The sequence below is a fragment of the Anomaloglossus baeobatrachus genome, chromosome 4 (assembly GCF_048569485.1).
Source record: "Anomaloglossus baeobatrachus isolate aAnoBae1 chromosome 4, aAnoBae1.hap1, whole genome shotgun sequence".
NCBI classification, from domain to species: Eukaryota; Metazoa; Chordata; class Amphibia; order Anura; family Aromobatidae; genus Anomaloglossus; species Anomaloglossus baeobatrachus.
Window position 1 is genome coordinate 273,064,858 of NC_134356.1, and position 72,089 is coordinate 273,136,946.

Consider the following 72,089-nt stretch of genomic DNA (forward strand, 5'->3'; position numbering starts at 1 on the left):
ATAGACTAGGAATACATCAGGTGTCACCTAGTACTTCCTAGCGATAGACTAGGAACACATCAGGTGTCACCTAGTACTCCCCAGTGATAGGCTGGGAATACATCAGGAGTACGAGCTCTGCCCCTGATGAGCAGCGGTACTGCGCTAATGAGACCCTGGCCTAAAGGTGTTTTTTTATGCTATTGTGAAGGCAAAGGGTGGCCACACCAAATATGGAATTTGATTTACATTTCTGTTTTGGTCATTCAATTTCCATTTTGTTAATTATTGAAAATAAACTATTAACACTTAAAAAAAAAAACATTTTAAGGCTATGTGCACAGTATTTGCAGCATTTTCAGTATTACTGCACCTTTTTTTGCATCTCTTCTCAAGGAAAATACGGTGTAAATACGTGTTTTTGGTGTGTTTTCGCAATGCTTTTTGATGCAATTTTTACTTGCAATCCTTTTCCTTGTGTCATTTCTTATTTTTATACATCAATATGGACATCTATGGTTTAATTTGTTTGCTTGTGTTGATTGGATCAGTTGTTAATGACATCTGGTGAGAAATTCATATCAATAGTTTAATGCCAGCGTTCCAGCTTCACTTGGCAGAGATGCTAATATACTCACCACCCTAGCCTCCCAGCTGTCTCCTGCTTTTGTGGTCGCCCAGCTTTGTCCTGCTTTGTCTCCCACGGACTGGTCATGCCACATGGGTCTCCTGTGGACCCGAGGAAGTGTGAGTACACGCGAAACGGCTGTCGTCCATGAGGGGGCCCTGCTGTCAACTCTGCTCCTGCTTTTTTTACCTGCACCATAAATAAATAATGTCTTTTTCACTGGACGCTGGTGAATGCTGCCCTATCTCTATTGTTGGACTCCACATGGGTCTCCTGGCTGCGTACGTAGGTTGCCCACTTGCTCCCAACTTCTTAAAAGGGCAGAGCTCGTACTGCTGATGTGTTCCCAGCCTATCACTGTTGACTACTAAGTGATACCCGATGTGTTCCTAGCCTATCGCTGGAGTGTACCAGGTACGCTACCTTAACTACATTGGCTGTTTTTTAGGGAGCAATTTTACGATCTAGAGGGCACAAACAAGGTATTATTACCATTTAAGGGGCAGAGTGTTGGCATTACTATGTGGGGCAGTGAGAGGAACGCAGTTTTTGTGCCACACAGCAGGTGCAGTAATATGGACACATACGGCAGCAGAGGCTCCGTATTGGGGTATCACAAGGATAATTTGTTTTTGTAGGTTAGGAATCGATGGGGACGGTGCTGAAAATGTGAGAATTCAAATGTATCCTTGTTGTAATCTCTGTAGATAAGTCATGGCTGGAGAAAGTTGTCATGTCAGTCTGGGCCAGATGGAAAAGCTGGGAAAAGTGAACAATTCGATCCGAAAGAATGTCAGCTGTAAGTCACTATCCGTAACTGTACTGTAATCTCAGGCATGTCATGCAGGACTGATATCTACCACTATATAGTCACCATATAGTGGTAATATCTGTGTCATCTGCTGAGGTTCGCCTATACTCAGGATTAGTCTGCACCACCATAGTTATCATGGATACCTGATTAGGGGATCACTCAGATGTTTCACCCTCCCCCACTTCCTTCCCGAAGTATAGCGTATAGCATTGGTTCTGATCTGCTAATGGGATGCCCTGGCCTATCAGGTCGTCATAGGACATTGTGCAATCTGCCCTTCTGCATGGTGTCCATCTCCTCCTTGGTTACGGGTCCCTGGCCTTTGGTGTTGCTAAGAACAAGCCAGCCAAAAATCCTAGAAACACTCTGCACCACACCCACCAGACACACCAATGGGTAGCCTGAAGGGAATAGGGCAGCCCACTTGAGGGGTTGATTGGGGAGGGTCAGGAGTGTCAGGGGTAGTCGTCAAGTGGTAACTCTTGAGAGGAGAGGTCACATGTTGTTGGAGGAGGTTAGGAGCTGGGCTCCTCAGATACTAGGTGGCAGATGTTGGTCTGGGCCTGGTAGGAGCTGGAACCCCGGTCGCAGGGGATCGTGTCAAGGGGCACGGAACTGCCGAGCAAGCTCACTCCGTTAGCCATACAGGTGAGCGGGACCCGACTAGTTTCACACTACAGGGGCCAACCAGTAAAAAAAGTGCCAAGGAAAAGGTCACAGGCTAACAAGCAACACCATCAGGCACGGGATCCCAGCGTGCTCCCTCCCTGCTACAGCGGTGCTAAGAATTCTGGTTTACAAGTTGTCGGTGTCAGCTTTATTGGACTGAGTGAGTACGCAGTGACCCTTTCCTCCCCAACGGTGCTCCCCTCTCACCACCACCAAGCCCCAGGGCACTCACCCCCTACCCACGGAGGGGTTAAACACCTAGCTGCCATACCATCGCCACTGGGCACTCTCCACAGCAGCGTTGGTATTACACCTTACCTCACGCCGTGGGTTGCGTCATGAACTCTAACAACAAAATCCCTTGTAAATAACCTCCTTTTTATTTTGAGTGTCCGCGTGGCCTCTCCCGGGTCCGGAGATCCCTCGAGCCACCGCGGATCCGGACCCAAGCAGCAACCCTGGCGCTGGGGCGGCACACTAATGACACTCGACTCAATCTCTGCTGCGACTATGAGCTGAATGTAATTCTAGTGTGCTCAGATTCTCTCACATGCAAGAATCAGAACACAGGTGAGGAGAAGATGGAGAAATTAATTTCTCCATCTTATCCATTGTGTGTTTCAGCATATATCGGACTGCACACGGATGCCATCAGTGCAGTCTGATGTTTTACACACACCCATAGACTGCTATGGTTACGCATGATCTGAGACTCACTTGCACTCATCTTATTAAACTGCTAATGTGAGCGAGCCCTTAAAGGGGACAGCCTATGAACAAAGTACATTTTAACTAACCTCTTACAGCCAAGGACTTTTTTCACCTTCCTGACAAGGCCAAATATTACAATTCTCACCAGCGTCACTTTATGTGGTGTGAGACTGTGACCGGGCTAGTCCATGACGGCCGGTACGTCTCGCCCCGGTTGTGCTCCCTCCATGTATAAGGCAACTACACTCCAGGGTTAATCCTGTTTCCCTACAGGCTGAAGTGAGGGTTAAAAAGAAACAGGAACATGGGCGTGGGTCCCTAGTGTGTGAGGGAGTGACCACAACTCCCTGAGTATCTGCCAGAGAAACAAGTGTATGCTGTATTGGACTTGTGGTTTGTGCAATAAACCGTGTGCTGTGACCCTTGGTGCCTAGATCCCGTGTCTTCTGCTACGCAGCCGACCACGCTACCTCACATATGGTGGAGAATGCGGGCATGCCAGCCCGGTGAGGTGTAGCTTCCATTTCTGGTGACCCGGTAGCACATGTCCTGGATTCAAGCGGCTATACTACAGCCCAAACTCGGCGACGCCATGGAGGACATACTAAAGCAGCTGGTTCTGGCCAATGCACGTCAGCAGCAAGCCTTGCAATTGCAGGAACAAAGACACCAAGAACAGATGGTTCTCCTGCCAAGTCGATCCGTGGCGGACCGGCAGCAACAACCCCGGGACCGGGTGACGATGGCAGCGTCCGGAAAACAGTGAGACAAGCGTTGCAAAAGATGGCCCCGGGGGATGATGTGGAAGCGTTCCTGGTGGTGTTTGAGCGGGTGGCCGAGCGGGAAAAGCTGCCGACCCCCCAGTGGGCTGAGGTATTGTCGCCCTATCTGACGGGGGAGCCCCAAAAAGCATACCTGGACCTCTGTACCGAGGACGCCATAGACTATGCGACCCTGAAAGCCGAAATACTTGCTCGATTGGGGGTGAATACCTATGTACGGGCTCAGCGGGTAAATCAGTGGTTCTATGAGGAAGCCAGACCCGTACGCTCCCAGGCCTATGACTTGTTGCATCTGGTAAAGAAGTGGTTGCAGCCTGACACTCTGAGCCCTGTGCAAATGGTGGAAAGGGTAGTGGTGGATCGCTTTGTGCGTACCTTACCCGTCACCATTCAACGGTGGGTAGGACAGGGCGACCCAAGTAACCTGGACCAATTAGTAGGTCTGGTGGAGCGGCATGTGGCTACGCAGGACTTGATACGGGACACTGAGACTTTGCGTGCCGCCCGTTGGTCCGGCCCCTCCAAGCCTCGGGCCAAGGACCCCCCGCTGACACCGGTGCGGGAGTCCGTTACCGTCCCGTCTGAGGTCGCGCCCGCCGTTCCTGCGGTCCGGAAGGCTATGTACCCTAAACGACAACTCGTCAAGGAGGTATCCTTCCCTATTAGATGTTGGCGGTGCCAGCGGGTGGGACATATGGAGGCCCAGTGTCCACTCAACACGGAGCCCATGGATTGTGGGGTTACCCGGCGGGGTTCAATGTATGCTCAGGCGGTATATACTGCGGACCTTGTCTCCCCGGAGACTGAGCCCCACTTGTGGCAAATACAGGTGAATGGACGTCCGGTTACAGGCTTGTTGGATTCCGGAAGCTTAGTGACCCTTGTGCGATCAACCCTAAGGGCTAACATAAAGGCCACAGGACGTACCGTGGGGGTGGTTTGCATACATGGGGACCGACGAGACTATCCCACGGGGGTTGTCACCATCACAGCACCCTGCGGACAGGTGCAACATGAGGTGGGACTTATGAACTCTCTTCCCTATGACGTGATACTAGGAAGGGATCTGCCGTATTTTTGGACTCTATGGAAGGGGCCTCCTAAGTACTTTCAGGTATTGGACCGTTCGGGACCTGAGCCCGACAATCCCGAATCCGGGACGCCTGCCGTAGGGGTCCCCATGATAGGGACAGAGTGTGAACCCGATAGGTCGCCCCTAGAGGTATTGCCAGGAGAGGCTGAGATGGTCGAGCCCATCCCGGAGTTGGAGGCGTCCCCGGATACGTTTGGGACAGCCCAACTCCAGGACCCTACATTAATACATGCCCGGAGTCAGGTGACAGTGGTTGACGGGGTGGCACAGCTACCCGGTGCCCAGGTAAGGTACCCCCATTTCGCCCTTAAGCAGGATTTACTCTACCGGGTAGATGAAATAAGGGGCGTGGGGGTAGAGCAGTTGGTGGTGCCCCAGCCGTATCGCCGGCGGGTCCTCGACTTGGCTCATAAACACCTGATGAGTGGCCACCTGGGGGTCAAGAAAACGCAGGAGCGAATATTGCAAAGGTTCTATTGGCCCGGGGTCTTCGGGGAGGTAAAACGGTTCTGTGAAACTTGCCCGGAGTGTCAGCTTACCGCACCCCTGGCCCACTTTCGCAGTCCGTTGGTGCCCTTGCCCATTCTAGAAGTCCCTTTTGAACGGATAGGGATGGATCTGGTGGGGCCCCTCGTAAAGTCCGCTTGAGGGCACCAACACATCCTAGTGATCGTTGACTATGCCACCCGGTATCCCGAGGCGATACCTCTCAGACATACTGCAGCAAAGCTTATAGCTCGGGAGTTGTTTGCTGTGTTCTGCCGGGTGGGGTTGCCCAAGGAGATCCTTACGGATCAGGGGACCCCATTCATGTCTAAAGTGACCAAAGAGCTATGCCGGCTACTCCAGATCAAGCAGTTGCGTACGTCTGTGTATCATCCTCAAACGGACGGTTTAGTCGAGCGTTTTAATAAAACCCTGAAAACCATGCTCAAAAGGGTGATTTCAAAAGACGGGAAAGACTGGGATATGATGCTTCCCTATTTGATGTTTGCCATCCGAGAGGTTTCACAGGCATCCACGGGGTTTTCGCCTTTTGAGTTGTTATACGGGCGACATCCCTGGGGATTGTTGGACCTGGCAAAAGAAACCTGGGAGCAGGAGCCCACCCCCCATAAATGTGTGATTGAACACATTTTAGGAATGCAGAACCGCATAAGCGCGGTCATGCCAATTGTGAAGGAGCATTTACAGGAGGCTCAGGCCGCGCAAAGCGGCCGCTACAATAGACAAGCCACCGTGCGGACCTTTAAACCCGGGGATCGGGTGTTGGTATTAATCCCCACGGCGGAGAGTAAATTCCTGGCTCAGTGGCAAGGCCCCTACGAGATAAAGGAAAGAAGCGGGGTAGTCAACTATAAGGTATTGCAGCCCGGTAGGCGGAAATCTGAACAAATATACCATGTCAACCTGTTAAAACCTTGGCAGGAACGAGAAAGCCTGATGGTTGATTTTTCCCCATCTCCCTCCTCTTCGTGTCGTTCAACCCTGGCTCCAGCGCCCTCCGGAGAGGACGAACCGGAAGTAAGGATTGGAGAGGCCCTCACCAAGCAACAGAGGCGAGAGGCCAGACGGCTGGTTCAGCAGAACCCCGAGGTCTTCTCCGAGCTGCCTGGTAGGACAAGTCTGATACGACATGACATTGTCACCGAGCCTCACCTGAAGGTACGCCTGAAGTCATACCGGGTACCGGAGGCTCGAAGACAAGCCATATCAGAGGAAGTGAAGACAATGCTACGACTAGGGGTCATCGAAAAATCCCGGAGTGAATGGGCTAGTCCGATAGTCCTAATACCAAAACCCGATGGCTCCTTAAGGTTCTGCAATGACTTTAGGAGATTGAACGAAATATCCAAGTTCGATCTCTACCCCATGCCCCGGGTGGATGAGCTGATTGATAGGCTGGGACAGGCGCGATACTTCACCACGCTCGACCTGACCAAGGGGTACTGGCAGGTGCCACTGACGGAGTCCGCAAAGGAGAAAACCGCTTTTGTTACGCCGGAGGGTCTCTTCCACTATGTTGTCTTGCCTTTTGGGTTACACGGCGCTCCGGCCACATTCCAGAGGTTGATGGACTTGGTGCTGGAACCCCACCAGGCGTATGCATCAGCGTACCTTGATGACATCATTATTTACAGCTCCGATTGGCAGTCCCACTTGGAACAGGTACAAGCGGTGGTGGACGCGCTCCGAACAGCCGGATTGACAGCCAATCCCAAGAAATGTGCGTTGGGACTCACGGAAGCCCGCTACTTGGGCTACGTAATAGGCCAAGGAGTGATTAAGCCCCAAATTAACAAAGTGGAGGCGATCCAGAAGTGGCCTAGACCCCTGACCACGAAGCAGGTTAGGGCTTTCCTGGGTATTGTGGGGTACTACAGGAGGTTTGTAAAGGATTTTGCGGGACTATCGGCCCCCTTGACGGACCTTCTCAAAGGCAAGAAGTCCGTCATGGTGCGCTGGACTCCGCAGGCCGAGGACTCCTTCCGGGCCCTGAAGGGGGTTCTGTGCGGACAGCCCGTTCTTGTCAACCCTGATTTCCGGAAGGAGTTCATAGTACAGACTGATGCCTCTGAGGTCGGCCTGGGGGCAGTGCTGTCTCAGGTGGTTCAGGGGGAGGAACACCCCGTCACCTTCTTGAGTAGGAAGCTCACCCCTCCTGAGCGGAATTATAGCGTGGTGGAGAAGGAGTGCCTGGCGATTAAGTGGGCCTTGGAGTCCCTGCACTATTACCTGCTGGGACGGCAGTTTCGCTTGGTGACTGATCGCTCTCCGCTGGTCTGGATGAGGTCCGCCAAGGAACGGAATGCCCGGGTTACCCGGTGGTTCCTTTCTCTGCAGAACTTCTGTTTTACGGTTGAACACCGGGCCGGTAGGTTGCAGGGCAACGCCGATGCCTTGTCCCGCGGCCCGTGTTTGATGGCGGGAGTTCAACCCCGCACGCTTGAACTGAGGGGGGGGGGGGGTGAGACTGTGATCGGGCTAGTCCATGACGGCCGGTACGTCTCGCCCCGGTTGTGCTCCCTCCATGTATAAGGCAACTTCACTCCAGGGTTAATCCTGTTTCCCTACAGGCTGAAGTGAGGGTTAAAAGAAAACAGGAACATGGGCGTGGGTCCCTAGTGTGTGAGGGAGTGAACACAACTCCCTGAGTATCTGCCGGAGAAACAAGTGTATGCTGTATTGGACTTGTGGTTTGTGCAATAAACCGTGTGCTGTGACCCTTGGTGCCTAGATCCCGTGTCTTCTGCTACGCAGCCGACCACGCTACCTCAGGCTATGTGCGCACGTTGCGTACAAGCCCTGCAGAAATTTCTGCAGCGATCTGAAGAGCACATGTGCGCTTTAGATCGCTGCAGAAATGTCCGTAGTGAGCGCTGATTCCATGCGCTCTGCCTGCAGCTCCTGCCATAGACAGAGCAGGAGCTGCCGGCAAAGCGCAGGAAAGAAGTGACATGTCACTTCTTTTTGCGCAGCGCTTCGGCAGTAGCCGAAGCGCTGCGCTCTTAAACGCCACGTGCGCACGGCCCCTGCACAGTCTCCATAGACTGTGCAGGGGACGCAGGACGCATGCAGTTACGCTGCGCTACAAAGCGCAGCGTAACTGCATGTTTTTACGCGACGTGCGCACATAGCCTTACAGTGGTGATAACTCTGGAACTCTTCAACGGATGACGGTGATTCTGAGACTATTTTTTCATGACACATTGTACTTCCTGTTAGTGGTAAATTTAGGTTGAAATTCCTACATTTGTGAAAATATTAGAAGTTTGGGGAAAATCTTGAAAATTTCACAATTTCACGACATGGGGTAGAAGTAGGTGCAACCAACACACTAGAGACAGAACCTTCCTGAGCACAGCTTGGGATAACACCTAGCACTGACAACTGGAATTGGTGTTCCTCTCTCTTCGTGGGCCCGTGGCTTGGAGCAGGAGGCTCGGCCCAGGTTCCGGAGAGTAACTGACAGACACTTCACTAACTGACTTTCACGGGCACCGGCGGTGACCGCTGACGGACCCGGGATCGGCTGGAGCCCATCATTGCAGACGATGGTACTCTGGGGCAGCGCTTGAACAACCTGTGAGTAAATTGGCTTGGAACCGCAGCCCCTGCCTCAGCCTCTCCTTTAACCGGCACCTTCGCCCAGCATGTGTAGCGTGTGTGCAGCACAGGCTGTCAATCAATTTGCCAAGGAGTGATTACAGCACACTCACTGTGTAGTCAGCGGAGAGTGTATCAGTACCCTGCACTGCTCCAATGAGTGGAAATGAGAATATTTGCAGGTAAATTCCTTTAAAGAATTTAAAGTCCACTTGATTCTTATCAATTCCACAGAGAGAGAACTGCCGCACCAACCTCCTCACTTGTGCAAGCGTGAATCACTAATGCAGGATCAGGGCAGGGATCCTCCACCCAGCTGGCTGAGAGGTGCTCGTCCAAAATACTTTAGAGTTCAATAATAGAGTCCATGTCAGAAAGAGGACGGCAGTCACGAAAATCCAGTAGATTCTTTATTAGAAAAGGTGCAGTAAAAGCAGCAGGAGTAGAGCTGTCAGCAGGCCCCCTCACGGACGACGGCCGTTTCGCATATAAATACGCTTCCTCGGGTCCAACAACCCGAGGAAGCATATTCATACGCGAAACGTCCGTCGTCCGTGAGGGGGCCTGCTGACAGCTCTACTCCTGCCACTTTTACTGCACCTTTTCTAATAAAGAATCTACTGTATTTTGGTGAGTGCCATCCTCTTTCTGACATGGACTCCACTTGATTCTTATACATCGCATCATTCAACAATACCAGTCTCACAAGATGGTAATCATTTCCCCGTCTGTGATTTAATGTACAGGCACATCAGTATATGTTTTCCCTTAATTTGTATAGTTTTAAATCTTACCATGACTGAAATAAAATGATCAGTCAAAATGTAGTTTTGATGCAGTGACCAAGACAACATCCAGCTCCAAACTACTTCCTATTTTCTTGTTTGACTTTACCAGAAGACAAGAAACTCCAATCAGCAGTATCAGCAAGTAGTCAAATCCTGGGCTGCTTCATTACTCAAGGCTACATGCAAGCTCAGGTTCAGATTCTCAGAAAGCACTGACCGGACATTCCCTGTATAGGAGTGCAAGAAATAGCACAGAGTCATAAAGTAGTCAAGCTTGACCTATGAGTGATCTCCATTCCAGTAGCTGTCTTTCTGTTAAACAGGAACAGCTGGAGAAGGGAAGCTATCCCTATGTAATAAGCCTTTTGTAAGATCCGAGTTCTGAGAAGTAGTGATGATTATTTGGACATTCTAAAAGAAAAACTCCTGAAATATTCACAGAAGAATTGACCTAATTTCTGCAAATATGCAATTCTAAAATAAAATTACTGCATGTGAAAAAAATGCAAACAATGTAAATTATTTACTGTGCCCCTAATGCAAAAGTGAATAGGATCTTGTTACCCCATTAACATGGAGTTGGAAAACTCTGGTGGAATAATGAGTGTGCTGCTCACATACATTGTGTGCAGAATATTAGGCAAGTATTTTGACCATATCATCATTTTTATGCAGATTTTCCAATTCCAAACTGTATAAACCTGAATGTTTATTGGATGAAGCAGGTCAGGTGATGTGCAATTGTTTAATAAGGGAGTGGCTTAAGGATATCAGAAACCTTTATCAAGGGGTGCAAAATTATTAGGCAGCTGTTATATTCAGGCAATATGGACCAAAAAGAGATTTAACTGACTCTGAAAAATCAAAAATTGTTACAGATCTTACAGATATTTTGAGGGTGAGCAGTTCCGTGCCTGCCACTGGCCGGCAGTGACCTATGGAGCCTCGTTGTGAGAACTTTCTCAGAATGAAGCTCCATAGGAATCAATAGGCTTCGTGGGACATTACACCATTGGATTACATCAGAACTTTGAGGATTAATTTTCAATTAAAGCGCACAAATCACCAGGATTTTCCTATATAACGTAAAGCCAGTGCTATCGTGGCACTATGATGCTGATTCGATATATACCTTTAGTTCTCAGCTCGATGTATAGTTTTTGAAACACAAGCAAGTAAAGTTTGTAAAATGTACAGCTTTTTGATTGGCAGCAGCTGCGGAGCATCTAGTAGCTGTCTGTCCTCCCCCTATATTTTACTTATGCTAATTCCATTATAGAAGCATTTTACTAAGGGTTGTGGCAACATTAACCCCTTCACGACCGGCCGATTTTTCGCATTCCGTTTTTTTTTCGCCATTCTTTTTCTGAGAGACGTAACTTTTTTATTTTTTCAGTCAATATGGTCATGTGAGGGCTCATTTTTTGCGGAACGAGCTGTACGTTTAAATGAAACCATAAGTTTTACCATATAGTGTACTGGAAAACTCAAAAAAATTCCAAATGCAGAAAAATTGCAAAAAAAGTGCGATAGCACTATAGTTTTTGAGATATTTTATTCACTGTGTTCACTATATGGTAAAACTGATGTGTGGGTGTGATGCCTCAGGTCAGAGTTCGTAGACCAAACATGTACAGGTTTACTTTTATATAAGGTGTTAAACAAAATCGGAAGTTTGTCCGAAAAAAGTGGCACACGTTTTACGCCATATTCCGTGACCCGTAGCGTTCTCATTTTTCGGGATCTATGGCTCAGTGATGGCTTATTTTTTGTGTCTCGAGCTGACATTTTTAACGGTACCATTTTTGCGCAGATGCTACGTTTTGATCGCCTCTTATTGCATTTTGCGCAAAAGTTGTGGCGACAAAAAAACGTCGTTTTGGCGTTTGAATTTTTTTGCCACTACGCCGTATACTGATCAGATTAATTGATTTTTTTATTTTGATAGATCGGGCGTCTCTGAACGTGGTGATGCCAAATGTGTGTATATTTTTTTATTTTTTTAACCCTTTAATTTTCAATGGGGCGAATGGGGGGTGATTTAAACTTTTAGGTTTTTTTGTTTTTTTTAATTTTTTAAAACTTTTTTTTAACTTTTTTTTTATTTTACTAGTCCCCCTAGGCCTAGGGGGCTATAGCGATCAGCAATCCGATCGCTCTGCACTATCTGCTGATCACAGCTACCCAGCTGTAAACAGCAGATACGCTAACTATCTTTTTCACTGGGCCGCGGGCACAGTCAAAGTGAAAGCAATTCATGTGTAGTACAGGAGTCATCACATGACCCTGTGCTACCATGACAACTACCGGAAGTCACGTGATCGCGTCACATGACTTCCGGTATCGGGCGGTAAGTAAAAGTTTACCGCGATCGCTCTTATAATGGCGCTGTCACATATTGACAGCGCCATTTAAGGGGTTAAACGGCACGAGGAGATAACGATTCTGCTCGTGCCTAGCAGGCACACATCTCAGCTGTAAAAATCAGCTGATATGTGCGCTGATCGTGGCATGCTGCCGGCGGCAGACCGTGGGCAGTAACGTTATGACCGCTAGGACGAACTTTTACTGCCCGCGGTCGTTAAGGGGTTAAATTGGCTAGTTGGACCTTGCTGATGTCATACCCATGTGACCAGCATGGGTGGGGCCTCAGCCAACAAAAAATAATGTTGCTTTATAGATGTATGAGAGAGATTTTCCAGGGCACTACTTTACATATAGCCAGCCATTCTATCCAATGTAGGAGAAAGTCTCGTATTCAGAGGCTAGAGGCAAACACTGGGGTGCTTATATCCAAAGGTAGCAAATATCGCAGTGTGGAAGTAGAAAATATAGCACTCACCAGATTACTTTGCTGTGCAGGATCCTGTTTATTAAACAGCGGAGGTTACATGTGCGGAGAGGGCTGGTGGGGAGAGGGAGTGAACGCCGTGGCAGACGACGGCCGTTTTGCACCTGTCCGGTGCTTCAGCTGGTCTGATTAGGTATGACATCATGTCCGTTTTATCCACATCCAAAAGAATGTGGATGATGTCAAATAATTAAAACATATATTAAAAACAAACAATACATGCAAAACTTGAGTTTCAGCAATAATATACAGCAAACATATAGAAATATATACGGATGAAGCCAAATGCTCCTTTAATCAACCTAGAAATACGCTAAGGTCATTTTTATCATTTAAACCTAGGGGGCCTGTTGCATTAAATCTCATAATATATTCAGCCTCCTTTCTTAGTAAAGTTTTATGCGTATCACCTCCCCTGGCATTAGGCTCAACCAATTCTAACCCTGCAAAGGACAATACATTACAATCAGAATTGTGATATTCTTTTACATGGTTAATTAACCTAGTTGCACCTATTCCACTATGAATGGAGTTCCTATGCTCTCGAAATCTTATAAAGAGCTGTCGTATCGTCTTCCCAATGTAAAAATATTGGCACGGACAGAAAATCACATAAACGACCATTTTGGTCCTACAGGTTATCAGATGCCGCACATAATGTGAATGGCCACCAATTATAAGGGAATTACCCATCATGTGAAAACCGCAAAACGAACAGTTTCCACATCTGTAATTACCTATAGGACCCTCATTGGGAAGACGATACGACAGCTCTTTATAAGATTTCGAGAGCATAGGAACTCCATTCATAGTGGAATAGGTGCAACTAGGTTAATTAACCATGTAAAAGAATATCACAATTCTGATTGTAATGTATTGTCCTTTGCAGGGTTAGAATTGGTTGAGCCTAATGCCAGGGGAGGTGATACACATAAAACTTTACTAAGAAAGGAGGCTGAATATATTATGAGATTTAATGCAACAGGCCCCCTAGGTTTAAATGATAAAAATGACCTTAGCGTATTTCTAGGTTGATTAAAGGAGCATTTGGCTTCATCCGTATATATTTCTATATGTTTGCTGTATATTATTGCTGAAACTCAAGTTTTGCATGTATTGTTTGTTTTTAATATATGTTTTAATTATTTGACATCATCCACATTCTTTTGGATGTGGATAAAACGGACATGATGTCATACCTAATCAGACCAGCTGAAGCACCGGACAGGTGCGAAACGGCCGTCGTCTGCCACGGCGTTCACTCCCTCTCCCCACCAGCCCTCTCCGCACATGTAACCTCCGCTGTTTAATAAACAGGATCCTGCACAGCAAAGTAATCTGGTGAGTGCTATATTTTCTACTTCCACACTGCGATATTTGCTACCTTTGGATATAAGCACCCCAGTGTTTGCCTCTAGCCTCTGAATACGAGACTTTCTCCTACATTGGATAGAATGGCTGGCTATATGTAAAGTAGTGCCCTGGAAAATCTCTCTCATACATCTGAATGATTGCCTGTTTTTCTTGCCGGTGAGCACACTCTTTAAAAGCCAGAAGATTGTAGAAGTCTACGATATATTAACAGATGGCTGATCTGGATACTATGGAGGTCGGAGAATCTAGCAGCAATGGGCTAGGACTCTTGGCGGGGAGGGAGGACGCTAATACGTTTTTTCTTGAATGCAACAGCAAAACGGATACGGACATTCTAAGTGTTAAATCACTTGAATTAAAAATCTCTAATTTAGCAGAAAAAGAAATTTCCCTCTTTTGGTCGGCCCAATCACTCAGATCTTATAAGGACTGTAAACGTGTCCCTAGGGGCTTGAGGGTCATGAAAACCATCTCTTTCTATCAAGAGGATATTGAATTTAAAGGTTTATGGAATGAAGTTCAGAATGAATGCTCTCTCAAATTTTTAGATCTCGTTTTGCAAAAAAATGAACAAGAACACGCTAAAGTCACTGCTGAACTGATTAGATTAAGGAAAGAGCTTGAGACACGCCTTTCTAATGACCAGTGGAAGAAATTTTTGCAGCATCTAGATAAAAAGCTTATCCCCTATCAGTCTATAATAAAAGAACGTAAAAAAGAGAAATTTATGAGAGATAAGGCTGATTACGAGTTATACGCATAAAACTTTACTAAGAAAGGAGGCTGAATATATTATGAGATTTAATGCAACAGGCCCCCTAGGGTTAAATGATAAAAATGACCTTAGCGTATTTCTAGGTTGATTAAAGGAGCATTTGGCTTCATCCGTATATATTTCTATATGTTTGCTGTATATTATTGCTGAAACTCAAGTTTTGCATGTATTGTTTGTTTTTAATATATGTTTTAATTATTTGACATCATCCACATTCTTTTGTATGTGGATAAAACGGACATGATGTCATACCTAATCAGACCAGCTGAAGCACCGGACAGGTGCGAAACGGCCGTCGTCTGCCACGGCGTTCACTCCCTCTCCCCACCAGCCCTCTCCGCACATGTAACCTCCGCTGTTTAATAAACAGGATCCTGCACAGCAAAGTAATCTGGTGAGTGCTATATTTTCTACTTCCACACTGTAATGTTGCTTTATATATCAGCTATGTTGGCTGAGGCTCCGCCCATTCTGGTCACATGGGTATGACATCACCAAGGTCCTTCTAGCCACTTTGATATAGCCACAACCATTAATAAAACGCTTCTATAATGGAATTTGCATAAGTAAAATAAAGGGGAAGGACTGACAAGAAGGGGGGCGGGAATCACTATCAAAACCCACCCCAGCCAATAGATGCTTGGTTGCTGCTGCCAATCAAAAAGCTGCTCATTTTACAGACTTTACTTGCTTGTGTTTCAAAAACTATACATCCTAGCTGACAACTAAAGGTGTGTATAGAATCAGCATGATAGTGCCAGTATAGCACTGGCTTTAGCTTATATACGAAAATCATGGTGATTGGTGCGCTTTAATAAATTGGTGAACGAGGCAGTGTGGGAGAGTCTTTATTCAAATAAACTTTTTTTTTCCTGTGTGTGTGTGTATGTGTCGCGCCCAGGGATATGGTGTACTCGGTCCTGGACAGTGTCTCTCTTGGGAATGTCATGGTGGTGGCCGTTGCCCAATTCCGTGCCCTGGGCCCTTTTTGAAATGGGTTGTATTTACAGGGGATTTAGGTTAGTGTTCATATGTGACGCCAATTGTGGTATTGCAGCTATATAGCAGAATGTCACTACTGGGGCTGGTGTTAATTGCAGTCTGGAGAGTAGACTCTCCGCAAGCAGGACCGGGGCCCCGAGGATGGGTGATGTGACGGGCGTCTGAAGAAGGTAGTCCACACAGAAGTAGTACAACTGGTTTTAACTCACTGCTAGTAGGTTGTAACAGGTAACCCGACGCCGAATGGTTTCACCTTCAGGTTCCCTTCGTCCCAGTGCCAGTTCAGTACTCTGCTTCCTTCTTCCCCTGCACCTGTCTCTGGTAAATGGGTCCTTGTGGCGTAGAGCAACTGGGGGTCCCCGTCCGGTGGTTTGTCCACTTCTGTCCGCCTGACAGTAGCGTGAACCCTGTGGGGTTGGAGTCTCTGGTCCTGTCCCTGGTTCTCCCTTTGCTACTGAGTGTTCGGATTCTTAGGGTCAGCGAGGTACTTGATGGTCCCCTCGCTGTGCAGGTGTTAACAGGTCGACTTGAAGCTCTTACCTGTCCTAGGGTCCTGTACCTCGATGGTGCGTGGAGTTGGTAAGCCAAACCTGCGACTCCAACTCCGACTCCTCAGTTTCCCTTGCACCGACTCCGACTCCCACATATATTGCTTATATTTAAGTGAAAAACTTATTGTAGTACAATGTGAACATCAGACATTTAATCACTTTTATGATACAATAATCAAGATATTTAGATAGAACATAAAATATATTTATTGGAAAACAACTTTAGAACACAAAAAACTGTAATGAATTGTAAATATGTAATACACAATGTAATATAGATTACACATACTGTATATAACACTATGTAATAAACTATGTAATTGGCAAAAAACAGTTTTCAACAAAAAACATTATAAATAACATTTGTGCAGTCTATGAATTTGTTGTAAGAAATAGAATTGCCTCCATCAGATCCTCCTTCATAGATGACCTCAAATTTGACCTAATAATTTTAAGGCTAGAGAATAACCTCTCTACACTAACTTGGGTTGGAGGTAAAGCCATAACCACATGGGTAACATCTCTAACAATTTCCGGGTATAAAGGAATTTCCTCATGCACAGTCAGTTTGGATGAACGGTTGAATTTTTCTATTTCTTTTAGAACAAGTGAAACATTTTACTGAAATATGGTCAATCTGCTTGCTATAGGAGACAGAGTGAAATCTTTTTCCTTGCGGCAACGCTTTGCCTGCTCCATGTCATCCAAATACTTGTCAAAGTTAAACTCCTCATCGGATGAGGATGAAGATATGGCAGCAGAAGCACTGTCAGGACCCAAGTCCTCTTGCGCCTGCCAGTCCTGTAGGCCACTCATCCTAACTGCTACCTCAGTCAGAGCTTCTTTTCCTTTAGTAAGCTGTTGATCATCAAGCAGATACGATGACTTGGGTCCACATAAAGAGCTTCCAGAAGAATTTTATTTTCCAATAGCTGTGTCTCTCTCCATTTCATTGAAGCAGAAATGCCATCTGCGATTAAACCTCCTCTTTGGGACAGGCAAAATAGCAAGTTCTTCCACCCCGTTATGAAAATGTCAGGAGTTAAATCCTCAGCTTGTAATTTTTTAGTCACGGTAAATGGGTGATTAAGCAATTCCTTCAATTCAGCAACCTGTGTCCATTGACCTTCATTTAGGGTTACCTGAGGGTTCGCCATATCTATAAGAAACAGTTTTAGTTCAAGCAAGCCCTCAATCATTAAATAAGTGCTGCCCCACCGAGTGGCTTGATCGACATTTGCCCCTTTCTCAGCACGTCTCTTCAAGATGGAATCAATTTTAGGGGTTCTGGTGGCAATAAACAATATCCTCATTTTCCAATCATCTTTCTAGCATGTTCCTCTTGCAGACTATCTCTTATTGCCAGCTGCAGCGTGTGCACAACACAGCGCATGTGATGAATATGAAAGTGTTTTGAAGCAGCTTCAACAAGATCATCTAATTCTAAAGTATCATTTTGCTGTTCTTCTGTTGTAATATCTGTTTGTTCCTCAGTTACAAGAACAGCACTGTGGCCTTCCATCTCAAAGAATCTGAATCCTAAATGTTCTAGCTGTTGTTCATTACTCTCATTCATCAGTTTAATTGTACTTATTATGTTTGAAGCATTGTACGTTATTTTTCTAATCTGCTTTTGCTATTGAAAACATTATGTATGAGCTCAAAAACCTTTCAGGTGATGTGGGTTTTTTGAAAAACTGATCTGCTTTTGCAGCTGAAAAATGTATCCTCAAAAACGCAGCAAAAACGCTGTGTGTGAATGTAGCCTAAAGGCCGCTTTACAGACTGCGACATCGCTAGTATCGGCTAGCAATGTCGCGTGTGATAGCACCCGCCCCCGTCGGTGGCACGATATGTGGTGATCGCTGCCGTAGCGAACATTATCGCTACTGCAGCGTCACACGCACATACCTGCTCTGCGACGTCGCTGTGACTGGCGAACCGCCTCCTTTCTAAGGGGGCTGTTCGTTCAGCATCACAGCGACGTCACGGCAGCATCACTGAACCTTCCTTCCTCCTTTTCCGGTGGACGCAAGTAAGGAGATGTTTGTCGTTCCAGCGGCGTCACACATAGCGATGTGTGCTGCCACAGGAACGACAAACAACATCATTACTGCAGCAGCAACGATAATTGGGAATAGGGGGTGATATCATCGATGAGAGATTTTGAACGTTTTTGCGATGATTCAAAATTGCTCATAGGTGTCACACGCAACGACATCGCTAAAGCGGCCGGATGTGCATCACAAATTCCATGACCCTAACGAGATCGCTTTAGCGATATCGGGGCGTGTAAAACCACCCTTAGATCAGGAATAGAACAGCCATTTATAGGACATTTCATAACTTTCCCAAATTCCTATGAAAAAATATTCAGCACAATCTGCACTGAACTACGGAATGTCGCTGCCACGTCACAGAAAATGGTGCGCTGTCGCTGTGTGTGACACCACCTTTAGTCCTTACTACCACTATTTTACAGCCATTTTATAGTATCAAAATTTAGGCCCCCATTAACTCATGGAATTTGGGGTGCGGGGTCAAGGTCAGGGTCAAGTCCAGTTCTTGAACCAAACTTTTAACTAAAGTCTGTCCAAACCTGGCAAACCTGAACTTTCATGGCTCTGCCAGCCAGGGGCAACGCTGGACTGATTTAGTCACAGATCAACCGACTACATGTTCTCTGAATCACCAAACCATTTCAGAGTAAGGCGGGCTTTACACACTGCGACATCGCTAGCAATTGCTAGTGATGTTGAGCGCGATAGCACCCGCCCCCGTCATACATGTCATATCTGGTGCTTGCTTCTGTAGCGAACATTATCGCTACGGCAGCTTCACATGCACATACCTGGTCGGCGACGTCGCTGTGACCACCGAACAATCCCTCCTTCAAGGGGGAGGTGCGTTCGGCGTCACAGCGACGTCACCACGACGTCAGTAAGCGGCCGGCCAATAAAAGCGGAGGGGCGGAGATGAGCAGGACATAACATCCCGCCCACCTTCTTCCTTCCGTATTGTCGGTGGACGCAGGTAAGGAGATGTTTGTTGTTCCTGCGGTTTCACACGCAGCGATGTGTGTTGCTGCAGGAACAACAAACAACATCGTATCTGCAGCAGTAACGACATTATGGAAATGAACGACGTGACACAGATCAGCGATTTTTTACGTTTTTGCACTCTTTCATCGTCGCACCTAGGATTTACACATTGCGATGTCGCTACCAGCGCCGGATGTGTGTCACTAACGACGTGACCCCGACGATATATCGGTAGCGATGTCGCAACTTGTAAAGCCCGCCTAAAAGCTACCTGGGTGCCAATCATGCAGCCAATCTCTGATTCATGCTGCACATAGTCTGTGATTCTGGATCCAATTTGAGAGGCATGTATTTGTTGAGGACAAGTTTTTTTCACCTATAATATAAAACACTTAAGCATTTCTAAAAGATAAAAATGAAGCTCTTGATGACAAATTGAACTAGGCACATTAAAATTTTTTACCAGGTAACAAATAAATATGAAAAAAAATTAGCTTACCAAACGTGGAAGCTAGATTTATCCAGTATGAAGATGAAAGTGAACAGTAGTTCCTAAAGCTAGGCACTGATCCATCACGTCGACCAGGAAATTCCATGAATTTTCTATTTGTAACATCTAGCATGTGCTAAAGTGAGAAATGAACACACTGCTGAAATGTATGTATATGTATGCACGCATATATATGCAGTATGCATATATATATATATATATATATATACACATATATACAGTACAGACCAAAAGTTTGGACACACCTTCTCATTCAAAGAGTTTTCTTTATTTTCATGACTCTGAAAATTGTAGATTCACACTGAAGGTATCAAAACTATTAATTAACACATGTGGAATGAAATACTTAACAAAAAATTGTGAAACAACTGAAAATATGTCTTATATTCTAGGTTCTTCAAAGGTACAGTGGGTCATCTGGCGTAGCACCCCATCACTCTCCTTCTTAGTCAAATAGCCCTTACACAGCCTGGAGGTGTGTTTGGGGTCATTGTCCTGTTGAAAAATAAATGATGGTCCAACTAAATGCAAACCGGATGGAATAGCATGCCGCTGCAAGATGCTGTGGTAGCCATGCTGGTTCAGTATGCCTTCAATTTTGAATAAATCCCCAACAGTGTCACTAGCAAAGCACCCCTACACCATCACACTTCCTCCATGCTTCACGGTGGGAACCAGGCATGTAGAGTCCATCCGTTCACCTTTTCTGCGTCGCACAAAGACACGGTGGTTATTATTATTATTATTATTATTTTTTATTATTATAGCGCCATTTATTCCATGGCGCTTTACAAGTTAAAGGGTATACGTACAACAATCATTAACAGTACATAACAGACTGGTACAGGAGGAGAGAGGACCCTGCCCGCGAGGGCTCACAGTCTACAGGGAATGGGTGATGGTACGATAGGTGAGGACAGAGTTGGTTGCGCAGTGGTCTACTGGACTGAGGGCTATTGTAGGTTGTAGGCTTGTTGGAAGAGGTGGGTCTTGAGGTTCCTCTTGAAGATTTACACGGTAGGGGAGAGTCTGATGTGCTGAGGTAGAGCGTTCCAGAGTAAGGGGGATGCACGGGAGAAATCTTGTACGCGATTGTGGGAAGAGGAGATAAGGGAGGAGCAAAGAAGGAGATCTTGTGAGGATCTGAGGTTGCGTGCAGGTAGGTACCGGGAGACTAGGTCACAGATGTAGGGAGGAGACAGGTTGTGCATGGCTTTGTATGTCATGGTTAGTGTTTTGAACTGCAGTCGTTGGGTGATGGGAAGCCAGTGAAGGGATTGGCAGAGTGGCGAGGCTGGGGAGTAGCGAGGGGAGAGGTGGATTAGGCAGGCCGCAGAGTTTAGGATAGATTGGAGGGGTGCAAGAGTGTTGGAAGGGAGGCCAGAGAGCAGGAGGTTGCAGTTGTCGAGGCGGGAGATGATGAGGGCATGCACTAATGTTTTTGCTGATTCTTGGTTAAGGAAAGCACAGATCCGGGAGATGTTTTTGAGTTGTAATCGGCATGAGGTGAAGAGGGCTTGGATGTGTGGCTTGAAGGATAGAGCAGAGTCGAGAGTCACTCCAAGGCAACGAGTTTGTGAGACTGGGGAGAGTAAGCAACCATCGAGTTTGATGGAAAGGCTTGTTGGAGGAGATGAGTGAGGAGGAGGAAAGACAATGAATTCTGTTTTGTCCATGTTAAGTTTTAGGAATCGCGCAGAGAAGAAGGATGAAATAGCAGACAGACATTGTGGGATTCTGGTTAGTAGAGAGGTGATGTCAGGTCCAGAGAGGTAGATCTGTGTGTCATCGGCATAGAGATGATACTGGAAGCCGTAGGACTCTATGAGCTGTCCCAGGCCGAAGGTGTAGATGGAGAAAAGCAGGGGTCCAAGAACTGAGCCTTGGGGAACACCGACAGATAGGGGGATTGGATCCAAAGATCTCAAATTTGGACTCAGCAGACCAAAGCACAGATTTACACTGGTCTAATGTCTATTCCTTGTGTTCTTTAGCCCAAACAAGTCTCTTCTGCTTGTTGCCTGTCCTTAGCAGTGGTTTCCTAGCAGCTATTTTACCATGAAGGCCTGCTGGACAAAGTCTCCTCTTAACAGTTGTTCTAGAGATGTGTCTGCTGCTAGAACTCTGTGTGGCATTGACCTGGTCTCTAATCTGAGCTGCTGTTACCCTGCATTTTCTGAGGCTGGTGACTTGGATAAACTTCTCCTCCGCAGCAGAGGTGACTCTTGGTCTTCCTTATCTATGGCGGACCTCATGTGAGCCAGTTTCTTTGTAGCGTTTGATGGTTTTTGCCACTGCACTTGGGGACACTTTCAAAGTTTTCCCAATTTTTCAGACTGACACCTTCATTTCTAAAAGTAATGATGGCCACTCGTTTTTCTTTACCTAGCTGCTTTTAATACAAATTCTAACAGTCTATTCAGTAGGACTATCAGCTGTGTATCCACCAGACTTCTGCACAACACAACTGATGGTCCCAACCCTATTTAAAAGGCAAGAAAGCCCACTTATTAAACCTGACAGGGCATACCTGTGAAGTGAAAACCATTTCCGGTGACTACCTCTTGAAGCTAATCAAGAGAATGCCAAGAGTGTGCAAAGCAATAATCAAAGCAAAAGGTGGCTACTTTGAAGAACCTAGAATATAAGACATATTTTCAGTTGTTTCACACTTTTTTGTTCAGTATTTCATTCCACATGTGTTAATAAATAGTTTTGATGCCTTCAATGTGAATCTACAATTTTCAGAGTCATGAAAATAAAGAAAACTCTTTGAATGAGAAGGTGTGTCCAAACTTTTGGTCTGTACTGTATATACAGTACAATTTTATCCCCTTTTTGTAACTAATGCAGTTTTACAATTAGCGCAACATAGTAATTTTGGCTAACATCTTGTAGTAATGTACCCCATCCTCTTCCCCATTCTGTAAAAATGTGCCCATCCTTGTCCCCTTGTAGTAATGTGCTCACCCTTATTTCCATCCAGTAGTAATGTGCCCCGTGCAGGTCCTCTTCTTGTAGTAATGTGCCCCATGCAGGACCCCTTCTTGTAGTAATGTGCCCCATGCAGGCCCTTCTTGTCATAATGTACCGCATGCAGGACCCCTTCTTGTAGTAATGTGCCCCATGGAGGACCCCTTCTTGTATTAATGTGCCCCATGCAGGACCCCTTCTTGTAGCAATGTGCCCCATGCAGATCCCCTTCTTGTAGTAATGTTCCCCCATGCAGGACCCCTTTTTGTAGTAATGTCCTATCCTGACACACACACACACACACACACACACACACACTCTGTTGAGCCTCAGCTAGCAGCACACTCTGTTCAGCCTCAGGTAGCAACACACACACACCCTATGCAGCCTCAGCTAGTGTGACGCCCTGGCGCCGCCAGGTGTCACACACTAAGTAGACCCCCACATTACACCTTCCCTCACAGAGTTACACCAAACCGACAAAACCCTAGTCACCTCCCCCCAGGGTAGGAAAGGCACACCAGTGGGCAGGACCAGGTGGAAAGAAAACGCCCACCTAGGGGTCTAGAGAACCCGGGGCAGGAAAGTGTTCAGTTAGAGTTAGAGTTGAAGTTGAAGTGGAGTGGAGTGCAGTTCAGTGGAAGAGAGGAGAAAGTGAGTGGAGTTGAAGTGGAAGCCAGAGAGGAAAGGCATCGGGGTTGGAGCTCTGGCGTGCTGGCTAGGTGGCAGACGGTGGTCCGTGTGTGTCAGGAGATGGGAAGATGGCTGCCGGAGATCCGAGGTGGACCGGGACAGGGTAGGAGCTTGCCGGTGCTGACACCGGAGAACCGAACCGGAATCCATGGACAGAGGGGGTACCTGGACCCTGAAGCAAGGACCAGACCACCAGCTTTGTTAATTCACCAGTTGAGGACAGGATTATAGGTCCTGTCCCACCAAAAGTCCCAAAAGAGCAGACCAGCAGCCCACCGCGGGGGATAGGGCATCCACCAGGGCCCCTTTAGATCCCACGGGTCAGCGTCTGCGGGCAAAGCTCCCACCCATAGTTCTGGGAGCAGACTCCCATGTTCTATACCGAGGAGTCCAAAGAGAACTAAAAACCGTGCAAGGAAAGTGACACAGACCATCACTCCAGGTGAGGGACCAGAATACACCCGGCCGCGGCGGCTGGCCACTGGCACCTTGGTTTACCACAGGACTTGTGTGATTTCTTTGACTGTGAGTACACTAACATCCCCCGGTCTGACCGGGTGCGCCGGCCCCTGCAGCCACCATCCTCAGCACAGAGACACTGGGTCCCGGGTCATCGATCCCTACCCATGGAGGGGTTAATATCCAGCTACTATCCCATCGCTCCCAAGTGCTCCCCAACAGCAACGGTGGTGCTACATCTCACCACACACCGTGGGTGGCGTCACGAAGAGCTTACAGCAATTCCCCGTATATATACGTCCCCTTTCATTTGAAGTGTCCGCGCGACACCCGGGTCTGGAAAATCCCTCGAGCCACACTGCGGATCCGGATCCGAGCAGCCCGACTGCTGGCGTGGGGGTGGCACACTAGCAACACACACACACACATACACCCTATCCAGCCTCAGCTAGCAAAAGAAACACACACACCACACACAAACTCTGTTCAGCCTCAGCTAGCAACACACACACACACCCTGTGCAGCCTCAGCTAGCAACAGAAACACACACCACACACACACACCAAAACATGCTTCTTACCTGTCCTCCGTTCCGTCAGCTGCGGCACGCAGGCACGTGGACCCGTTAATGATCGCAGCCGCTGTCACCGCTGAACGTTCTGCCAGTGCACACAAAGCCAAGTTCTCGCTGCACAACAGCCACTGGCCAATCACAGGCAAGCAGCTGAGGTCATATGCAGCAGGTGCTTGCCTCTGATTGGCGGGCGGCTGTTACTGCGTTGTGCAGCGAGAATTTGACTGTGAGCAGCACCGGCAAAACGGTCAGCTTAAATAAATAGCTCTCGGCTGCGGCCCCTGCACCGGCCACCATCTTTACCGATTCCACGGGCCTGCGGGCCGCAAGATGTAGCCTGAAGGGCTGCATGCGGCCGCGGGCCGCGTGCTTTAAACCTCTGACATAAGGTAATAAAGAAGTATAAAAAATTGTGTTTTTGTTTTCAATACCTTAATGGTGAAAAACAGAAAAAATTCCAAGAAGTACTTGTCCTATAGTCTATATTATTATTGAGTTTGTTCTTGATTATTTAGCACCGATTATTCCAGTTGAGCCGGACCTATTCTCTCTTAAATACTGCTGTTCATTAGTCACGGACTGAATACATATCACACAATCCTGATGAAAAATAGGGGAGACCTCTTCTTTCATGGAAGTAAGATTTCTCTTTTTGTAAAGTGTAAAATTAAATATTAGGGAATTAGATTATTTTTTCACAATTTCCTTCTGCACACCGGTGAGATACAGCGGTGTGCAGGATTGGCTGAAAATATAGATATGTTTTCTGTTAAGTGCTTGTGGTCCAAAAGCTGTCAGTGTGTGTGCTGCAATGCTAACACATAGCATTACAGAGGTATTCCCATCTACAAGGTCCTAGCCCAATATGTAGTAGGTGTGATAATAATAATATTAGCAAATACTTCCAATTAGAAATGTAGTATACTGTAGTTCTCCTGATTCACTATATCACTTACCTCATGTGCATGGCATTACACTAGATATCCAGGGTTTTGGCCACAAGCAACTAACAGGCCGGTGCCACACTTGCGTATGACTCGCACGAGTGCAATGTGAGAATATCTCGCATTGGCCTCGAACCAATGTTAATGAATGAGGCAGCTCCGATCTGCTTTTATGTTCTCAGCTCCAATAGGACTGAGGAAAAAATCGCAGCATGCTGCGATTTCTAGAGTTTCTCGTGCAAGACTTTCCAATACAAGTCTATGGGTGCGAGAAAAAAATGGATTTCACACGGCTGGCACACGGAGCATTCTAGTGACATCCGTTTTTATAGATACAATTCTATCATGTAGCACAGAACACTGTAAATGTTCCTGTAAATGACTGTAATCACTATTAGCTGCTCAGGAAAAAACGGATTGCACCCTGACAGCACACTGACAGCACACTGACAGCACACTGACAGCACATGGATGATAAGTGAGGAAAAATCGTCCTATGTTCCGGCATGAGAATCGGACACATTTTTAATACTCAAGTGTGACTGCAGCCTTACTGTGACTATATGCGTGGTCACATACATGGATACCTAAGGTCCTGCAATGCCCTGCACATGACGTAAGTGACATAGTGAATCAGAAGAACTTTACTACATTTCTAATTGGAGGTATTTCCTAATATTATTATCATTATATCTACTACAGGTTAGGATGGATCTTAGAGATGGGAATATCCCTTTAATTTGTAAACTAATGCAATGAAGAAAATACATGTGATTTAGCAAATGATTTTGTATAGTTTTTATTTTCACTTAAAAGGAAACTCCCACCATGAAAATGGAGTCCAATATCTAGGGGTCATGTTTTAGAGCAGGAGGAACTGAGTAGATTGATATACAGCTTTGTAAGAAAAGATTAAGTATAAGCCGCATTTTCATCATTTATAATTCTGATATTTCGGGGATTTTTAGTCCAATGGGCGGTTCTATCAGTGGATGCCAGCTATCTGTGTATGTACACATAAAAAGAAAGCCGTCAGTCACTCGAAGAGCAGAAGGTTAAATGATGAACCCACTCGCCCCCTGGCGATTTTCCGTTTTTCATTTTTTTCCTCCCCTTCTTCCAAGAGCCATAACTTTCTTATTTTTCTGTCAATATAGACATATGAGGGCTTGTTCATTGTGGGACGAGTTGTACTTTTGAACGACCCCATTCATTCTACCCCATATTGTACTGGAAAATGGGAAAAAAATCCAAGTCATGAAAAATTGTTAACTATTTTGAAAAACTGACCTGGCAGTATGATTCCCCAGATGAGAAACAGTTTGTAGATACCAAACATGTATAAATTTACTTTTATCTAAATGGTGAAAAAAATTCTGAAGTTTGTAAAAAAAAAAAAAAAAGAGAATAGCGTTTTTGTCGCCATTTTCCGAGACCCATATCTTTCTCATTTTTTGGGATCTAGGGCTCAGTGATAGCTTATTTTTTGCGTCTTTAGCTGACGTTTTTAATTATTTTAATTATTTTTGAGAAAATGTTATTGCATTTTAATGCAATATTGCAGCGACCAAAAAAAAAATGAATTTTGTCGTTTGGAATTTATTTTAGCTACACTGTGTACCAATCAGAGATTAATTGATTTCATATTTTGATAGATCGGGTATTTCTGAACCAGTTGATACCAAATATGTGTATTTTATATTATTATTATTATTATTATTTGTATTTTCAATGGGGAAAAGTGGGGATGATTTGAACTTTTATTTTTTTTTATTTTTTTAAAACTCTTTTTTTTTTCCTTTTTTTTCCTGATTTTACTAGTCTCTCTAGGGAACTTTATGGGTACACTGTCTGATCGCATCTGCTGATCAAAGCGATGTTTCACCATCGCTCTGATCAGCAGAAGTGCTGTGTTCTTGTGAGTGGTGCCACTCTGCCAGCATTCACAGGAAGTGAATAATGGCAGCGATAGGGGTATTCATTTGACCCCGTGATTCCATGCCAACCCATAGGCGCCCCATGATTGTGTCTCGGGGCCGTCGATGGTGGCGGGTAAAGGCGCGATTGCCGCTGCAGCACTCTAGATCACAATGTGAGAGTTTGACAGCACGATCTAAGGGGTTAAAAGGCCCCCCCACCTCTTAGCTTCACATGTCTACAGATTATATCATAACGTGATCAGCATCGGTAACTGGACAGATTTGGCCAAGGATGTTATATGGCCAAGGGATTATATTACAGATCATACTGAATCTTTTCTCAAAAAGCTATCAATCTACTCAGCTCCCCCGGCTCTATAACATGATACCTGTAGATTGGAGTGTATTTTCATGGTGACAGGTTAATTTTGACATGTATAGAAAAAAGGTTTGCACTATAATTACTTGTCCTTTCTTATAGCCAAATTTCTGTGGGTTTGTACTACCAGATCTTCTCTAACCACTTATTTGGAGAAATACCACCAATCAGATTCGTTGGGGTCTGACACATGACACTCCCATCCTATTGGAACAGTTTGGCGACATGTGGCATCAGTTGTGACGTTAAACACTTCCCTTTGCTGGACAAAAACTGTTGTATGTAAGCGTTCTTCTGGCTATGGACGACAGAATGGCAAGTTGGACGTAATGGCCTTGGCATAAAAAAATGGCTTAAAGGGGTTTTCTATTAATTTTTCACTCCCTTGCTATATCTTAGCTCTTCTAAACAATACCTTTTATAATATACGGTACTTATGTATAGCTTCTATGAGTTCATCTCAGCACGGATCACATAGTACTGGATTATTATGCAGATTCTTCTTCCTCCTCTGTTAGGCTTGATACTTCATTTTCCGGCAAAGAAATCAGACCAAATGAAAGGAAATTGTAATTGGGCTCCTGATGGTGGGTGTGGACATTTTGGAGTGAATCACAATTAGTCTGCCTCACAAGCTGAGCTGTTCAAAGGGAGTAGGAAGTGAAGGGGTTAACCACTGGACTGTCATATGATGTATCAGACTGGAAACGTCTTTGGAAAATATGGTATTTATTTATACGCGTTTCGGAGCAATAGCTCCTTTTCAGGGTAAAATCTGCGATCACTGCCCTCGTCTATTATTAAGAAAAGCATCTCAAAGGTGAGCCATACATAATAACAGCTGGTCAGCCAAGGTACAGCTCAGCCAGTGTCCACACTACTCAGCAATTCATAGAAAGAAGAGGAAAGAGTATAATATGCAAATTAGACAAATTTTATTAAGTGATCACAAACAGAGGACATATAAAAATCAATGTGTCTAAAAACAACCATGAGAGAGGGGAAGACATGGTGTATATATAAAAGGAAAATATGCCATAATAGATAATCAATTAGCACAGGAAATCCCAGTAATCCTCAAGCATAGGAGGAAAAAAGAGACAAAATGGATAAAGAGAACATCATCTCATGTTAAAGGTATGTACTAGTAACACGTTACAAGAGCAAATATGCATGTAAATCGAAGGGAACATTTTTACCTAAAGTGCACAGTGCAAAAGGTCATATAAAAGTTTAGTCCTGCACCATCAGATACCCCCAATTAAGGTCCTCATCTTTTATTGTATTTGTAATTCCTAATTGGCTGCTAACTAGTGATGGGTGGAGACAGACTGTAAAAGTCCAGATCCGCGCGGTTTCAAACTTACTCGAATGCCAACCTGGGCCCGGGATTCCAGGTGTTGATTCGGATCCGGCAACTCGGGGAATAAAAAAAAATAAAGGAGCAAGAAAGAAATGAAGAGTGAAGCAAGCGTTTCATACTTACCGAGGCTCCATCGCGGCTGTGCACTGCTCCAGTGGCCGCTCATTCATTTCCAGGGCCACTCATTACCTTCATTGCATATGCACTGCTTTCCCTGCTTTCCCCACCCACCAGCCATCCTAGCATCTGTGATTGGTTGCAGTCAGACGTACCCCCAGTCTGAGTGACAGCATCTGCCTGCAACCAATCACAGGTGCTATCTGCGGGTCTATATAATACTGTAAAATAAATAAAGAAATAAAATATTTGGCGTAGGGTCCACCATATTATAATACACAGATGAAGCCGCGGCTACAGGATGGAGCCCCCAGCGGTGGGCTTATTTTGAATCAAAATAAGAGGAATCGCATGCGGCTTTTAATTATTTAAATAATCAATTTAAAAAAACAACAAGTGGTCCCCCTAATTTTAATACCCAGCCAAGATAAAGCTGACAGCTGGGGCTGGTATTCTCAGGCTGGAGAGGCCCAAGGTTATTGGGAAACCCCAGCCTAAGAATAGCAACCCGCAGCCCCCACGAAATTGTCACATCCATTAGTTGCGACAATCCCGGCGCTTTATCCAACTCTTCCTGATTGCCCTGGGGTGGCAATCAAGGTAATAAAAGTTTAATAAAAGTGCATAACTGTCATCAAGCCCAAAATTAGTGATAGGTAGGGGTCTAAGAGATCCCCCATCACTAATCCCATAAGTAAAAAAGAAATAAACACAAACACAGAGAAAAATCCTTTATTTGAAATAAAATACAAAACACCCTCTTTCCCCTCTTTATTAACCCCAAAAGGACCCTTGAAGTTCCACCGTAATCCACACGACATCTCACGGCGGTTCTGGCTCTGCTACATTTGAGCCTGGAGAGACTGAAAACATGTCAGATCTCTCCAGGCTCCGGGAAACACTGACAAGGGGGACCCAGCTGGCAGCAGTAATGCCACTCAGTTCACCGGAGGTCATACCTGGGTTCCAACACTCTGGCTTAAAGTGCGGGACACCGCTAGGCCTTTAACAGTGATAGTGCCGGTCGGGGAGTGGAGGCAGCACCGTACCCCCCTGCCCCTTGCCGGCACTCTCACTGTGAAAGGGCGGCGCTGTGCCCCGCACCCCGCCAGCCCTGCGGGCACTGTCAGTATTATGATACGGGGCCATGCCCCCCACCCTGCCAGCCCTTAAACACTGACAGTGCTAGCCGGGGGTCGGTTAGTGCGGGACTGCCCCACACTCCCCTCCTGCTGGCCAGCACTGTCAGTGTTAAAGAGCTGGCTGGGTGCGGGGCATGGCACCGCACTTTAACAGTGACAGTGTCAGCTGGGGGGAGGGCACTACCCGAACTCTGGCTGCCACTGTCCGTTTTAAAGGGCTAGCCACAGTGCGGTACTCAGGTCATCGGAGGTCATACCGTGGGAACCTGGTTATGACCTCCAGTGAACTGAATGACATTACTGCTCCCAGCCAGGTCCCCCTTGTCAGTGTTTCATGGAGCCTGGAGAGATCGGACATGTTTTCAGGCTCAGATGTAGAAGAGTCAGGACAGCCGTGGGATGTTGTGTGGATTCGTGGGAATTTCAAAGGTCTTTTTGGGGTTAATAAAGAGGGGGAAAAGGGTGCTGTGTTTTATTTCAAATAAACAATTTTTTGGGTGTTTGTGTTTATTTACTTTTACTTACAGATTAGTAAGTTTAGTAATGGGGGGTCTCATAGACCCTGCCCATTACTAATCTAGGGCTTTGTGGCAGCTGTGGGCTGTGATTAACACCTTATTACCAGAATTGCCATCATATCAGGGCAATCAGGAAGAACTGGGTAAAGAGCTGGGATTGTCACATCTAATGGATGCGACAATTCTGGGTGGCTGCAGGATGATGTTTTCAGGCTGGGAGGTGACCCAATAAACATGGGTCTCTCCAGCCTGAGAATACCAGCCCCCAGCTGTCGGGCTTTATCATGGCTCGGTATCAAAATTGGGGGCGACCGCAAGTCGGTTTTTTGAATTATTTATTTAAATAATTAAAAAAAAACACGTGGTTTCTCTTATTTTTAATACACATCCACGATAAGCGCATGGCTGGGGGCTGCAACCTGTAGCTGTATGTTTATCTGTACTGGGTATCATAATATGGGTGGACCCTAGGACATTTTTTTTATTTACTTATTTATTTTTATACCACGATAGACACAGACAGTGCCTGTGAATGGAAGCAGTCAGCTGACATGCTAACATTCAGTGTGGGGGTGCCTGTTACGTCACCACCGGAGTCCGCTCCATCGACTTCTGCTCCGATCGCCAGGCGATGCCGTGTTCCTGCCGTGGATGGTGCTGGTGATGGGAGAGGAGTCGATGCCAGCAGTGCCGGTGGGCGAAGGCTCCGTTCATCCACTGGTCTGGGTTTCCTGGGGATCTGCAGTGCCACTGTCTCCCAGCTGAGGTACCATCATTCAGCTACAACCTATGGGAAGACACCACACCCTTTTTAATTCCCCTCCAGTCTGCTGACCTCTGCCAGAGATAGTTCTGAGAATTCTGGCTCCTGTTTCGTCCTGTGATTTAGTGTGCTGATTACCGCTTGTTTCCTGACTACCCTCCTGCCTGCTGTTTTTGTACCTCGCTGCCCGATCCGGTTTTGACCTCTGCTTGTTTCTGATTAAGTCTTTGCCTGCCAATTCTGTCCCTGTTCTGCTATTCCTGGTTTGACCCTGCCTGACGACTACTCTCTAAGACTGCAGCCTTCCACAGGTAGTGATCAACAGGGCCCTGTGTAATTCCAAATCCCTGTATAGGGGTTAAAGGGTTTCAGGGTTCTGGGGGTCCTGCTTGGCGAGTGGCTTCCCTCTAGCCTGTCCATTACAGCCCGTCTGAGTCTGTGGATCCAGGCAGGCGTTACAGTGCCTTTGACTGCAAACAATCACAGGTAGGCGAGGGAAAGTAGCGCATATGCAATTAACGTAATGCGCGGCCACGGAAGTGAATACGCAGCTGGAAGCAGTGTACAGCCGTGACAAAGCCTTGGTAAGTACAGCGCATCTGCTCCTATCCCTATATTCCTTCTACCACCATTTTTAATTGCCAGATTCTGGTTATATGGGGACCGGAATCCGGCCTGGAATTAGATTTTAAAAACCAGATACCAGGGACTCACCGGTCCCAGTTATCTGCAAGGTCGCTCATCACTACTGCTAACATGATAGCTAAAGGCAATATGAGGAAGCTTGAAGAACTGCCCTAACAATATCAGCCCACTCTCTTATTGATGCAATTTTCAGCAGTTTGTGAAAGGGTGTCAGGTTGTTTTTTTTTCTATGACCTTGCAAACTGAATCACAAATTGTTTGAATTCGTCGGGATCTGAAAATTTCAAGACATTGCAGTGAGTCGATTTGCAGGGGAGCATATCTTTAGTTAAAGGTTGTCTGTCAATCGATATCACATTTTATTTAATATATTGCATCATATACAGGACATTAAAAGGAATCTGTCAGCAAATTTTTGCTATGTAATCTGAAGATAACAGGAGATTGAAGATTACACACAGAATGATGTGCCATTTATATTGATGGGCGGACTCGTAGATAACCATGAGATCAGCGTGTCTAATTGGGTTAACAATAGTGATGAGCGAGCATGCTTGTTACTACTCGGTACTCGCACGAGTATCACTGTACTCGGTCTACTCGGCGGGGACCGAGTAATCTCGCGATACTCGTGCTGTACTCGTGGTCTTCATTTCTGCATGTTGGCGCTCTTTTGAGAGCCAGCCCTCATGCAGGGATTGGCTGGCAGACCACTGCAATGCCACAGCCCTGTTAGTTGTGGAATTGCAGTGATTGGCCGGCCTGCACAGCGTGACCGAGCCTTTATACCGGCGGGCGCGCTGTGCTCTGCTCACAGCTATCCAGACAGTCAGTGCAGGGAGAGTGTCGCTGCTTCAGGGAAAGGTTTGCGGCCCTTTATAGCTATTTCCGTAGCAGGGCTGCAAACAGTGTGACCAAAAGTCCTTCTCAGGACTATTCTAGTTGTATACAGGCAGGCAGGGTATAGCCAGGTCGGAGTACAGTAGCAGAGTCCTTCTCAGGACTATTGTTGCTATATACAGGCAGGGTATAGCCAGGTCGGAATACAGGCTAGTGACCAGAAGAGTCCTTGTCAGGACTATTGTAGCAGTATACAGGCAGGCAGGCAGGCAGGCAGGGTATATAGCCATTCCTAGTGGTGACCGTATACCAGCCTTCATCATATCTGGGTCTGGTGTACACAGTCTAAAACAGTCCTGATAGTGTCAGACTTCTCAGTAATTGTCGCTCCTAAAAACCTGTTAGGTTCTTATTGCGTCCGTGCTTGCATTTAAAAACCACACGTGTGTGCCTGTCGGTGGCAGCGTACAGGTGCACTTGTGTGCGTTTTTCACAAACTATTATATAACGCACAAGTCTAGTGTATAATACACGTCAGTCAGCAGTGGCTGATAGTGTCAGACTTCTCAGTAATTGTCGCTCCTAAAAACCTGTTAGGTTCTTATTGCGTCCGTGCTTGCATTTAAAAACCGCACGTGTGTGCCTGTCGGTGGAAGCGTACAGGTGCACTTGTGTGCGTTTTTACCAAACTATTATATAACGCACAAGTGTAGTGTATAATACACGTCAGTCAGCAGTGGCTGATAGTGTCAGAGTTCTCGTCATTAATTTTTGCTCCTAAAACCTGTTAGGTTCTTAGTGCGTCCGTGCTTGCATTTAAAAACCGCACGTGTGTGCCTGTCGGTGGCAGCGTACAGGTGCACTTGTGTGCGTTTTTACCAAACTATTATATAACGCACAAGTGTAGTATATAATACACGTCAGTCAGCAGTGGCTGATAGTGTCAGAGTTCTCGTCATTAATTTTTGCTCCTAAAACCTGTTAGGTTCTTAGTGCGTCCGTGCTTGCATTTTAAAACCGCACGTGTGTGCCTGTCGGTGGCAGCGTACAGGTGCACTTGTGTGCGTTTTTCACAAACTATTATATAACGCACAAGTCTAGTGTATAATACACGTCAGTCAGCAGTGCCTGATAGTGTCAGACTTCTCAGTAATTGTCGCTCCTAAAAACCTGTTAGGTTCTTATTGCGTCCGTGCTTGCATTTAAAAACCGCACGTGTGTGCCTGTCGGTGGCAGCGTACAGGTGCACTTGTGTGCGTTTTTACCAAACTATTATATAACGCACAAGTGTAGTGTATAATACACGTCAGTCAGCAGTGCCTGATAGTGTCAGACTTCTCAGTAATTGTCGCTCCTAAAAACCTGTTAGGTTCTTATTGCGTCCGTGCTTGCATTTAAAAACCGCACGTGTGTGCCTGTCGGTGGCAGCGTCAGGCTCCATATTGTCCCTGGATAGAGACGTGCATGATGGCCTGTAAACCTGAAGTACCCATTGTAAGGCAGTGGGTCTATTGTAGTATAGCCCTTAGGCAGGGCAGCCAAAAATTTGGAGGCTCCACATTGTCCCTGGATAGAGATGTGCATGAGGGCCTCAAAACATTGTTACCATTGCAAAGGAGCGGGTCTCCTGTCGTTGTAATGCCCATTCTGAAAGAATGGGCGAAAAAATTTACCACTGGGGGTATACCTGAAACAACGGCCTAACTATTGTAACGGTCATCATGATGGCGCATGAGGAGAAGGAGGAGCAGTCCAGCGATTAGCCAAAGTCCAGAAGTGTGTTACCATGGTTGAGTGGAGGTACATGGCAAATTCCCGTTACAAACTTTAAATTCCGCTGTCATTTGCTGGTGGTGTGGTGAAGTGTGGCCCAATCCAACCCTTGTTCATCTTGATCAGAGTCAGCCTGTCAGCATTTACAGTTGACAGGCGGGTGCGTTTATCTGTAATGATTCCACCTGCGGCACTAAAAACACGCTCTGACAAAACGCTAGCGGCAGGGCAGGCCATGACTTCCAAGGCGTAGAGAGCCAATTCATGCCACGTGTCTGTCCAGCTTGGATACCCATTAATTGTAAGGCACAGAGGAATGTCGGAGTACAGTTGTTTGATCTGCAAGGTACTCCTTGAGCATCTGGGCAAACTTAGGATTTCTTGTGGCACTACCCCTCACCTCAGGGGCTGTGGTATGTGAGGGGCTGAGAAAACTGTCCCACATCTTAAAGACTGTTCCCCTACCTCTGGCGGATTGGACTTGTGCCCCTCTCGGCTGTACGCCTTGGTTGTCCACTGATTCCTGAGCTATGCCGCTAGCGTTTTGTAAGGGGAATGCTTTGCCTACTTCCGTGACTATGGCCTTCTGGAACTGCTGCATTTTGCCTGACCTCTCCGCCTCGGGAATAAGAGACATAAAGTTCTCCTTTTAGCGTGGGTCTAACAGTGTTACCAACCAGTAATGATTGTCGGCCAAGATGTTCTTAACGCGAGGGTCACGAGACAGGCAGCTTACCATAAAGTCAGCCATGTGTGCCAGACTCTTAACAGCCATCACTTCAGTATCCTGACCAACACGATGACTGAACATGCTGTCCTCCTCCTCCTCCTCCTCCTCATCATCTACCCTGTCCTCTGGCCAGCCACGCTGAACCGAGGATATGACTGCATGTCATATCCTCAATTTGGCCAGAGAGTTGCTCCATGTCTTCATCCTCCTCCTCGTCATAGTCCTCCACTGCACGTTGTGATGAGACGAGGCTGGGCTGTGTGTTATCACCCACACCCACTACTGTTTCTTGCTCAAACTCATCGAGCTCCGCCTGCAATGCATCATGGTTGTTTTTTGAGCAGAGACCATTTTAGAAGGCAGAGAAGCGGTATGGTGACGCTAATAATGTCGTCATCGCCGCTCACCATCTTGGTGGAGTCCTCAAAGTTTTGGCGGATGGTACATAGGTCGGACATCCATCTCCACTCCTCAGGTGTTATGTGTGGAGTTTGACCCATTTCCCGACGGCTTAGGTGATGCAGGTACTCAACAACTGCCCTCTTCTGCTCACATATCCTGACCAACATGTGCAGAGTTGAATTCCAACGCGTGGGGACATCACACACCAGTCTGTGAGCCGGAAGATGCAAACGGCGCTGAAAGCCGGCAAGGCCGGCTGAAGCAGTAGGTGACTTTCGAAAATGTGCAGACAGGCGGCGAACTTTTACCAGCAGATCAGACAGCTCTAGGTATGACTTTAGAAACCGCTGAACCACGAGGTTGAGCACATGGGCCACGCATGGAACATGTGTCAGCTGGCCTCGCCTCAAAGCCGCCACCAGGTTACGGCCATTGTCACACACGACCTTTCCTGGCTTTAGGTTCAGAGTTGTGAGCCAGTGATCTGCCTGCTGTTTCAGAGCTGTCCACACCTCTTCTGCATTGTGGGGTTTGTCACCTATGCAGATTAGCTTCAGCACTGCCTGTTGCCGCTTCGCCGAGGCAGTGCTGCAGTGCTTCTGTGTCGCCCTGGACAAGCCAGGGCCCACAGAGCACAACACTTAAACACCCCACACTCCCTGCAGGCATATCATAGTCAAAACACAAAATCCTTGTTGCCTTCCCCAGGGGCTGTTGTTCACACCAGTGTGTGGAGCCAGGCGGTTGGTCTCCACCCACCAAGGAGGAGGGAAAACACAGGCAGTGAGAGTTAAGCTAAGGAAGTGGAAGGAGGAAAGTAGTAGAGAGGAGAAAAGTGACAGCAAAGAGCCTGAAGTTGGTCCGGGTGTGTGGCCCGGACAGGACAGCAAGGTTGGCAGGATGTGGTGACCGTCTGCAGTGGAGGCCGATTGGAGTCTGCCGTAAGGACCGTGGACGGGTGGTGACCCGGCCGTACCGGACCGGTATACAAAGAGAAGCCAGCACCATTGGCAGAGGACTTTCGGATCCCGGCAAGGCTTGGTGTCGCCGTGAATTTGCCAAATCCGTTAGTGAAGGGGACCTCAGGGTTTCCAAACAGCCAAGTCCCGATAGAAGGCAACCGTCCAACCGTGAAGGGGAGACACCGCCACCACCAAGGGCAACCGTCTCCCAGGGCCAGCGCCTGTGGGCAAAAGGGGCTCCTCCGGCCCATATCCAGGACGGGGAGCGGGTTACCGGTGGGAAACCATCACTACCAACACTTAACTTAGGTGCAGGGAGAGACAGTCATCACTAACCTGCAGGGAGGAACAACCGCAGCCGTCCGAGGGACCCGTCCATCCAGCCACTTGTTTTACCGTGAACTGTGTCATCATCATTGGGCTGAGTGAGTACCTCCGTGCCGTGCGGCCCCTGCGACCCTGCACCTCATCAGGCCCCGCAACCCGCCTGTCATCCATCTCTACCCCATCACCGGGCCCCGGGACAACCAACCCCCCTACCCACGGAGGGGAGAAATAACAACAAAGCTGCTCCCTGTCACAGGCTCCCGGGATCCCCGTCCAGAGCAGCGGTGGTGTCCACACAATCACCACAACCGTGGGTGGCGTCACGGACAATATCCCCAAAACCCAAACCACCCCTTTTCACTCACGGGCGAGTAGCGCCGCTCGAGTCCCCGGGATCCGGCCATCGCTCGAGCCAACGAGCAGCAGCAGCCGTAGAGCAGCGGCAGCCGGACCCGAGCAGTGGGAGAGCGCAGCGTCCCCTCCTCCGCCCGCGACACTTCCAGCTTGGGACTGGTGTGGAGGGTAAAGTGGATGAGGATGCGCAGGAGGAGGAGGAGGCTGAGGAGCATGACATTCCGGAGCTGTAGAGTGTGGGTGAAACCCTGACTGAGGTAGGGCCTGCAAAACTTGGTGTGTGAAGGACGTGTTCCGTCCCTCGCTCAGACTGGGTCCCAGCTTCCACAATATTAACCCAGTGTGACGTCAACGAGATGTAGCGGCCTTGCCCACATGCACTTGTCCACGTGTCTGTGGTTAGGTGGACTTTGGCTGAAACAGCGTTGTTCAGGGCACGTGTGATGTTTTGTGACACGTGGTTATGCAATGCGGGGACGGCACACCAGGAGAAATAGTGGCGGCTGGGGACCGAGTAACGTGGGACAGCTGCCACCATCAGGTCGCGGAATGTTTCTGTCTCAACCAGCCTAAAAGGCAACATTTTCAGCGCAAGCAGTCGCGAAAAGTTAGCATTTAGAAGTGTGGCATGTGGGGCGTTAGCAGTGTATTTGCACCTGCGTTCAAAGGTTTGCTGAATGGATAACTGAACGCTGCGCTGGGACAAGGACGTGCTTGATGATGGTGTTATTTCTGCGTGGGTAACTGCAGGTGCAGGGCCGGAGGAGGCTTGTTCGCAGGCAGCATGGACAGGGGATTGGCTCGCATGCACAACCAGCGAAGACGTAGCAGTGACATCAGCAAGCACTGCTCCTCGACTCTGTTGTACTTCCCACAAAGTCGGGTGCTTGGCTGACATGTGCCTGATCATGCTGGTGGTGGTCAGGCTGCTAGTTTTGGTACCCCTGCTGATGCTGGCATGGCAGGTGTTGCAAATGGCCTTTTTAGAATCATCTGGAGCCAACTTAAAAAACTGCCAGACTCGGGAAGACCTAACATTTGTACAGGCACCTTGTGTCATGTTGTTCCGGGGAACAGTTGCCTGACGTCTGCCTGGGGCCACCACTCTGCTTCTTACTGCCTGTTGGGATGCTACGCCTCCCTCCCCCTGTGCACTGCTGTCCTCGCTCTGCATATCCTCCTGCCAGGTTGGGTCAGTTACTGGATCATCCACCACGTCGTCTTCCTCTTCCGCACCCTGCTCCTCCTCCTGACTTCCTGACAATTGTGTCTCATCATCGTCCACCCCTTGTTGAGACACGTTGCCAACTTCATGAGAACGTGGCTGCTCAAATATTTGGGCATCTGTACATACAATCTCCTCATGGCCCACTTCAACAGGAGCTGGCGAGAGGCCAGAATGTGTGAATGGAAACGTGAACGAACAGCTCTTCCGAGTGTCCAAGTGTGGGATCAGTAATGTCCGTGGACGTGTACTCGGCCTGGTGGTAGGAAGGAGGATCAGGTTCTGAAATGTGCGGTGCAGTATCACGGCTACTGACACTTGACCATGTGGAAGACAGAGTGTTTGTGGTGGTGCCAATCTGACTGGAAGCATTATCCGCTATCCAACTAACAACCTGTTGACACTGGTCTTGGTTCAAGAGCGGTGTACTGCTGCGGTCCCCAAGAATTTGGGACAGGACGTGCGAGCGAGTAGATGTGGCCCTTTGTTGTGGCGAAATTAGAGCTTGCACACGACCTCGGTCTCTGCCTGCACCACCATCACGTCCACTTCCTTGTTCGTTGACAACGCCCTTGCGCATTTTGCAATGCTGTGCTGATGTGTATTCACTAGACTTGTGCGCTATATCCAAGTTTTTGCAAAACGCACACAAGTGCAGCAGAAAGCTGCCACCAACAGGCACACACGTGCGGTTTTTAAATGCAAGCACGGAGGCACTAAGAACCTAACAGGTCTCTATCCAGGGACAACGTGGAGCCTCCCAATTTTTGGCTGCCCTGCCTAAGGGCTATACTACAATAGACCCACTTCCTTCCAATGGGCACTTCAGGTTTACAGGCCCTCATGCACGTCTCTATCCAGGGACAACGTGGAGCCTCCCAATTTTTGGCTGCCCTGCCTAAGGGCTATACTACAATAGACCCACTTCCTTACAATGGGCACTTCAGGTTTACAGGCCCTCATGCATGTCTCTATCCAGGGACAACGTGGAGCCTCCCAATTTTTGGCTGCCCTGCCTAAGGGCTATACTACAATAGACCCACTTCCTTCCAATGGGCACTTCAGGTTTACAGGCCCTCATGCACGTCTCTATCCAGGGACAACGTGGAGCCTCCCAATTTTTGGCTGCCCTGCCAAAGGGCTAGACTATAATACACCCACTTCCTGACAATGGACACTTAATGTTTTGAGGCCCTCATGCACGTCTCTATCCAGGGACAACGTGGAGCCTCCCAATTTTTGGCTGCCCTGCCAAAGGGCTATACTATAATACACCCACTTCCTGACAATGGACACTTAATGTTTTGAGGCCCTCATGCACGTCTCTATCCAGGGACAACGTGGAGCCTCCCAATTTTTGGCTGCCCTGCCAAAGGGCTATACTATAATACACCCACTTCCTGACAATGGACACTTAATGTTTTGAGGCCCTCATGCACGTCTCTATCCAGGGACAACGTGGAGCCTCCCAATTTTTGGCTGCCCTGCCTAAGGGCTATACTACAATAGACCCACTGCCTTCCAATGGGCACTTCAGGTTTACAGGCCCTCATGCACGTCTCTATCCAGGGACAACGTGGAGCCTCCCAATTTTTGGCTGCCCTGCCAAAGGGCTATACTATAATACACCCACTTCCTGACAATGGACACTTAATGTTTTGAGGCCCTCATGCACGTCTCTATCCAGGGACAACGTGGAGCCTCCCAATTTTTGGCTGCCCTGCCAAAGGGCTATACTATAATACACCCACTTCCTGACAATGGACACTTAATGTTTTGAGGCCCTCATGCACGTCTCTATCCAGGGACAACGTGGAGCCTCCCAATTTTTGGCTGCCCTGCCTAAGGGCTATACTACAATAGACCCACTTTCTTCCAATGGGCACTTCAGGTTTACAGGCCCTCATGCACGTCTCTATCCAGGGACAACGTGGAGCCTCCCAATTTTTGGCTGCCCTGCCAAAGGGCTATACTATAATACACCCACTTCCTGACAATGGACACTTAATGTTTTGAGGCCCTCATGCACGTCTCTATCCAGGGACAACGTGGAGCCTCCCAATTTTTGGCTGCCCTGCCAAAGGGCTATACTACAATAGACCCACTTCCTTCCAATGGGCACTTCAGGTTTACAGGCCCTCATGCACGTCTCTATCCAGGGACAACGTGGAGCCTCCCAATTTTTGGCTGCCCTGCCTAAGGGCTATACTACAATAGACCCACTTCCTTACAATGGGCACTTCAGGTTTACAGGCCATCATGCACGTCTGTATGCAGGGGCATTGGTGAACCTCACAATTTTGGACTGCCCTGGCAAAGGAAAATACTACAAAGACTCAGTTCCTCAAAATGGGCACATTAGACTCAGAGGCCTTTATATACGTCTCTTCTCAGGGACATCGGAGTGCCACACAATGTTTTACGTAAAATCTTTCATGTATTGATCTCAAAAAGTAACATACATTAGCTCTATCTCACTATTGGGTATGTGCCCTTAACATTTCCGCCATGAAAAATCATTTTGGTGTCATTTTGAAAGGTTTTCTGGTGAGTCCGTAAAAATGGCGTAAAACGCGGACAAAATTGTTCACAGCTGTGACTTTTGAGTGATAAATGCTTCAAGGGGTCTTCCCCATGCTGTTGCCATGTCATTTGAGCACTCTTCTGAGACTTTTGTGCCATTTTTAGGGTTTCTACATGCTGCCGGTGGTCATTTCACAAGAATACTCGGGTCTCCCATAGGATAACATTGGGCTCGTTGCTCGGGCTGAGTACACGAGTATCTTGGGAGGCTCGGCCCGAGCTTCGAGCACCCGAGCTTTTTAGTACTCGCTCATCACTAGTTAACAAAAAAAATCCCGGTTTCGGCCCAGGATTAGTCCTGGTTATCTAGTTGTCAAACAGCAGCTCATGATATAGGAGGAAAAGCCACTTATAATTAGAAAAATAGCAATTCAGAGGCTAAAATATAGCTTTTAATCTATTCCATTAAAATTTAGATTAAAATATGTGAATAACCCAAAGTTCTCTGGATTGTTGTCATTAGATACAGTAATCACATTTCCAGAGAACCTATGATATAATAAAATGAACAAAAAAACACAAAATACACAACAAAAATTGAGTAAGATGACTATCACTCCAATAAGGACAGTGGTCCAATATATGAGTATCTAAAAAATCATCAAAAACAACTCAATATAACAAACATATAGTGCACGGTGATCCTCAAAGAGGAAATCACCAATTCAAATCTTGTACAATGAGTTAGGAATGATCTCACCCATTCTTGCAGCTTGGGGTAAACAGGATTTCCTCTATGTGGGTCCACACAGCATCATCTGGCCCTATAATTGACCCTAGGGAATCTTAATAACACCTAATACCCCAAAGCTTCTGCTCTTACAAGAACAGACCACATCTAGCCCTCTCTTGGTGCCCCTACAATGTTCCTGGCCCTCGTCCCAGGGATGAGCAGGGAAGCTTTGGGGTATCAGGTGTTATTAAGATTCCCTAGGGTCAATTATAGGGCCAGCTGATGCTGTGTGAACCCACATTGTTTACCCCAAGCTGCAAGAATGGGTGAGATCATTCCTAACTCATTCTACAAAATTTGAATTGGTGATCTCCTCTTTGAGGATCACCGTGCACTATATGGTTGTTATATTGTGTTGTTTTTGATGATTTTTTAGATACTCATATATTGGACCACTGTCCTTATTGGAGTGATAATCATCTTACTCAATTTTTGTTGTGTATTTTGTGTTTTTTTTGTTCATTTTGTTATATCATAGGTTCTCTGGAAATGTGATTACTGTATCTAAAGACAACAATCCAGAGAACTTTGGGTTATTCACATATTTTAATCTAAATTTTAATGGAATAGATTAAAAGCTATATTTTAGCCTCTGAATTGCTATTTTTCTGGTTATCTAGTTGGATGCGCTTCCCTATATAAGTTTATGGGGGCCAGAATCCAGCTATTAAAAATGGTGGTAGAAGGGATAGGGGGAAGGGAGCAAGCGCTTTATACTTACTGACGCTCCAGCGCGGCTGTATCTGCTTCCAGGCCATTTCAGGGGCCGCTTACTATTGCTAGTCCATATGCACTACCTTCCCCACCCACCAGCTGTTCTAGTGTCTGTGATTGTTTGCAGTCATACACGCCCCCAGCCTGTGCGGTGGTGTCTGACTGCAACCAATCACAGACGCTGTCTGCGGGTCACTATCATGTTGTAAAATAAATAAATAAAACATTTGGCATATGGCCCTCCCATATTGTGATACCCAGCACAGAAAAAGCAAATGGCTACATGTTGCAGCCCCCACCCGTGCGCATATCTTGGCTGTGTATCAAAATAAGAAGATCTGCAAGCGGCTTTTTTTAATTTCAACAAAGAGAGGAATAAATATCCTCCAAAAATTAAGCATTGCTTACAGTAAAGAAGGGCAGCAGTTGTACATCACCCAGGCCAAAAACTAGTACTCTAGCAGGATGCATCTAAGCCCCCACTAAGTGGAGGCATCACAGATGCAGGAGGAGCAAATCACACACACTTCCAAAAAATGAAGGGGGCGATTGCTAGATGATAAAATTGCACACTGATGGCCTGGGCGGTGTACAACTGCTGCCCTTCTTTGCTGTAAGTAATGTTTAATTTTTGGAGGATATGTATTCCTCTTTTTGTTGCTATTTTTATATTTAATGTAGGGACATACAAGCATGAGGTTCCCGTGAGAAGTGTTGGAGGCTTCTGTATTCTGGCCATAATACCAACTAAAACCTCATATGTTTTTGTACAGGATGCAGCCAGGCCCCTTTCTGTTAGGCCTTGCATATTAGAATTCCTGTCCCTGTATGCTGCACAGATGGAGTACGGCTTGGCAGCCCACCTGATCTAATAGTATGGGCGTCACCTAATAGGCTGCGGGCTTTTGACTGTGCATCTGCGTGTGTGAACAGCGCTCTATGCAAGCCATCAGTGTGCAGTTTTATCATCTAGCAATCACCCCCTCAATTTTTTGGAAGTGTGTGTGATTTGCTCCTCCTGCACCTGTGATGCCTCAACTTAGTGGGGCTTAGCTATATCCTGCTAGAGTACTAGTTTTTGGCCTGGGTGATGTACAACTGCTGCCCTTCTTTGCTGTAAGTATTGTGAACAGTTACATGTAACACTGGCGCTATGTGGCATCCTCGTGCCATGTCCCTGCCCCTTTTTTTACCTTAATTTCCATCCACGTGCTGTGCGGTCTCCGGCTGACCCCACCCGCGGGTGCCCACGTGTGATGTCTTCAGCTCCTGACTAGATCTCAGGCCCTGCACATGTTGTGTGAGGTTTCCTGGCCTCCAGCCTAGAGGGCAAGCCTGCATGCTTCCTGTCTTTTTATTAGGAGGCATGCACACCTTGCTAAGATGTCCCCAGCCTATGGCTGGGAGGCATCAGGTATAAAAGTTCCATGGCCAAGCAGCTTCCTTAGGTTACTGAATCTAGGTCAGTGTTGGTCCTGCCATGTTGCTCTGGTTTTCCTGTATTCTACACCAGTTCTGACTATATCTAGTTCTGGCATGCTAATGTCTGCCCCGGATCCATTATGTCTGTGTGGCGCCCTTGAGGTTTCAGCCACCACAGGGTATTGCATCTGACTTAAGGTGCAATATTCATCCTGGGTAAGGAAGAGGTTAACCACTGGTTTTCATTTACACAACACAAACACAGCTCCGGTGCTTTCCCACAGAAACTGGGCTAAAGGTGATCACCATAAAAACGTTTTTTTCCCAGCCACCAGTGAGTCATCAGGAAAGTGGGGGCAGCACAGAGGAAGAGAGAAAGCAAACAGTTTTTACCTCAGAATAGTCTGGGACACAGAACAACACGATCGCAAGAGAGAGTGCTTCAGAGCTTCTCTTGTTAGAACCGGCCCAACTGGAAGAATCAGGAGTTTACTGGGTGAGCTGGAGAGACAGAGGAGCAACACGGTAGCTGGAGGTAGAGCTCAATAACTCCCTCAGTACCAGCGCAGTTAGGGTGCAGAACCCTGAGATGGCATACACTTCAGGTTGCGCCACCAGAATCTGCAGGACAGGGCGATTGTATATCCCTCTGGCCCCCACAAGATCCTGGAGCACAGCGGCACATAGGGTTTGGAGTCATGATCAAGGTCAGGCCCCACCACAGACCCGCGTCACCGGCACACGGGACGGGAGCTAACACTACAAGAATACCGCGGTTCCCAAGTAACTTCAAGTCATGGGGGTCCACACTAAAGCGCACAGAAAGGAAGGTCTCTCAATTCACAACACCGGTGGTAACCTCTGAACTACCCGGGAATGGCTGGGGCCCATCACGGCGGAAACCAGCACTCCGGGGGTGACGACAGTACTGTGAGTAAAAAGAACTTTGACTGCAGCCCCTTGTGTCATCCCGTTATTGCTGTCGCCGTCGCCCCGCGCTTCGGCGCCAACAGCTACCACCACCATTATAATCCTCCCTGGGGCCTAGCTTCGCCTGCAGGAAGCTAAACTATCCTAGCTGTGACACCATCCGCCCCAGAGGACAGCGACTGCGGCTGCGGCTAAGCCCTATCCGCATACTACAGGTGGCATCACGAGACAACCCCCAACATCCTCCACCACCCATCCTCATCCTTCCCTTTTATTGTACAACTCAGGGCCACAAAGCCGGGCAGGGCCTCCCGTGACATCCCAGACCCGGCATCACCGGCCCGGCGACAAGTACGTTTACCCCTGCCCCGTGGGTACTACATCTGTGTTGCTGCTGAAGCACTGGAGTCTGCTGCTGCTGCTGCTGGCATCAGCTGCTGCTGAAGCCCGGTTTTCTGTCTAAGTCTGGTATCCTGTCTGAGTCTGGTTAACCGTGGGTCTGGCGTATTCAGGTACCTGCGTATTCAGGGACCAGCGTATCCAGTTACCGTCTTGTCCTAAGACTCCAGCCTTGTTCATTCTGTGTTCTGTACCTGAAGTCCTCCTGTGTTCTGTACCTGAAGTCCTGCCGTGTTCTGTACTGTTACGTCCGGGTGGTGGAACCTCTGGGCCGTACACCGGTTTCCCTTGAGGAGGCATCCAGGCAGGTCACCCCGCCAGAGGGTCTGGGTGCACGGTAGCCGAAGCACTGGTGGTAGTCAGACAGTCCGTAGGGGAGCAGGAAAGGTGGATGGAGTTCTGGACGGTAGTCCGGGTGACGAGGCTCAGAGTCCGAGGCCAGGTGGTAAGGTCAGGCGGGATCCGGAACCTGCTGAGCGATGGGACGGGTCACCAAACGGAGCCAGGGACTGTAGACTGGCGGAGCTGCAGAGGTGGTGGCACATCCGCCGAAGTCACCGTCAGGGTACGGGAAAGAGCGTGGTTCGGAGCGGCTGGCGTGGCAGGACAGGCTCTACGAGACAGGACAGGGTTAATACAGGCAAAGCACAAGGCAAAGCAATAGGGGACCTGAACACTAGCTTGCTAAACACGTAGAACAGGCCCCGCCCACCAGGAAAGTGAATCTTAATATACCCTGTACCTGTCTATGCAATTTCCTGTTTCTAGGTGCTGGCCCTTTAAGAGAGGATCAATGACCGTGCGCGCGCCCTAATGCGCATGCGCGAGGCCCGGGTTCCAGAAGCCAGAGGAGGGAGCGGTGAGTAGGAAGCAGGAGAGCCGGGCTGAGGCAGAGTTGCCGACGGGCGCCGGGAGCGGGGACCGGGCTGCCTGGGGACCGCAGGCGATGGAGCAGGAAGGCTGTGGAGCGGGGGACCGGGAAGCCTGGCACGGGAGCGGCGGAGCGCGACCTGAGAGCGGGGAAGCGTGGCAGGGGAGCCGGTAAGCAAGGCAGAGGGGCCGGGGAGCATGGCAGGGGAGCCGGGGAGCCTAGCAGGGGAGCCGGGGAGCGTGACATGTACCTGATGTCCTGCCGTGTTCTGTACCTGAAGTCCTGCCTTGTTCTGTACCTGAAGTCCTGCCATGTTCTGTACCTGAAGTTCTGCCGTGTTCTGTACCTGAAGTTCTGCTATGTTCTGTACCTGAAGTCCTGTTCCTGTTAATAAAGTCCTGTTTATGTTTCGAACCTGAAGTCTGGATTCCCTGCTGTACCTGCACCATCTAGCTATGATCCAAACCCGCTGTGCCTGCACCCCCTAGCTGCGGTCCAAATCCACTATACCTGCACCACCTAGCTGCGGTCCAATCTTGCTATGACTGCACCATCTTGCTGCGGTCCAATCCCGCCTTGCCAGCACTACCCTGTTGTGGTCCAATCCCGCTGTGCCAGCACTATCCTGTTGTGGTCCAATTTTGCGGTGACTGCACCACCTAGCTGCAGTATAATCCCGCTGTGACTGCACCACCTGATGCAGTCCAATCCCACTGTGACTGCACCACCTAGCTGCGGTCCAAACCCGCTAGGGCTGCCAAACCTTGCTGTGGTCCAATCCCGCTGTGCCTGCACTGCCTTGTTGCATTCCAGTCCAACTGTGCCTGCACTGTCCTGTTGTGATCCAGTCCCGCTGTACCTGCACCGCCCTGTTGCGGTCCAGTCCCGCTGTGCCTGCACTGCCCTGTTGTGGTCCAGTCCCGCTGTATCTGCACTGCCTTGTTATGGTCCAGTCCTGTTGTGCCTGTACTGCCCTGTTGCAGTCCAGTCCCAATGTGACTGCACTGCCCTGTTGCGGTCCAGTCAGGCTGTGCCTGCACTGCCCTGTTGTGGTCCAGTCCCGCTGTGCCTGCACTGCCCTGTTGCAGTCCAGTCCCACTGTGCCTGCACTACACTGTTGCAGTCCGTGCCCATCTGTGTTGCTGCTGCTGCTCAAGTGCTGGAGTCTGCTACTGTTGTAATCCGATATTCTGCCTGAGTCCGGTCACCTGTCTGAGTCTGGTATCCTGTCTGTAGTGCGGCTAACCTTGCATATTCAGGTACCTCCCATATTCAGGGACCAGCGTATCCAGTTACCGGCCTGTCCTGAGACTCCAGCCTTGTCTATGTGTTCTGTACCTGAACAAATGGTGGCGTAACGCATGGGACAGGCGCACCCACATAACCTCTGTTACTGACCTTACACTGGGTACTGTATTTGGGCTTTTCTTATTCTGTACCATATTGTTTTTGACTTCATTTATTGTCGGATTGCTGTTTAATTCATTTATACGCCTTTAACCCTAGAACGAGCAAGCAATTCAATCTACCATAGAAAACAAATGACCTAGCAGGCCTGCGAGGCCCCAGGTATGCGTTCTAGGATTAATATTACTCATTTGTGATCCTGTCAATATGATTATTATCCATGTCTGAGGTTTTTTGTGGTGTGTGTATTTCTGTGTATGGGGGGGGGCTCTTTCCCTTCATTTTTTATGTGCTTTTAACATTTTCTGCATTATTAAAATATTTTCACTTTGTGCATACAACTCAGGTTGTCTGTATCCTCCTTATCAGTCTGGATTTCCAGTATATGATTATTGTAGCTGTGCCCAGTAATCCTATATCTCTGGTTTTCTGTTCTGTACCTGAAGCTGCAGTCTGTGCTTATTGTGCCTGTGCCTCCCTGCTGATGACCTCTGCCCAATGTCTGAAGCCTTGCCCAATGTCTGGAGCCTTACCCGATGTCTGGAGCCATATCCGATGTCCGGTGTCCTCTGCCCAATTTCTGGAGCCATATCCGATGTCTGATGACCTCTACCCGATGTTTAGAGTCTTCCTGATGTCCGGTGTCTGATGATGATCTCTGCCTGACGTCTGGAGCCATATCCGATGTCCTGTGTCCTCTGACCAATGTCTGGAACCATACCCGATGTCTGGTGTCTGATTACCTCTACCCGATGTCTGGAGCCATACCCAGTGTCCGATGCCTGACCTCTGCCTGATATCTGGAGTCTTCCTGATGTCTGGTGTCTGATGTCCTCTGTCTGATGTCTGGAGCCATATCCGATGTCTGGTGTCTGATTACCTCTACCCGATGTCTGGAGCCATACCTGCTGTCTGATGTCTGATGACCTCTGCCCGATGTCTGATGACATCTGCCCAATGTCTGGAGCCATACTCGGTGTCCAGTGTCTGATGACCTCTGCCCGGTGTCTGGAGCCATACTCGGTGTCCGATGTCTGATGACCTCTGCCCGATGTCTGGAGCCATACCCAGTGTCTGGTGTCTGATGACCTCTGCCCGATGTCCTGGCTATACCTGGTGCCCAGTGTCTGATGACCTCTGCCCAATGTGTCCAGTGTCTAATTATCTCCAGTGTCTGTTGTCCTGTGTCCAGTCCGTTTCTGGACTGATCCTGATCCGTTCCTGAACTGTCTACCCTGCCTGAAATGTTTAGGAAAGGAGGAGAAAAAAGCGATCATAAAAGCTCAAAAATGCAAAAAAGCAATCGGATTAATCAAAATTGATTTTTATTAGGTATAAATATAGATTCGGTAGTTAATTACACAGGTACTTATAGGGACAACTCTGCGTGCATCAATATTAAACAATTAACAGAACCGTGTCATAAATCGATAAATATATAGATATAAATACATCTATACATATATATGGGTTCAAAAATCATAATGGGCCAAACAAAAGAGAATGTAATGAATCTGAACCATCAGCAATACGTATAATTAAAGACCACTAGGGGTCACTCATGGTGCACTAAGGAATACTAAAGCTACAATGCCTATTGTTTAGCAAGATATTAAACACTATTTATAATAGAGACAATTCTACTGTATATATGACCTATTATATTAGAAACACAATCAGGATGTAAATACATAGGAGATTTTACATAAATGAACCCATAGGGCCGGTTACCGTTAGAAGCGTGTGACACCCGACACATGTTTCGGTTTCTTCGTCAGGGGGCGTGTCTGACAGACGAAGCAGGAGGTTTAAATACCGCCCACCTCCAATCGCCGCTCAGCAGACATCGTGACGCGCGCGTCGTCATGGCAACTCACCGACGCGAGGCCGGCCGCCACGTCACAGATCATCTGACCCAGGGCAACACGTGACCCGAGAAAAGAGGATTCGTGGAGATAGCGAGTCGGACAAGCGTCGGAAAGCCATGACAACCACGCGTTCGGGTGCAGGACCAAGATAATTACTCATAGAATAGAGTTAATCATGCATGTAGTATTGGGATTTAGTTAAAAAAAAAGAGAGATTATCCCATATAGTCAAGCAATATAATTATAAATAAATATAGTCAAACAAGGCATATATTAGATTAATTAATTAGCATTATCATGCACAATATCTAGAACAATCAGCCACTCATCTCCATATTTATTAGAAAGACGCAAAGCTGATGTTTTCATTGAGGCCAGATGGATACACAGTACCAAGAGTGCATATCCACCTGGCCTCAAGTTGAGCCAACCGCCTACTGTTTCCCCCCTCTGATACCCAAATTCAGCTGATCGATTCCCCTAACCCTAAAAAGGCTGCTGTTGGAGGAATGATAATTACGAAAATGTTTCGGAATGGTTTTAAGACTAGCTACATCCGTCTCATTACGGGCAGCCTCAATCCGCAACACATGCTCACGAGTTCGCACCTTCAACTAATGCATTGTAAGTCCAAAATAAATTTCCCGACATGGGCAGGTAGCGTAGTAAATGACTGCTTTGGAATTACACGTAATTTTCTTATTAATCTGATAAGTTTTGCAGTTATTAGCGTCAGTGAAGGTCCTCTCGCGGCATATGTTGCGGCAGGAAACGAACTCTCCACAAGGAAAGCAGCCTAATTGTACATTTAATTTAAACGTTCCTAAAAAAGTCTTATCCTTTTTATCACCTTCATAGTGACTATGAATAAGATGGTCTTGCAGGTTTCTAGACCTGCGCATGGTGATGGATAGACGTTCAGGGATGATTTTATCCAGGATTGGGTCAGCCTGCAATATCGGCCATGCCTTATTTAGGCATTCACGCATGGAGGGAATCTAAGAATTATAATTTGTAATCAACCGAATCTGGTCGGTCGACTCAGACTTAGAGCTGGAGTACAGTAGAGAATTTCTTGATGAATGTTTAGCATGATGATATGCTTTCTTAATCATCTTCTTACTGTACCCTGTGCTGTTCCTATTTGTTTTAGTTAAAACTGTTATTTAATGTTTTTCATGCTTGTCTCTGCTGCCATCTACTGGTCAGACCTTTTGGCTCCTCTGTTTCTTTTTGTCCAGCCCATGGGAGTGTCTGCTGCTCCTCTTACATCACTTCCTGGCATATTCAGTTCACAGCCAGAGATTTTGAGAATCACATCCCTTATTTGAGCTGCTAGAAGCAAAGTCTTCTGACCTTAGTGGCTCCATAAACAAGCATCACAAGAGAACCACAATGCCTTGTACTTGGACCGCTGTACTCCTGCATGTCCTTAACGTTTGGAGAAAATAAATCACCATTGTTTCATCTCAGCATGTGCATGTTTAACTCTGGAGCACTCTGGTCATGTCTGCCTCACCTATAGGAAAAACAAAGGTAAGATTCTCACGCCATTCCATAACTACGCGCCTTCAATCGCCTTTAAGTGGGGACAGAACAGTCAGAAGACTGCTTAACAGCCCAAAGTCAAAAACTTCCTTGAGAGCCCAAATCAATCAGAAGACTGCTTAACAGCTCAATACCCCGGCTACAGATCCCTAAGAACCCTGTAACTTCCCTTGTAATCTGCCTAGCAACAAGCCTTGTGCACTAGTCTGCCTGCAACAGCCTGGACAAGCCTAAGGGGAAGCTCTCCCATCTGCCACGTCCTGTATCACCTCTGCTTGCATTGTAAAGGGACATTTTATGCACCTGCTGTTTCCCTCTTGCCATACCCCTTCTATAGACTTGCAGTACATTATACCTCATTACTGCACATTGCTAGACTGTGAACCCCAAGTTTTGCTAAAGACACCTTGGGAATTTCATCAGGGAGTCCTTGCAGAGCTGCACGACAATTTTTGGACCCCTATTCAAAAGTCAAGTTTCTTAAAGAGACAGTATGCCTTAAATCAAAATGGCCGAAAAAGACCTCGGACAGTTCCCCACTCCTGAAACAGAGAAAATACAACCTGATACTGTCCATTATGAAGCCCAGGAGACAGATCCCACGCTTCTAGCAGACCAAGTTGTCTGACCAAAGCGCTCTTCCAAACCCACGATAAAGGCCACTGAAAACTATCACACTATGAAAGATGAGCTATGTGAACACCTGGAAGAACTGTGGGAACGAGTCACCTATTACATGTCAAGATTTGAATCCTCATCAGGCGATGCGGCATGCTTACAAGCCGCTATGGAACGGCTGAACACAGCTCATGAAAGATACAAGAGACTGTCAACAAGGTATATTACCTTTCTAAAAGACTCTAAAATTAATGAAGCTCTTTCAGACCTGAGCAAGGCAGAAGAGGTGGACAAGGAAAGAAATGCCAAGGTGCAAGATGCCATAGACAAGGCCGAACACCGTATCTCTTACCAGCAAGAAACTAGATCACACCGATCAACCTCATCTAGACGTTCCTCTCGGTCATCCGGGTCATCATCCTCAAGAAGCTCAGCACTGGGCGACAGGATACTAGAGGCCCGCATAAGAGCAGAATAATCCAAGGTGAGATGTTCCTTCACATAAAGAGAAGTAGAGGAAGAAGCCAAAAGAGCAGAAGCCAAAAGGGCAGAAGCCCTTGCAAAAGCAGAAGCCACTAAAGCAGAAGCCAAAAGGGCAGAAGCGGAGGCTCGGATAAAGATTCTTCGGTCACAGATGGAAGAGGAAGTTGCGCTAGCTAAAGTGAGACTACTTGAGCAAGCATTGAGCCAAGGTCATGATCCAGCTCACTCGCCACCACTGGAAACAGACAATCCAGTTGATCGCACAAGAGACTATGTACTTAATCAGTTACCTGTAGCAACCCCAGTTTGCAGTACCGTCCAAGCCGACAACACCGAAACCTCCAACTTATCTCTACCAGTGCCAGTACCACCTAAAGCACCCGAGCAAATTAATAACAAATTAATAACAGTCACCAAGAGGTGCCCTCTCAAACACAGTCACCATGGCAAGATGGCAACCAAGTGCTTCCTGACCCACTTCCACAGCTCAAGCAGCGGTCATCAGAATCTATAGAGGCTAAACCACAGCTCAACCCTGCAGCAACGTCATTCTACCCGGGATCATCTCATCCATTCACGCCAGGCAGCCCATACGCCCCAGGGGCATCACGAGTCATCGTGGCAACAAGTGGTGAGAAATCAGATATGTCTGAGTTTGCCAGGTTCATGGTGAGCAGAGAGCTAATCAACACTAGTCTCATGAAATTTGATGATCGTGCAGAAAGCTACAGGGCCTGGAAAGCAACTTTCAAGACAGCCATCGCCAATCTCAACTTAACTGCAGAACAGGAGTTCGACCTCATGATCAAGTGGTTGGGCCCAGGCTCTACAAACCATATCAAGAGCCTCAGAACCATCTATGTGGGACAAGCAGAAGCAGGTCTCGCTGCTGCATGGCAAAGACTGGAACGTACCTTTGGCAGCGCAGAAGCAATAGAGAAAGCCCTATTCAAGAGACTGCAGGACATCCCAAAGATCAAGCTTAAAGAAGTCCACAAGCTTCAAGACCTAAGTGATCTGCTCATGGAGCTGGAGCTCGCCAAAAGAGACCCTCGTCTGTCTGGGCTGTGCTACCTGGATACAGACCATGGAGTGAACCCAATCATGGTGAAACTGCCATACAGTCTGCAGGAGAAATGGGCAACGTCAGTCTCAAGGTACAAAAGAGTGCAAGACGTCACTTTTCCCCTATTTATTCACTTCTGCAGGTTCATCGACGAGCAGGCCCAAATGAGGAACGACCCCAGCCTCGACTTCCTAGAGTTCAACACTTCGGCAGCTGCAACAACATCATCATCAAGGTATGAAGGTGACATACACAAATGCAGAGACATTAAGAACACTGTGAGTGTTAGGAAGACTGACATACCATCACCTGCAGCACCTACAGATAAACAGTGGTTCAGATTCATTATATCCTTTTTGTGCACCAAGAGTGACCCCTAGTGGTCTTTAATTAATTAATTATACGTATTGCTGATGGTTCAGATTCATTACATTCTCTTTTGTTTGGCCCATTATGATTTTTGAACCCATATACGGTATATATGTATAGATGTATTTCTATCTATATATTTATCGATTTATGACACGGTTCTTTTAATTGTTTAATATTGATGCACACAGAGTTGTCCCTATAAGTACCTGTGTAATTAACTATTTATATTTATACCTAATAAAAATCAATTTTGATTAATCTGATTGCTTTTTTGCATTTTTGGCCTTTTATGATCGCTTTTTTTCTCCTCCTTTCATAAACATGTTCACGCGATTTGCCCATCCTATATAGTCCTTGATCCTATTTATAATCTATCATTATCAATATTTAATGATATACCATGTATATAAGATCATTGTTTAAAATTCTTTTTGCCTGCCTGATCTGTACTGTGTTCCCATGCCAGTCCTGTCTGTCCTTGAACTGTCCCCTGTCCTGCGATCACCTAGCCCTGGCTCAGCTGCCACAGTCCCTGGACTCCGCCCTTCCCTTGTCTGGGTGGGTTCGGGTTCCCCCTGTGGTCCAGTGGGTCCACTTCACCATAAGGATGTGCTCGCTGCCTAATCTCCAGCGGTGAGCGTGCGTAACATTTAGCAAGTTGAAGATGAAATGATCTTTAAAAGGCATAATGTTAAAGATTACTCCTTTCCTTTGTATTTTAGGCAAAAAAAAGATATTTTCATCTTTTACTTTTTAAAAATTATAAAAAGGAAAATGGGCCTTTGCAAAGTTTTGGACACCCTTGGAGATTTGTGTGCTCAGACAACTTTGACCAAGATTTCAGACCTAAAATAGTCTGTTAGGGTTATAGTTTGTTCAATATCATCATTAGAAAAGGCCAGGTGATGCAAATTCCAAAGCTTTATAAAAAGCCAGCCTCCTCTAACCTTCTGCCAACAAACATCCATGGGGTCTTCTAAGCAGCTGATTAGCACTCTGAAAATTAAAATGGTGAAGACCCACAAAGCAGGAGAAGGCTATAAGAAGATAGCAAAGCATTTTCAAGTTTGCCCTTTCCTCAGTTCAAAATGTAATTAAGAAATGGCATTTAACAGGAACAGTGGAGGTCAAGATAAGGTCTGGAAGACCAAGCAAAATTTTTGTGAGAGTTGCTCGTAGCAGTGCTAGAGAGAAAATCAGATCCTGCACTTGACTTCAAAAAACCTTCAGGAAGATTTAGCAGATTTTAGAGTTGTGTTGAATTGTTCTACTGTTCAGAGACACCTGCACAAATATGGCCTTTATGGAAGAGTCATGAGAAGAAAACCCTCTCCTGCATCTTCACCATTAATTTTTTTTTAAACATATTTTATTTTATGTCAGCAAGCACATATCATCAACAAGAGAACATGTTGTTACATTCCATAAAACTTCTCCGGATCGTACAATGCTTCTGTTACATCATTTTCTTTTTCATTGTCTCAACAATTTCATCTCCATAGAATTATCTTAACAATAATTTCCTTTAACTTAACAAACTAACATATTTGTTCAATTCAGTTGGTCCTTTGGATGCTCCCCATCTTCAGTGTCGCTAGTGTCCCTGCAATGTCTTCCAAACAATACCAAGACGTGTGTTCAAATGCTTTAATTAACTGGGTGATTTCAGTCTGTGTGAAGCTTTGCTCAATAAATGTTCTCCATTTTTTGAAAAATCTTTTAGTGGACTTCTCCTTATGTTTCTCCAAATCCAGTTTGTCATACATCATTATTGTTTTTAGGGTATCAACTATTTCTGTATTACTCGGTGTCTGTCTTAGCCAATTCCTAAGTAGGCATTTCTTAACTACAAGCAATACTACGTGTATTACACCTGGAATGTGAGCACTTGCTCTGTCAGTTTCCGTAGGGGCTTCTATACAGTGAAACAAACATGCCTGAGGGGTGACAGGTATAACTACTTTCCAGATCCTCAATATGTACGCCACCGCTTCCTCCCATACCCCCCTCACCTGTGGGCATTCCCATATGCAGTGAAACAGTTTTTCTTTATGGAGTCCACATTTAGGGCAATGGTCCAAGAAATGCACTGGTGAGCTGCTATGTGGTATATTAAAGGCGTAAATTGCGTTGTGTACTAGCTTAAATTGCATCTCCCTCCATTGTTCATTTATCATTACTTTCTTAACAGATTCCAACCCCTTTAGAATTTTATCATAGATGTCCGGATCGCCCAGAACAGTCTCCCAGGTTTTAAATATTTGCTCTTTCCAGGGGCCCTGTACTTGATCTCTCAATCGCTGGTATATGATCGAAAGGGATTCATGTCCCGCTCCCTGACCAATCAATAGATCAAAACTCCCCTTCTTCTCAGCCTTCCCAACCTCTTTTACCACTGATGTGTAATGTTGTTATTTGTAAATATTGTAAGTAATGGGGATTTTCCATGTTAAATTTTTCTGATACCTCTGCCCATTCACCATTAATTTTAACTTCAGACGTATGCAAAAGACCACCTAAACAAGACTGATGCATTTTGGAAACAAGTCCTGTGGACCATTGAGGTCAAAATAGAACTCTTTAGCCCCAAAGATCAAGGGTATTTGTGGAGGAAAAAGGGACACATAATTTCAGGAAAACAATATCTCACCAACCATTAAGCATGGGGGTGGCTTAATCATGCTTTGGGGTTGTGCTGCAGCCAATGGTATGGGGAATATTTCACAGGTAGAGTGAAGGAGGGATTCAATGAAATTTCAACAAATTCTTGATGCTAATGTATCGCCCCTGCAGCGGTCGAACCGCTCGAATCCGGGATCTGCTGTGGCTCGGGGGTCTTCGAACCTGGGGGCTCACGGCCACTTCAAATGAAAAGGGAGTATTTACAGGGGATAAGAGTTCATGATGCCACCCGTGGTTCGTGGTAAGTGGAGTACCGCCGCTGCCGATGGGAGTACCCGGGGGAGATGGAGTGGGGGCTAGATGATGTTCCCTTCACGGGTAGGGGAGGCCCTGGGACGCTGGATAATGGAGGTGTAGGGGAGCGCAGTGCTGGTTGGAAGCAGGGGAGGACTACGTACTCAATCAGGCAGTGTTGGTAGTGATGCGACCGCAAAGCAGACTCTGACACAATGGTAAAGCAAGTCGCTGGGTGCCGCTGCCCTTTTGGGGGACCACGTCCGGGTGTCCATCCCCTCTGGTATTGGTTTCGGAGCCTGCCACAATTTATAAATGTTCTGGTGGCCCGTTGGCTTAAAGCTGTCCGGGTCCTGCTTCCTACTTGCTGGTAGTGGAGCTGTGCTCTCAAGGGCTCACGCTTGGGATTTTTGCAGGCTGCATAGATTGGAAAGTCCTATCCCCCTCGTTGCGCTAGTGCCCTCGATCTCTGAGCTTTTTGGGGACAGTTTGTGAAGACACTATCCTCCACAGGCTAATTGCCGGGTTGTCTGAAGCTACTCCCCGACCTAGGGTCCTGTACCCCGCTGTGCTTTCGGTTCCAGACCAGTTATTAGGCTTGAGATGCTGACCGTCCTCCAAGACCGGGTCTAGGCAACCAGCCTCAATACCCTGCGACCGGGTCTCCGACTCCTCCTGTCCCAGACCACCGTCTGCGACCCAACCAACAACATACAGGGAGCCACTACTCCCTCAGCCCCTCACTTCGTGAGGGCTAACACTCTTCTACTTACTTTTCTCCCACCAATCTGCCTGACCCCTAGGTGGGCGGCCTTATTCCAGCTAGGCAGCCCACTGGTGTGCCTGATAGGGTGTGGTGTGAGGTGAGGTTGGGATTTGGATGCTGATGGAGGCAGTACCATAGGTTGGGAACCAAGAACCATGGGGGGGTTGAGTCCAGCACCAGCAGATAAAAGAGAGTGCAGTACCCTGTGACACCCTGACTAGTTCAAGAGCATCGCAGTAACATAACACCATCTGTTAAAAAGCTGAAGTTTAAAAGAAGATGGTTTCTACAAATGGAAAATGTAAATGTAAACACATGTCAAAATCCACAATAGGCTACCTCAAAAGGTGCAAGCAGAAGGTTTTTCACAGTACCCTGATCTGAAAATCATTGAAAATATGTGGCTAGACCTCAGAAGACCAGTGCATGCAAGATGACCCAGGATCTCACAGAACTGGAAAACTTTTCCAAGGAAGAATGGGTAAAAATCCCTCACACAAGAATTGACAGACTCTTGGCTGGCTACAAAAGGTGTTTACCAGTTGTGATAGCTGGTGCTACTAGGTACTAACCATGCAGGGTGTCCAAACCTTTGCATCGGTCCACTTTTCTTTTTTGTTAGTTTAAAATGTGAAAGATTATTTTTTTTTTTTTGCCTAAAAAAACAAAGGGAATGTGTCAATTTCATCTTCAACTTGCTTAACTGTTCACAATAACAGTAATTTTGATCAGGGGTGCCCAAACTTTTACATTTCATTGTAAATGTGCACAGTGAATATGTGAAATATTTATGTGAATATTGAACATGTGAAATGTGAATTGCATTACTATTATATGGAAAAAAAAAGTAGAGAAAAAAATGAAGCATCACAAAATGCAAAATAATGCAAAAAAAAACCTGTGCAAGCCGCTGGACTAACAATTACATAATCCGTCAGATATATAAAAATATGAAGAGGCAGCACTCCATAAATAAGTACAATGTGTGGATTTTATTAGCCTATGTGGCAATGTTTCAGTCTTTGGGAAAGGTTCTGTGATAGGACTGATACATTGCCACAAGGGTTAATAAAGTCCACACTTTTTAGTTATTTATGGAGTGCTGCCTCTTCATATTTTTATGCAGATAGATAGATACATAGACAGTACACAGGGTATACAGCAGGGTGTGTGCATGTGTATACACGTTGCTTTATACATATAAATACAGGGGTGGGCTGGGTCCGCAGGAAAAGCTGTGTCTGTGTGGCGCCCCTGAGGCTCTGATCACCACAGGATACTGCACCTCAATTAAGGTGCGGTATCTATCTCAGGTAAGGAGGGGGTTAATCACCGGTGTTCCACATACACACACACACTACATACAGCTAAGGAGCCTTCACATAGTGTGGGTTGGTTTTACTGTATGCCTCAGGGCAACGGAACCGGGCAAGGCCCCCCCGTGACAACGCCTGACCCGACCCACAAAGGCCCAGCGACGAGTAGGTTAACCGCCTGCCCCGTGGGGTGCTACATCTGCAGCAGCAGCATGCACAACAGGAGCAGCATGAGCTCTACTGAATGAAGCCCCACCTACCTTCACAAGAAACCCTGCTCACCCACCATGCAAGCCACGCCCACCCATCCATTTCCAGAGTGTGGAACTGATGGAAGTTTTGGCGAGAAATGACAGGAGATCAGGTCACCAAAAGAGTTGCTGAAATTACAAGATTTGCAAAAGCAAATTATTTAGTAAAGTGCTTATCTATTGCAGTTAGTTCACATGAAAGCAGTTGTGTATCGCCCTCCAGGCCCAACCAGTCAGTTCTTGGATCATTTCGCCACCTGGCTTCCATATTTTCTAGCCTGTGACCTCCCCACTCTTGTCATGGGGGACTTTAATATCCCTATTGATGATCCCCCCTCCCCAGCTGCCACTCATCTTTTATCTCTAACCTCCTCTCTTGGCCTTTCACAACTAACTAACTCTCCTACACATGAAGGTGGCAATACGCTGGACCTGGCCTTCTCCCGTCTCTGCTCAGTGCATGATATCATTAACTCCCCTCTCCCACTCTCTGACCACAACCTTCTTTCATTCTTGGTCAAGAGCTGTCAACCCACTCAGGACACCCCCACTTACCTCCCATATAGGAATATACATGCGATTAACACCCAGAAATTTCTGAAGAAGTTGCAGTTATCACTGGCCCCAATATCCTCCCTCTCATGTCCTGACTCTGCTGTAAAACATTACAATGAAACCCGACAGAGTGCCCTAGATGAAGCTGCTCCTGCTACACGCAGAGCAACTCGGCGCAGACAGCAGCAGCCCTGGCACACGTTGCAAACATGCTTTCTACAGTGGTGTTCCAGGTGCGCTGAACGTCTGTGGAGAAAATCCAATCTAGCCGAAGATTTCATCCACTATAAGTTTATGCTCAAAACATACACTGCTGCCCTTCACCTCTCCAAACAAGCGTATTTTAACACCCTCATCACCTCTCTAGCCAACAATCCTAAACGACTCTTTGATACTTTCCATTCCTTCCTCGGACCAAGAGTTCTGGCCCCAACCACCAACCTCAGCGCAGATAACCTGGCCAATTATTTTAAAGAAAAAATTGACCATATATGCCAGGAAATTTCCTCCCAGCCGCATAACACCACACATCGTCTGCCCTCCTACACTACATCTAGCTCACTTTCACTCTTTGATCCTGTCACAGAAGAAGTCACCAGGCTCCTCGCATCTTCGCGCCCTACTACCTGCACCAGTGACCCTATTCCCTCACATCTCCTTAAATCTGTCACCCACAGCTGTCACCACTCACCTAACTGAAATATTAAATCTCTCTCTCTCCTCTGGTATCTTTCCCTCCTCCTTCAAACATGCCAGCATACACCCATTACTTAAAAAAATATCCCTGGACCAAAATTGTGCCGCTAATTACAGACCTGTCTCTAATCTCCCCTTCATCTCAAAACTCCTGGAATGCCTGGTTCACTCCCGTCTAATTCGCTATCTGTCAGATAATTCTCTCCTTGACCCTCTACAATCCGGTTTCCGCTCCTTACATTCTACTGAAACTGCTCTTACTAAAGTCTCTAATGATCTACTTACAGCTAAATCTAATGGTCACTACTCCCTGCTGATCCTCCTGGATCTCTCTGCTGCATTCGATACTGTGGATCACCAGCTCCTCCTCACTATGCTCCGCTCTATCGGGCTCAAGGACACCGTTCTTTCTTGGTTCTCCTCTTACCTCTCTGACTGCTCATTCACTGTATCCTTTGCCGGCTCCTCTTCCTCTCCTCTTCCCCTTACGGTCGGGGTTCCCCAGGGTTCAGTCCTAGGCCACCTCCTGTTCTCTCTATACACAGCCCCTATTGGACAAACGATCAGCAGATTTGGTTTCCATTACCATCTCTATGCTGATGACACCCAACTGTACACATCTTCTCCTGACATCACCCCTGCACTATTACAAAATACTACCAATTGTCCGCTGTCTCCAACATCATGTTCTCCATCTATCTAATACTGAACCTATCAAAAACTGAACTTCTTCTGTTTCCTCCCTCTCCTAACCTTCCGAAACCCAATATTACCATTTCTGTGTGTGGCTCTACCATTACGCCCCAGCAGCACGCCCGTTGTCTTGGGGTTATATTTGACTCCGATCTCTCCTTCACTCCCCACATTCGTTCACTTGCTCGTTCTTGTCAATTCCACCTCAAAAACATCTCGAGAATTTGACCTTTTCTTACCCTTGACTCTGCAAAAACTCTTACTGTCGCTCTCATTCATTCTCGCCTGGATTATTGTAATTCTTTATTAATTGGTCTCCCTGTTACTAAACTCTCCCCTCTCCAATCCATTCTGAATGCCACAGCCAGGATCATTTTCCTCTGCAACCGCTTCACTGATACCTCTGCTCTTTGCCAGTCAATGCACTAGTTGCCAATCCGCTACAGAATCCAACATAAACTTATCACTCTCACTCACAAAGTTCTCCACGGTTCTGCACCACCCTACATCTCCTCCCTCATCTCTGTATATCACCCCACCCGTACCCTCCACTCTGCTAATGACCTAAGACTGACATCCTCAACAATTCGAACCTCCCACTCCCGTCTTCAAGATTTCTCACGAGCTGCGCCTATGCTCTGGAACACACTACCAAGAGCAATCCGATAAAATTCCCAACATCCACACCTTTAAGCGGGCCCTACAAACGCATTTCTTTAGACTAGCCTATCACCTCACTGCCCTGACCTAATCTAGTCCCTTTCTGCCCTTCATAACAAAAAAATTACTTCCAATTCTTGTCCCCTGTACCTGTATAAATTCTGGCCAATGACGGGTTCATGCAGCTGGTTTTGAATACTCTACTAAATCGATGGCTGGACCATATATAACAAGCTTTTCTCCCCCCCATTCACCTTTTGTGCCTCCCCTATTTCCTCATAGACTGTAAGCTTATGAGCAGGGCCCTCACTCCTCCTGGTATCTTAATTTGTTTTTTTTTGTATTGTCTCAAATTGTCTGTACATGTCCCCTCTGAATTGTAAAGCGCTGCGGAATATGTTGGCCAAATACACAACTGACCCAGATCAAGAAGGATTGTCCTGAATTTTGGGAGGTGTCCCATTGTCCCAGGAGGGTAGGCATATGACCTGACTGCAGTTATAGGTCACAGATACAAATGAATATAACACTGGAGTAAGAAGCCAATATATTGAATGGTGGAGGAAGGACCTATGTAAAGAATAAAGATCTTGGCAGTACCCAAACTAGACATCAAAGAAGAGGAGCCAGCAAGGTGTTAATTTGAAAGTAGCAGAGTGGCACATGTTCTAATGTAGCAGAATGTTGTGTTTTCATGTTGCAGAGTTGAGTGTGGTGATGTAGCAGAGTTGTGTGTTGATGTACCAGAGTTTTGTGTGTGTATTAATATAGCAAAGTTGTGTGTGTGTGTGTGTAGCAGAGCTATGTGTAGGGGTCCTTTGTGGGTGGGATTTTTAAGGGAAGTCAGACTGTGTGATGAATGTACTGGGAATATCATATTGTGTGGGGAGGTACTGTGAAGCAATGAAAGGGTGGCTCAGTGTGTGGGAACAGTAATAGGCTTCACAAGGAGCACTGCTTCTGTGTGATATTATATAAAATACTGGGTGAGGTTAAGATACTTGCAGTCACAATTCCTCTGTGAAGAGCATCTTGCACACTAAGTGAATCTCTGCTGTGCTTTTGTAGCGCCCCTGAACCACTCAGGGCACTACAGGACACTGCATCCTCAAAGGGATGCAGGACCTACCCCCTGGGACCTGGAACACCAGTGCCAGCAACACCAACACACACCAAAATCCTAGTTACCACTCCACACCAGGGGGCACTGCCTAGTCACACAAGGGGAGGGCCAACTAGAGGGCGGAGTCTGACCAGGGAACTAGACAGCCCGGCGGGAGGGGACAGCAGTCAGTCTGAGTAAGAAGTGAAAGTAGAAAGACGTGCCAGAGAGCTGGGTCGTGTAACGGTGACCCCGGGGCACAAGAGAGTGGTTGCCAGGGCATGTACACCCGAGTACCACTGGGACCAGAGCATGCACGGAGCACAGAGCCCTAGGTCAGGCACCAGTTTCAGATGGCCTGGCAAATACCTGCACAGTGAGAGGACCTGCACAGACCTCACAGACCCACAAATCTGGGGGCATCAGCAGTAAAGCAAGGATCAGGGTTTGGACACATACCTCCCTACAGGGTCCACACTGCCCACTGTATGGAGAAGGAGACGGCCACCAAAAAGGGACAGTCGGGCCCCCAAACGCTCCACGCTACGGGGACCTAACCACACTGAGAGTGCCGAGGACAGAGCAACCGAGTCATCAACTGTCACTGCAAGTACAGGGACCTGAACCAGCCATCCAAGGGAGTGAGTAGAGACTGTTTACAATCTACAGTGTGGTCTCCCTTATTACTCCATCATACATCTCTCACGCTGGGCCCTACCTGTGAAGGGGCTACCACTGTTAACGCAGGCCATAAATTTACAGTGATGCAATCTAATTGTGCCTCTACCTTAACCCCGTCTGCATCCAAATCATGAGTCATTGGTTAGTAGCATGCATACTATTCTTCCATACAGACCAGAGAAATGACACGGATCTGCATAGAAAACATGACTAGTTTTAATTACGGAAGTTCATACATTTAAAAGGAATCAGTTGGCTAGGGGCCAATAATACGTAACACGTCTCCTATTGGGCAAACGTAAAATATATATATGACAGAATAAGCTACTGTATATGTGCTTGCTTCCTCATTTATATTAAGCTATGTCAGCATGATTCACTTGTCACATGAAAGTCCAGACTGTCTGAGTCTTATGATATCTGAATGCAGATATAGGTGTGGTACACAGTTCAAGCACTTATCTTAAATCCTGTTTTTTGTATATCTTCATATATCTCTTAATAGTTCATAATCTTGTCCATAACACCAACATAGCTGCCATTACCACTAGCCCTGGGAGTAACCACTTCAGCAGCGGCGGTTCCACAATATTAACCGCAACCCGCAGGTGGCGTTACACAAATGACTTTATTCTCCTGTGTAAATACTCTGAAGATGCTCTGCTGTGTTTACCTGAGTTACTGAGCTGGCAGGTTGATTGACAGCGCAGGATTCCATGCTGGTTCTGGGAGGTGCTGATTATAGGTGTTCCATCTTCCTAGAAATTGTTCGGCTTCTTTACTGTACATGCCCCCCCAGAACCTTGCCAGTTGTATATTCTGGTTCTGTTGTTGTGCTGTTGGCCTGTGTTTCTGCTAGTGTTCTGATCTTTGTTTTTTGACCCTGGACGGTTGTTTGACTCCTCTCTGCCTGCTCCCTGTTCCTGTCGTGAGCTCCTGGCTTTTGACCTCAGACGGTTACCTCACAACGTCTGTTTTTCTCCCTGAATCTATTACGTGTCCTCGTGTTACCAGACCCCAGCTGACCTGAGTACACTTGTATGTACTCCCTGTATCTGTGATGCCGTGGCCTATCAAGTCGTGACAGGGTATTGTGCAATCTGCCCTTCTGCACAGTATCCACCCTCCTTGGTTACGGATCCTGGTCCTTTGGTGTTGCTAACAGCTTAGCCAATCAAAATCCTAGGAACACTTCCCACTTTAACCTACGAGACACACCATTGGGGGGCCTGAAGGGAATAGGGCCGCCCATATAGGGGGTTGGTAAGGGGAGAGTGAGGAAAGTGACAGTTGAGCAGTTGAGCTCTGGAAGTGAAAAGGAGAGGTCACGGAGCAGGGCTCTTGAGTACTAGGTGGCAGACATTGGTCTGGGCCTGGTAGGAGCTGGAACCCGGTCGCAGGGGACAGTGTCAAGGGGCACGGACTGCCGAGGAGGGCAGCCGGCGGCCTTGAGCTATCACCGGGCAGGGGCCAGGGCACGACGGGGTATATGGACCCCAAGCCGGAAAGTAGCTTCACACGTTCCGGTAATTTACTCGACGGGGTGAAGACTTCAAGTGTCACCCCCAACCCGCTCCAAAATCGGGTTACTAGCGCACCGATGGGATAGGACTTTCCCATTACAGTCCAAAGAAATCCTACGCGTAAATCCTGAGAGCAAGCTCACTCCGTGAGCCATACGGGTAAGCGGGACCCAAAGAGTTTTATACCCACGGGTCCAACAGAAAAGAAGGTGCCAAGGACAGGGCCACAGGCTAACAGCAACACCAAGGGCACGGATCCAAGCGTGCTCCCGGCAGGTTGCAGTGGTGCTCAGAATTCTGGTTTACAAGCTGTCGGTGTAATTATTTCAGGACTGAGTGAGTACTTTGAAGACCCCTGTTCCTATCCCCCACGGCACCCAAACACCATCCCAACCATCAACGGGCCCCGGGACACAAACCCCCTACCCATGGAGGGGTTAAACATCAGGCTGCCACACCATCGTCACCGGGCTCCCCACCGGCAGCGGTGGTCCCTCACATTACCACGCACCATGGGTGGCGTCACGAACTTTAAAAAAAAAAACCTGTACGTATCTTACGTATCTCTCCCCCCTCCCTTCTTTTAATCGAGTGGCCGCGCGACCCCGGGGTCTGGAGACCCCTCGAGCCACCGCGGATTTGGATCCGAGCAGCAGCGGTAGCCCAGCTGCTGGCATGCGGGCGGTACATATCCATATGTATCCTGTTGTTACCAGACTCCGGCTTGCCTGACTACACTTTCGTCTGTACTATCCGTAAGTAATGACATGCTTGTAAGTAATGCACTGGCTTACATGTAAGGCTAGTTTCACACTTGCGTTGGACGGCTTCCGTAGCATTGCGTTGTGTTATGGATGCAACGGATGCATTGCATATAGTGGCACAATGGATGCTACGGATCGTACAAAACAACAGAAAGCTTTTTTTTTTTTTTTTTTATTTATTTTTTTTCTTCTTTACAGTTTTACCGGCAGCAGACTATTGTGAACGATCAGCTGATCGCTCTCAATAGCCGGCGGCTGGTGGCTCAGTTGAGCGCTGTCACTTGCCGGCGGCCGAGCATGCCGGCGGGCGAGCGCTCAGCTGAGCGCTCTCACTTGCCGGCGGCCGGTCGCTCAGCTGAGCGCTGTCACTTGCCGGCAGCCGAGCATGCCGGCGGGCGAGCGCTCAGCTGAGCGCTCTCACTTGCCGTCGGCTGAGCATGCCGGCGGGCGAGCGCTCAGCTGAGTGCTGTCACTTGCCGGCGGCCGAGCATGCCGGCGGGCGAGCGCTCAGCTGAACGTTCGGCCACTGCAAGACAAAATAAAGTTTGTGATTTAAAAAAAAAAAAGAGCATGCGCAGTGAAATCCTGAGGATTCCGCTGCTCAAAACAATGTTACATGCTGCGTTCCTCCCGCTGGGCGGAAGCAACGGAGCGTCGCCCAGAGGAAGCAATGCAGGTCCTTTTGGCACAATCTGTCACTCATACAAGTCTATGGGAAACAGCGGAATCCGTTTACGGATTCCGCTGTTTTCCAAAAGGGCGGATTGTAACGGAAGGAAAACAACGCGTGTGAAAGTACCCTAAGTAATGCACTGGCTTACTGTCAAATAAAAATTGCTAACAGTGCCACAGTGTGTGTCTTTCTTTTGTATCATTCCAAGTTGGAGGTATGCATTAAGTCCTGCCTGACTTCATATCAGTAGTATATCCTGCATATGTCCTGAAATGGTTGTACCCCTGCACACTGTTGTAGCCCTATAATTCTGCAGAATTCACAAACAAAACACTCAAGTGTTATCTATTTGTAAGGATAAACAGAAATTACTCTTGATTAACAGCTTATTACTTGTACTGAAGATTTTTTTCTTTTGTAATAAGAAATTGGTTATAGGTTCTAAATTTTAGGATTGGATTGTAGTGCCATCTTATGGCCTAACGTGTAACAGAAAAATATACAGTGAAATCATCAGTACAAGTCTAACCAGTGTGCTCAATATTTTATGGAACTCCAAAATGTTTCTTTTCATAAGAGTTCTGTAAAATCTGTCAGAAGCTGTCAGCCGAAAAAGGCCACCTCAAACAGCCCTGTCTCAAGCTTCTCCATCTATCAGGTCCTAGAGAAACCCCAGCTTTCACCTGTTAACCCCTACAACCCCTACACAGAAATCTCCAAAGCTGAGCCAGCTATACACTCAGTAGGTATCATTATGTGACATAGTCTGCATCTGTCTCTAATAGCAGTGGCTGGAGCAAGTTCCAATCACTGTTGTTTACCATTTAGATGCTGCTATCAATTTTTGGAGCTATCAACAGTGCGTCATCGCTTGAAACCCATGGGTGATTGCTGAATTTCTCTGTCACTGTTATTTTGGCTAATCTGTGAAGTTTAGCTACAGGCTTGGTTTCAAAGGAGACAATGATTTGTTCTATATACTGCAATACTGTTGTATTATTGCAGCATACAGTAAAAGAGATCAGACTTACTAAAAGTTCATAAAAGTAAAAAATAAACATAAAATAAAAAGTAAAAAATAATACAAATTTGAATCAACCCTTCTTCACTGCTAAAAATGAACAAAAAAATAAAAAGGAAAAAATAAACAGGTATCACTGTATCCATAAAAGTCCAGTCTATCAAAGTTATCAACATATAAAACTAAGTTACCTACAGGAAATATTATATAAGGAAAAAAAAAACAGAAATGCATTTCTTTAGCCACCTCTTCTCTCTTAAAAATGCAGTAAAGTGATGAAAATGTCATATGTACTCCATATGGTATCAATAAAAATGTAATGTAGCTACATAAATATAAGCCCTCACACAGCGCCATGGATAGAAAAATAAAAACGTTACAGGTCTCAGAAAATGGCATCAAACGCAAAAAATATTTTTTTCACCACTAAAGTAAAAAAACAAGTTTGGTATCAACGTAATTGTGCTGAACCAGAAATCATGTTGAAAGGTCAATTATGCCATAAGATAAATACTGTAACAGAAAAACTCAAACTCAATAGTGAGGAGGGGCTCACTAACAATACCATCTTTTTACAAGTGACCTCCAGACCTTTTGGTCCAGACTTATCAAGTAAATAGAGATGGCATTTCCTGATTAGGTTAATAGCATTGATATTACTAGCCAGAACCTATCTGGCCTCTAGAACAGGGGTGAGCAATTAATATTTCCAAAGGGTCTCATGAGAGACTTTGAATGCTGTGGAAAGCCAAACCAACTGATGGAACTTAATACTGCTCATTATTATTGTTTTATATTATTTTCTATAACTTAATATCGACCAGAATAAATTCCGTTGGCTCGGTCGCTGTTACTCTTAATGCATGATACTTTAGCTCTTATTGTAATATGTGTTATCAAGTTTAAAGAAAACAGCAAATCATACTGCTCCTGTTATTCAGCCATTGCACTTTGATAAAGAGCTCACAACAAAATATATTTCCCCACACAGTATGATGTCCTCACACTGCCCCTCAAACAGTTTGATTTCCCCACACACAGTAGTAAAAATAATAATAATTTTTATTTCTATTGCACCAACATACTCGTGGCCAGTGTAGAGGCAGCGAGTTGGAGTAGTGGAGCCACTGGACCACAGCTTACCCTTTAGTGGAAGGGGCTTAACTAAGTGCCTACAACGAGGCAGACACCAGGTAAGACTCCCAGGGCAGTGACCAGGACTGTGGCACCACGCTGTAGGCACTTAGTTAAGCCCCTCCCACTAAATGGTAAGCCTGGGTTCCCCACATGGTCCAGTGGGTTCACTACTCCCTTTCGCTGCCTCTACACTGGCTGCGAGCGTTACAGTTTGCACTGGTGTCGCGGGCGGGGGCGCAGGCCACGGCCAGTGGGGAGCTACTCGAGACGCTTGGATCCGGGATCGTGGCTGTGGCTCAAGTGGCAGCCGGATCTGGGGCTCTTGCAGCAGCCTATCGCCCACAACAATATAAAAGGGTTATTTACAGGGGAAGAGTTTGTGAGTGACGCCACCAGTGGGTTGCGGTGATGGTTGGTAACACCACCGCTGCCTTTGTATGGGACGCCCGGGGCTGATGGAGCGGGGCAGCAGGAGGCTATCCCCTCCATGGGTAGGGGAGGTGTTGTCCCGGAGTCCAGGTGTAGGTGGAGTGCAGTGCTGGGGCGCCGTATGCAGGTTGGGCCGGATGACACCGGTGTTCTCACTGTTGTTGAATAAACCACACAAAGTCCAAATAGTAAACCAAGTGCCGGATACCGGCAGCCTCCAGAGGGGTGTGCTCGGGTCCCACACACCGGTTGACAGGACAGGGGCCCTTCCGCCTGAACTTTTGTGTTTTTGTCTTGTGTGTTTACTAGTCCGCATGAAACGGGAAAAGTCCGCTCCCGGTGTCTTTGCTGTGGGAGCTGTTGCCCGCGACATCTGACCCTTGGGATTTTTGCAGGCACAACTACCACTTCACTCCTCTCACTTCCTCTCTCTCAGCTTAACTGTGCCTCAGCTCTCTCTGACATGTTCCCTCCCCTGACACCTCAGGATCCCTAGGTGGGCGTCACCATCTGCCAGGCCTCGTCCACTGGTGTGTCCAAATTGTACTGGGGGGTTGACTAGGCTTTGTGGCTGGTGTTTATACCTGTGTGTGGGGTTGTGTTGGTATGCCAAGGAGGATGGAGTCCTGCATCTGGAAGATTTGTGCAGTCTCTGTGACAACCTGGTTTTGCCAGGGCGTCACACTGGCACCTCCCCTAATGTATTAGGCGCGTTCTTGAGGAGCCTGTGCGGCATTCACAGGCCCTAGGGGGAGATGGAGGCAGACAAGCACATGGATAGCCACAGAGCTACGGGGGAGGGCGCTACTCGGCAGCGGCGGTGAGTAAGTCAGCGTCCCTGCAAGGACATCAGCACTACAATATTCTGCAGCTGTTTACAATTCAGAGACAGACAATATCAGCCATTACAGAGTAAAACAATTCCAAAACAGATACCAAGAGGTGTGAGAGCCCTGCTCATAAGCTTACTATCTATGAGGAAACAGGGGAGGCACAAAAGGTTAATGGTAAAAAATGCTTGCATTGATGGTCTGGTCATCAATGTTTGGTGAGGGTCTTCCCCTCATTCATTGTCGAGGATGATACTTTTAAAAAACAATGGGAGGGATTCTCTGATGCGTGTTCCAAGGGACACATGGGTCTCTTGGTGCAGGCCAATACTGACTCTCTGAAAGAGATCGAAGATGAGATCAATGGCATTCAAGAGAAACTCTCTGACCTACTGTCTAGTGAGGCTATGTTCCAACTCATGTCCGATCTTGACAAGGAATATATCAAATGGGAGAAAGACATCATAGCTGCTAAAACTAATAAATACAAAAGAGATCTGAATGATGTAAAAAATGGTACGGTGTATAGATGGAAATCACATGGCCAATCTAAGAAAAAACGTAATTCCAAGTCAAGATCTATGTCCTTCTCATCCCTTTCATCAATGGAGGAAGGACCAAATAAAAACATCGAACCCCATTTGTCCTCTGTTGGTTCCTCTATGGGAGGTGTGGTCACTAGACAACGTATGGGGGGTGTTAAACGAACTATAACGCCACCCTCAACATCAAAGAAAAAGACAAAGGGACGTAATTTGGAGGTAATTAACCTTTCTGACATCGCACTTATGGAACCTCAGATTGAGGTACTCAGCTTGGGTTTAAACTTTGCACCTAACCAGAATCTTGACCTCTTTATAGTGATCAAAGATTTGCATCTATTCTCCCGTAAATTGGTACTAAGGAAACTACATTCCAAAAAACGTTCGGACATACCCTCACTGACAGAGGCCAAGATACAAGCAATTGCAACTCTGGAGGAATTGGATGAATCATCCCCTTGTACCTCTGGAGGTCATGTAACCTCTTTTCCTACCACACTGTACCCCCGGTCCACCACATTGCCTCCTTTCTCAATCTGCCCTGAGGTAGATATATTTTGTAAATTGGTGACTGAGGACCTCAAAAATCTGAACAAATGTCGTACTAGGGATAACCTCACCACTGCCCAACGGAGGGCACTGACAGAACTTAAACAGATGGATGAGGTGATCATAAAACCAGCAGATAAGGGGGCTAATGTGGTGGTGTGGCCGAGACATATGTATGAGAGGGAAGCGGGGCGACAACTCCGTAATTGGGAGACTTATACTCCCCTCTCACACAATCCCCTTAATGAGTTTATGGTGGCTCTCTTCAAAATCCTTGATTCGGCATTCCAGCAAGGGGTAATCCCCAAAAAATATTCTTGATGGCTTCATTGTAAAACATCTGGTGGTACCAACATTTTACCTCCTGCCCAAAGTCCACAAGGACCAGTTTGCCCCCCGGGGCGCCCGAAAGTCTCTGGAATTGGAGGGCTTTGCGATCCGGTATGCAAATTTAATGAGTATTACCTGCATCCACTGGTGGAGACGTTGCCCTCCTATGCCAGGGATACGTCGGATGTCCTGAGGAGGGTGGATGGGATCTTTGTGGACAATGACACTCTCCTTGTAGCAATTGATGTGGAGTCCCTCTATACATGCAATGACCACCATCAGGGTTTGAGGGCTGTAAGTTTCTTTCTGGGTACTAGTAATTTGGATGCACAGTTGTGTCAACTCATCTATGATTTATTGGAATTCGTCCTCATGCACAACTTCTTCATGTTCACGGACAAATTTTATTTACAGAAGAGGGGGACCGCAATGGGTGCGGCCTGCGCACCCTCTTACGCTAACCTCTTCCTGGGTTACTGTGAGAGGGAGGTGTTTGGGGGGGTTGCGCGGGCCGCCGATCCGGTCCTCCTGTGGGTCAGATATATTGTATTATATAAGGATAAGGCTGCACATGAAACTTAGATAATGGTATAATGCCTCAAGCATATGGAAAAATATTGGAAAATACAATGAAAAATGCTACTTGCTAACTTGAACATGTGAATAATGAATTGCATACCTGCCATGAATATTAGGAAAAAGGAGATATTTAGCAATCGCATTGATCAATGTAACTCAGCCCCAAAACCTTGTCAAGGTATATCTCTATATTGGGGTACCTAGCTCTGTGACCCTAACTGTGTGTCATCTCATTGCAATTAAAAACTGCTGTGGGTGGAGAGGGGTAACCAAGGACTGTCTT